Genomic DNA, 72,089 nt, shown 5'->3' with positions numbered 1-72,089 from the left:
AGAACAACTTTCTATGGTATTGCTTCCTATTCTAGGATGAATGGAACATGATTGTTCTTCCCCGCCTCAGTAAATTTCTGGTACCATTGAGAATATTGTGATATGTTAATCCAGAGAATTAAGGATAGGGAGTGGATCCTCCCTTAAAAGCTATTAGTACATATTCATTGTACAAAATATTGTTTTTATTGTGACAATTTCATACATGCATATAATGTACTTTGATCATATCCACCCTTCCTGCTACTTTCTGATTTTTTTCCTCCATTCCTCTTTTGTGTCAATATTGCAACTGAGGAAAGGCAAGAATTACTAGAGTAAACATAAATGAAAAAGAGAATTTTCAGATGCAAGGTGAATTTCAGAAAACTTTGACCATGAGCATAGGTCCAGTTAGTAGATTTCCTCCTAGTACTTCCAAGTCTGATCTTAAGGGTTAATGGAAAACCACAGCAAACAAGAAGAGACAGGACTATTAAGACTTAGACCCTGCAAGAATAAAGGTGTGTTCACTTTACCAGTTTTTTGACTGGGGGAGATAAAACACAGAATGGGAATTGGAAGAAAGAGAGTACATATAACACACAGTACCAATTAGTTTTCTATATTTTCTCTTTGATTGTGGTGTATATGTGTGTATTTGTATATATTGACCATTTTATTCCTCTCTCTTCTTATATTTATGATTTTCTATACAAATTATTACCTTTTAGGGACTAGAATAGTCAATGAGACTGACTGAATTTGAAGAGTAAATAATATACCAGTGTAGTGTACAGTGACTGGAGTGCTTCTTTCCTTATTTTGTGGAACAGATAAGAATCTCTTCATTTGTCAGGTGGCTGTATCATGATAGATTTGTTGTTTTATGGAAGTTCAAATGTTTGTAAAATGATGCAACATGTATGCATACATAAAGTACAGTCAAAGGTGTGGACAGAGTCCAGTATCATTTCATTGCATTTGTGTTTCAAATCCACACTGTTGGTCTTCTTTGTGTCAATGGAACTGGACCTTGTATACACTTCTTTGCCAACTGACACAATGTGAGATTGTTGGTACAATGCAGTAGAGGGGCCACTGCAAGGCAAGGTAGTTCTGTTTCTTTTTTTCTTTTTCTTTTTCTGATATCAGCAATTCAATCCAGGGGTGCTTAACCACTGAGTGACATCCCCAACCTTAAATATATATAGTTGTGGATGGACACAACAACTTTATTTATGGAGTTTTAAGATAAGAGAACAACTTTCTATGGTATCTGCTACCTATTCTTTAATGTGGTGCTGAGGATTGAAGGCAGTGCCTCATACATTCTTCACCACTGAGCTACAAAACTCCAGCACCACCAACCCTTTTTAAATTTTATCTTAAGACAGTGTTTTGCTGCATTGCTTAGAGCCTGGGTATGGTGCTGAGGCTGGCTTTGAACTTGTGATATTCCTGCTTCAGCCTCCTTAACTGCTGGGATTACAGATATGGGCCTCCATACTGGGCAGCTTTTCCTTTTTGATGCACCTTCCAGTGGTGTGCATAAGGCTCACCTTTCGGTGACATAGTAAGAACAGTCTATATTGATATCTTTATCCATATTTTTAGTCTCTGCCCTTGGTTCCTAAAAAGTGGTTTCTCTCCCTGATCCCTGAAAACAGATCCCAAAACCCTTGGAATTTCCTGATGGAGATGAAAGGAGAGTCATTTGTTATTAATAACCAGCCCCTTTCAACCATCTGAGTTTATGTTAATAAGATAACTTTTAGAAAACTTCTGGGTCACCTCAGGATGATGGCAAGTTGCCAAAGGAACAAATTTTATGAGTAGAAAGTTGAAAGAGGGGAGGAAATAGGGCTGAAGGTTGAGTTAATTAATTTCCAGCAGTCAATTATTTAATCTACGATAATTACACATTGAAACCTACATGAAAACATTGAGGAAGCGTCTGACTTGATGAACAACACTGCATCCATGTGTATGTTGGGGTGGTGCCTCTCAAATTCCACCATGGGACAGATACTCCTGTGATGGAGACTTTAGTGGGCCTCACCCTATGTACATGTTCATCTGGCTGTTCACTGTGTCCTTTACAAGATCTTTTATAATAAATTGGTTAGTAAACAAAGTTGTTTCTCTTGGTTTTGTGAGCCATTCTAGCAAATGACTGTAGAAAAATCATCCAATCTGAAGATAGATCTTGGGAATGGAGGATTGGCCTTGGGAATGAGATAGAAATTTAGGGATACTGAGAAAAAAACTCTCTAAAGGAGAAATGTGCCTTTTGGGATGTGGAACAAGAACTTGTGAACTGCTCCTGACCTGGACAAAGAAGCTTAAGGGACTGAAAGAGACCAAAATATAAAAACGCACCAAACAATCCCATAAGTTACTTTATAACTTTCAAGTTCCACATAAATTTTCTGGAATGAAGCAAGGCAGAACAAGATTTCAATAGAAAGACACTACTAGCCTCATGAAGCTAGGGGGCTAACATTTGATTGGATTAATAGCCTTTATCAGCTGAAAATTACATACCAGACCAGATTCCCTAATAGAAAACCATCTTGCTCTGTATTTCCCAATCTCTAGGGAAGTCCTGTCCCTTTGGATCATATATTCTACCTTTGTAACCTAATAAAAAAACTTGACCTTAATCCCTGGTGGTGTGTCTCTTCTTGCTTTAGAGATTGCCCACATTATTCTTTGAGGGTTACTACATTCACTTTTCACTTTCTAATGATGCTCTTCCTCTCTTTGCTAAAGCCCAACACATTCTTTCATCTTTTCTGTAGTCTGAAGGTCTGAGTAGAGGTTTCTTCTTCCAATGGAGAGACTTCATTTGACCTCCAGTGACAGCAACTTCAGAACTTGAGGAGTCATCTTGTGATTGTCATCTGAAATCATGGGGGGCATACTTGGAAGACTATGGGGTCCACTTAACCTGTGGGGACTCTGATAATTCCTTAATTGGATTATAGGACCCCCAGATATATGCAGAGAATTGGAGAATAACTTGGTGTGGAAAATTCCATACATCTGGTGTCAGAAATATTTGCACAGGGTGTGTATGTGTGTGTGTGTATTATGATAGAGTACACCTGGTTAGTCGAAGCATTACAGATCCCTTTCAACATTCCAGTGGGCTATGGTCCATCTTCCTCCATAAGCTCTGCTCCTCAGTCTCATTGGGTCCATCTCGTACATTTCTTCTTTCCTTGGCTACTTTGCCTCATCCCAAGAGGTAGTATCTGCTCGTTATATATGTCATTTCTGCATTCTTTGGAGCCTTCTTTTACTTCTTTTAGTAGATAACCACCTTTTACTTGTTAATTGTTTTTCTTTTTTCAGTGCTAGGGAATAAACCCAGGGCCTCAGGCATGAATAAGCCTATATTAATTTTTCCTTGTTCAAATGATTTATGTGTTTCTGGACTTTGATAGAAGCATCTAAAGCACAAAACTTAGTACCTTTTAAAGGAGGGTGCTGAGTTGCTCACAGCATGTGAGAAAGAGTAATTGAGGCATTTATAAATTTACTAAAATGGTTAACTTCAACAATAACATTATATAAATATCTTGATTTTTTTGTGTGGATTTTAAATATTTTCTATATGTAAACATATTACTTGTCAGTTTGATGAAAGGAGTGTCAGCAACAGAGGAGGAAGGAAAGGAGATGGAGGAAGATGGAGGCAGTAGTGTTCATCTCCTGACTCCACAGTTGTTGCGCCCTCATCTCCCTCTCAGTTTGCTTCAGAATTATATCATCTGATTTAGAATGTGATGACATTAATTAGGCTAGATCATGTTGCTCAAAATTAAATAAGTGGGTAATTCTAGAATTGCTTGGCCATACCAATGTCATTGTATTTTGCTTGTTTCACTGCACTGGTTTGGATTCTCTCTCAACTTACCTGTTGCTACTTAGAATACATATTGGTTCATTATGATGCCAAGTGGCAACACGGGGGTATTTGATTCAACAGAAATACAAAGTCAAGGGCAACTGAAGTGACCCATTAAAGAAGCCATGATCAAGCTTGGTTTGCACTTGCTCTGTTTTTTTCATGTATCTTTATAGTATGATTTTAGCTGTGATGAATAACTGAAGCCTGAGAAGCTGAAGTTGGAGTTAGGATACACTACTGTGAACAGTTAAGGAGTCAGCAATTACTTATATCATCCTGAGAACTGTGACCATAGCAGTTTATATTTTTGTATTTGAACAAGATAGTATTTTTTTGCTGTATTTTTAATGATATAATTTGTTTAAAAAACAACAGAAACAAATATTACTTGTCATATCCTCCATTCTCTTTAGCCTGTACCTTTATGAACTACATTATTTTTGAAAGAGCTACAGGCACACTTCCTTTGAATCAGAACGGATGATATGCAGATAATATGAGTTTACCCATACAAAACAGAAGTAATCTTTCTAACAAGTGGATATGTTATTAAATGATATTAGCCATATCAGATGCCTAATCCCCGAGAGAGTGCTTAACATACTCACTATTAGTAAAGCTTTGTTAACATTTCTCAGATTTATAAGTTACCTAGGTATACATATTGTAATGAGTTTAACTTGGAAAGTTATACTGATCAAAGTTGCAAAGTGCTTCTGAAATTTTAAATTTTGTTGTGAGGGAATTTTTTTTCTGGCTACATTTATTACATCCCAATCCATGGTGTAGGCCCTTGAAACCCTACTCTCTTTGTTTTACAGCAGAGCTCACTTCTCCAAAAGCTTCTTGGCAATTTTCTATAGGCCCAGGTTCTATAAAGCCCCCCAGATTTCATAAGAGCGTGTAAACACGGGGATACCAGGATACCAGCTGTGGCACTCTTCTCCCTCTTAGGAGAAGTCTATGTTTCCTCTTTTTACATAACCTTGCTTCATATGCTTGCCTTGGAGTGCTTCTTTAATGTTCAAAGTTCAGCATGTAAGGGAGCAGAACTCATCACTGCTAATCAGCGGTATCATATTTGGAGGCCCTGCTGGGATCTACCTCAAGGTATATAAGTCTTTAAGGAAGAAGGTTTATCAGAACATTATATCAAGCTGGTGTTCTCCAAACTAAAGATGTTGAAAGTACCCATCTTCTGATGACTTTACAACTTGTTCCTCCCCCACCAGACTTGAATCCAAACTGACTTCTAAAAGGGAACTAGAAAGCAACTTGCCCCACTTGACACTGCCCCCTCTCAGCTCAAAGATGCCACAGAGGTCTTTGCCTCTTTTCCTACAGCAGGAAGGAGTTCCTAAAATTAGAGGGAGAATGTAACCAGAATTAGATAGGCAGTCAATATAGACAGGTAAATCGAGTCAGGTCAGATCAAGGAGGCCAATTTTGAGTGAATCTGGGAAGTTGGAGACTGTCCCCTGAGGGAGTAAAATTTCTTTAGGGCCCTTCCTCCACCCTATCAAAGATTTGAAAGGGAAACAGAAGACAAGGGGGAAATGATAAACCTAGCCTAATTCCATCTTAAGATTGGGAGCCATATCCTCACATGGTCATGAAAAGTTAATTTCTGATTTACTGTAAAATACTAAGATTTCTATTTGGCCTGACCACCCTTTGACTTTTTAAACTTGCTTTGAACTCTTGCTTGTGCTTTGAACTTACCCAGGCCTGGCTCTCCCTGACCAGATAACAGCCCTCCCTGAAGTCTCAGCTGCTCTTCATTAACTTTGATTTTGGAAACTGTGTTTACTCCCTACCTTGTGATGTTAAGCTATATAGATCATTAACCTGCTATCTGCTCTTATATTAGGCTTGCCAGAACCCTGTCAGCTGTAAGCTCCCAAGACACCCACCTTTGTCACTTTTTGTAGTATAAAAACCTCCTTGCTCTTAGGCTAGATGCTGTCCTCTGTCCCTGCATTTGGGTGAGGCAGTCACTGATCAGCTCTCTTGTGTACACAATCTAAGTTTGCTTAATTAGTTAAAAAAACAAAAACAAAAACAAAAAAGAGAGTGTGAACTTAACCCCACAAGCCAGCTCGGGTTCTTTTTGTCATGGTTTATTCCCATCTTAGTACTACCTCAATATTATTCATGGCATCCATTCTTTATATTGGCAAGAAAATTATTTAAAACATAATAAGTTAATGAGTTGGATTTTATGTCCTTTCAGTATCATGCTGAAGCATTAATAGGCTAACACAAAGATTATGTATTACCTGTATGTATGTGTTTGTGTGTGTTTGTGTTTGTGTGTTTGTTCGTATATTTTCTTTATCTATCCATCCATCCATGGAAACCCAGGTTGATTTCATATCTTGCCAATTGTGAATAGTGCTGCAATGAACATGGGAATACAGACATCTCTTTGTCCCCTGATTTCTTTTTCATGGATATATTACTAGTCATGGGATTGCTGGATCATAGCATTTTAATTTAAATTGTATTTCTTGTTGCACAATAAGCATGCTGTTCCTTAAAATACTCTTGTGAATCAGCATACAGTAATACCAATTCTAATACTGATTAATTAATTAAGTTCTTTGATTTCTATATTTTTTCAAGTCTAATTTATTTACTATTTTAGTATAAGAAAAGATTTATAAAAAATTTCTTGCACATGATATAATATAACTTGGTCAGTATTGCTCCTCAGTATGAAAGATATTTATGACTATGAAACTGTACAGGATTTTCTTGTTTCAATAGATCGATTTAAAAAAAACTTTTATGTTAGTTGTGAGTAGAATATTTTTATATTAGATGATTTTTAAGATTATAAAATACTACAAAATACAAAATATTACAAAATACCTTTTTATTATTTGGAAATATGAAACAGAAATATAATTTCAACACATTCAAGTATTTTTCCCCTGCAGAATTGACAAGAAGAATAAAAAGAGCAAGAGACTTCTCTGGATTATCCCCATAGGAGTGGAACTCAGATCCTCTATTCTACCTTGAAAGCCTCTCATCTTATAACCGTGGACTCCCTTCTCATTCCCTTACCTTGGTCTTCCCCACAGCTGAGTACCTTCCAGTTTCCACTTCATCACAAACTCCTTGGCTAATGTTTTCTTTGCCTCATTCTCTATATGGACCTTTTTTGTTGTCCGTCTCCTTTTCCACTCACCTTTCTGACTCTCTCTGCCTCAGTGAGGAGGACATGTGATGGAAAGCAGAGTTCTTTAGCCAGAGGGAGGGGGAATCTCAGAAAGGCCAAGGGATGTTTGGGAGAGTTAGTTTCTCTTCTCAAGAGTCATCCTCCCCAAATGGCTTTTTGTTTTCCTTCTTTGGCACCTCCTATGTGTCCTCCCACCACACAAAGCTGCAGAGAAAAATCAGAGTCTCTTGGGTGAGGCCCAGACCAGACATATGATCATTAGTTCTGAGGGAATCTTTCACTTCCATTGGGTCCTTTATTCTTTCCGCTACTTTTCTATCTGTGACTAGCCACATGGCCTTTCCAGTGGGGTTGGAGGGAGGCTCTAATAGTCCCATTATGATGAAGACTATTTTCCATGTCCATCATCCTCCCCAGTACCAGAAGGATACTTTATATCAAAGCTTCTCTGAGCTGACACCATGGTGAAGGGCACACAGCCCACCTGTTCCTTTATTGACTTACCTCTGAAGGAGCAGGGGGAACAGAAATTTGGGTTCCTGCTCCACATTCTCTCATTCCCCTCTGGAGACTGCTCCTTTTATCTGGACTTTGGCCTTTTCCCCTTGTCCACACAGGAAGTGTTACCAAAGTTGATCTGACTGGACTCACTGTTGAGTGTATTGTGGGGATTTCGGTTGCTCTATTAAGTGTTGTGTCACTTTTCTGAGGGACCACAGGGGTGGGATTTCTCTGGTCTTAGTACCAGGAAACATGGAGTAGTACCATGCTTCTATAGTTTGAGTCTTAAATGTCCCCCACATTTAAAAGTTGGCTCTCTGTGGGGAGCCACTTTGAGCGACCATGACTTCCAGTCCTGATGCACCTCAGGGATCTGAATGATCACTCTAGTATGGCGCAGTAGTGCCATGTCTTGTGACTAGGCCCCCCTCCCTCTCCTCTCCCTCCCCCCCTCAGATAGCAAGGAGGTTCTCTTTGTGGGGCGTGCCCCTAGGGTTGAGTTACACTTACCTGTTTCCTTAGTAATCCTACCCCTTTGCCTTGTTTGGGATAGAATGTTCCATGGAAACTCCCTTCTCTTGCTCTGCCTTTGGGCATGGCCTTCCTAGATGTCAGTCAATCTGCTGACAGCAGACATCAGAAGCTAGACTCAGCCCCCTGAAACCTGACCCCTTGCATCATTTGAATGGCTTCTTCCAGTAAAAGGGTTCAGCATGTGATCCTCTTTCTCTCTTTCCATGAACCCCTAAGGTCAGAGGAGCCAAACACAGGACCCAAGGAAAAAGGTATTTCTCTGTCACTGTGTGGTTATTTCATGCAGTGCAGTTCACCTGGAGTGATCCTGAATGTTTAGTCTTGGAATATGACAGCTCCCAGCTTGGTGCTAATTGGAGGTGGTGGAACCTAGCAGGAGGTCTTTAGGTCATTGTGGGTGTCCCCTTGAAGGAGATTGTAGGAACCTTTTCTCTTTGTCTCTTTCATTTTGGCCATGAGATGAGAGGTTTTGCTACTGCATGTGCTCCCACCATGATGAGCTGAGTCACCCCAAAGCATCAGGGTAATCCATGTGATCAGTTATAATCATTGAACAAATATTTATTAAGTAGCCATGATATGAACAAATATTTGTTAAGTAGCTTTGGGATCACATGCACACCACCAGGAATTTTATATTCTAGAGGAAACTTGGACATCAATCAAATAATAAAGATAAGTATAAACTGAAATAACTTATGTATGCTTGATGTGTGCTATAAAGATTTTCCAGGGTTAATTTGGCTATAAATAAGTTTTACCTGCCTAAGAACTTTGTGTAAGGTGAATAGGTTTTTTTTTTTTCTCTTCCCCTCTCCCATAAACTCTTTACTTGTATTTTTTTTTTTTTTGTAGTAAGGATTGAACCCAGGGGTGCTTAATCACTGAGCCACATTCCCAGCTCACTCCCCAAAACCCCCTTTTTTAGAAGAGTCTTGTTCAGTTGCTTGGGTCCTTCATAATTGCTGTGTCTATACTCCAACTTGTGATCTTCCTGTCTCAGCCTCCCAAGCTGCTGGGATTCCAGGTGTGTGCCCCTTGCTTGGCTTTTTCTTTCTTTCTATTTTTAATGTTGAAGGTGCATGAATGCATTGATCTCTAGTTTCCAGTTACATAGTTTATATGTGTGTATACTTGAGAAAGCACTCCAGATTAAGATATGAAACCTTTCCTCACCCCAGGAGGCTCTTCCTGTCCTAACTACCTTCTCAGCCTGCCAGGGAGCTCCTCACTTGACTTCTGTCACCACAGCTTCCGACTATCTATTCCTTAACTTTATATATTTGGAATCCTACAGCATCTGTTACTTTATGTTTGGTTTCCTTTGATCCCTTCCACATTTTTAAGATTTCTTTTTTTAACTTAAATTTATTCATATTTCTTTAAATGTGGTGCTGAGGATCAAACCCAGTGCCTCACACATGCTAGGCAAACACTCTACCACTGAGCCACAACCATGGACCCCAAGATTTTTAAGATTTCTTGTCTGCACATCCATACCCTCTCTCTATCTGGGAACTGCCCTTTCTCAATGCCACATTTTAGCCACATGGAGGCAGGTCCAATCAAACCAGGCAAGACTGTCTGGGTGACCTTTCCATTGGCCCAGGAGTGCTCTGGCATCCATGGAGCACCCTCTTGCTGGATGCATGTTGTTCCTTCCTTTCTCAGAGGGAGTTTCCAAAGGGTTCCAGACATGCCCTAAATATATATATATCCTGTTGAGTGTATTGAGTGTGTGTATATATATATAATTTTAGGTGTCAATAAACTTTTATTTTATTTATTTATATGCAGTGCTGACAGTTGAACTAGGTGCCTCACACATGCCAGGCAAGCGCTCTACCACTGAGCCACAACCCCAGTCACACATTCCCTTCTTTTAAAGTTATGTATTTTGAACATGCAGCTAGCAAATATGTACACATGTTATTCAGCTTATAAAAACAAATAACACTTAGAAGATGTAAGAGTAAAGCTTTATAACAGAAATTCTGATGTACTCATTGCCTCCCCTTTTGTCCCTCAAATCCCGGAGCACCCCTAGTGTTGGTGCCCCCAACTCTTTTAGATATAGGCTGTGCCTTGGGACAGACCTGCCCCTGCCAGTGTTTGTCCTCATGACCCTGTGATCTTGGATAGCTTCCACATATTGGAGAGGCTCCCTCCCTCAGCTCTAGAATGAGGACAGTGAGAACCACCTCATGGTATTGTACTAAATCATCATGGGAATGAGGTATAAAATGTTCAAGGTAAAATGACTCTCAGTGAATGGTGTGCCTAAGTATTTCTTGGTGGTTATTAGAGAGCAGAGGCCCTGGCTGTGCCTGGTGGGAGGATTCTCTGTGACAGGAGAGGAACAGGGTGTGCAGCATCCTAGGGACTGTTAGAATGTGCCTCTTGGAGCTGGACAGAACAATTCCTGCCCCAGGCCCCTCTCTACTTCTCTGAGGGTCAGAGTTCAACCTCTGAGACCTCTAGGTTTTTTCCATGACCCAGTTCTGAAATCCCTTCCACTGGGACTCACCTGGTTCACCTTTGACCTTACATGGTCCTGACCTACCTGGGATTGGGAGGGTCAGTAAATTCTTCCCAGGTCACTGACAGGTCCCACATATGGTCAGTGCCTGTGCTGGCTCTCTGCAACTGATCTGACATTGCAGCAACTGGGGAACATGTTTCAGATACTCTGGGCCAATGTGTCCATTCTGGTGTCTCATCTCCTGATAGGTCAGACCAAATACCAGGTCCTTCCAACCTCCCGTTTTGCTCGTTCCTTTTTTAAAAAAATATTTTTAGTCATAGATGGACATAATACCTTTATTTTATTTATTTTTATGTGGTGCTGAGGGTTGAACCCAGTGCCTCCCATGTGCTGGGCAAGAGCTCTACCACTGAGCCACACCCCCAGCCCTGCTCCTTCCTTTTTTTATGGCAGCTTTCTCTCAGTCTGCTGTCTTTCCTTTTAAACTTTGTTTATTTTTGTTTTTTATTAGTCTAATAGAATTCACTAAATTTTCTATAGGAATGTACAGTTTTTGTCCCTCTGGCCTCACTTCCTTGCCTTTTTTAAAAATTGATTTTATTTTTTAAATACATGACAGTGGAATGTATTAGACTTCTTATTACACATACAGAGCACAATTTTTCATATCTCTGTTTGTATATAAAATACATTCATACCAATTGATGTCTTCATATGTGTACTTTGGATAGTGATGTCCATCAAATTCCACCATCATTGCTAACCCCCTGCCCCCTCCCTTCCCCTCCCACTCCTCTGCCCTTATCTGTTCCTCCTATGTTCCCTGTTGCCCTTTTCTATCTCAGGGCTTGAGAGCAAGGGATACTTTACCTCCCTTGGAATCTCAGGTGAAGGAGCGGGGTGGATTGCTTATTCAGAGGGTGGTGGGGCAGGTGCCCCAGTCAGGAGGGCTCAGCAGCTGAATTCAGTGGGCAGCTGGGCCAGGCCCTGGCTCCACTAGGAGAGTGAGAGGCATAAGGAGGTCTCTCAGCCACTTCTCATTGGATATTTCACTTTTGGAGGTGACAGCTTCATCTGGGAGGGGTCTCCCCACCAGAGAGGCAGATGGGCAGACTCAGAAGAAGGGGCTTGCACTGCCACACCACTGGAACTGTGCTCAATGGACTGCCAGGTCACAGGGCAGCCCATCAGCCAGGTTCATGCTGGATAAAGATTAGAGGGATAATTTAAGGTTGAAATAAATCTCTCCAACCTGTGTGTCTGTTTTTTCATTTTTTTCTAGAAATAAGTAGCCAGAAAACAGTTATTTAAACCTTTTTCTGCAGTAGAAGAGAACCCAGTGAACTCATCTTAGCAGTTTCAAGATAAAGAGATGGTCCACTGTCTTCAAAAAAGTGTTTAAAGGGGAGGGATGTGGTGCAATGGCAGATGGCTTCCATAGCATGTGTTCAATCCCAGTATGAGCACAATGGGGGGTTGTGGGGTGGGTTGATGGAGTTAGGTACTTCATGTCAACTGTCACATTCTTGGAATCCCAATGGATTTTATACATTGCACATTAACCTTTGTTTTATGGTTTAGGCATTTATGTGAATCTATTTAGAAAACACTTAATATAGGTAAAAGATAAGAGATATATATTACATGTTGGTCATAAAGACAATACATATTAATTTCATTAGTATTAGGATAATTTATGTTTATCCAAGAAAAATTATTTGTGTTTTAGTGTTTCTTGTCCAAGCAGCTGAATGAACGGTGATCCTGATGAGCTGGGAGAGGACAGTGCTGAGGTTCGGTGTCCCCTGCCAGTGCTGGTCAAGGATTCTGCCAGTGTTCTTTAAGGAGACCTGACCTGCACTTTGTCACTGCTTCCGCCCCCTCCTCCCCAAATGGAGGACAAAGGGCAACCTTGGGAGGGAGAATGCTCAGGTCAGGGTGAGATAAGCTTTCTGGCCATGTAATTGAGGCAACTGAGAGTCCAAGGTCCCTTTCAGGATCTTGCTCACTTGAATTACCTGGGGCAGGGGGCTGGGCTGGGCTGGAGATGTGGTGGTGGGAGGCAGTCTCCTGACATCTAGCCTTTCCCTCCTCTAGGAAGTTACTAGGTTGATGTTACCAGATGGCAGGGCTCATGGTTTTATCTCTGCAGTTGTGATAATGAGATGGCATAAGTAGAATTTATGTAGCACAGTTCTTGATATTTAGTAGGGGTTCAAATAATTTTGTTTTCTTCTTTTTGTAAGATTTCCCTGACATCTCTAGGCCTTGCGGGGGCAGGGATTGGTGGTGGCATTGTGGGGTGGTGGTGACATTTTATCTCTAAGTGGAGTTGTTTTGCAACGTTCCAGGAAAATTGTGAGTACCTCTTTTTGGCTGCTCTGCTCTCCTGCCTTCTTCCTGGTAAAGGGAGCGATGTCCAGAGGGCAGGGCACACTCTGCCCAGGCTCCTTTTGCAAGCTTTTGCTTTAGATGGTGGAAGGAGCCAGAGAGGGGTTGCTCCTCTGACTGGGACGGCTTTGTGGGGGCCCCAGTGTCAGAGACTCTGCAGAAATCCTTGCAATTTATGCCAGGCTCTGCCCCCCCCCCCCATTTCCTGGGGACCAACTGCCTCTTGGATATGAGGAATTTAAGCCCTTAGCATTGGACTCAGAAGCAGAGGACTGGATTCTGAGATCCAGTTGGATTCTGAGAATTTGCAGCTTGGGGAAGCTGCAAATTCTGAGGGCAGCTTTGGGGCCTGCTGGGCTCTTTGTGACTCTGACCTATCTCCAGCTGCTGTGTTTAGCGACGCTCCAGGAAGTCCTCAGCCTTTTATAGGTGGGAGAAAAGAGAAGCAGGTAAGTTGGCTTTGGAGACACCTGTAACCAGGGAGAAGCTGGTGGCAGGAAGAAGCTGAGGATGAGGTGGTGTCAGATTCAGTGGTGGTGGGCAGGTGGAACAGTCTTGTTCTAGGAAGACTCGAGAGAAGCTTAATGAGGGTTGTTCCATTATTCATTTGTTTTAGTGACATTTCTTTAATATTTTATTGGACCACGCCCTGTTCTATTTACATGTAGTGAGTATAAATTCACGTTATTTCCATTACAAACATGGGATGTAGATGCTGTGACTGTACTGATGATACAAATAAGCAAACTGAGGCCAAAAAGCTGATGTTGAGAGTGGCTGAACCTGGAGGGCAGCCTAGAAGTTGGGTCCCAGAATTTATCCTTCCCAATACCACAGATTGCCTTCTCTCTGCTCCTTCCAAATAGTAGGTGACTTGGGGATCTTTTCTCCGACAAGGCTTTATTATCTCTATGCTCTGACTCCAGGACCTCATCCCCATCTCTCTCCCCAGCTCGAAAGATATGGAAGGGCACTGCAGTCGCTCCTTGCTCTGCTGTCTCACTTCCCTGCTCCTCCTTGTCCAGCTGTCCACAGGTGAGTCTCCCCATCTGTCTTCCTTTGTGGTTTTAAAAAGCAAGATATAAAAACATTTGAAAATACATTTTCCCTCATTTTTTGTTTTCTTGCTTTATTTTTCGTGCTGCAAGCATTCATTCATTCATTTTATTCCTGAAATATTAATGAAATGTTGATTGTTAGGTGCTATTCTATGAAAGAATCAGACAGAAATTCTGACATAAAGTTTACCTTCTAGCGGGAGAGAGTAATAATTGCAACTAGGCAGAGAGGCCTAAGCGTGTTGGAGGAGATGATTGTGATGGGAAATGCAGCAGGGCAGGGTGTGGGCAGAAAGGGGCATGGGAGGCAGGTGTGGGCAGGCAGCAGTGTTCAGTGAGGTGGTGTGTAGATGGGAACATAACCCTGGAGAAGGAGGAGTGAGCTGTAGGACCATTTGGAAGGAGGGTTCCTGCAGGGGGAGGAGCCTGTGCAGAGGTGGCAGTGTGCTGAGGTGTGAGGAAGCACAGAGGCCAGGGTTGCTGGACTAGAGCCCATGGGGAGAGAAGCAGCAGGTGAGTTCAGAGGGGTCTTGGGAAGGAGGGTCCACCTTGTCAGGCCTGGAGAGAGGCAGGGAGCCATGTGGAAGCTTTGAGCAGAGCAGCAATATGGATTAGCTCACCTGTTAAAAGGATCACTGAGGTCAGGAATCCTAGTCATCCTCCAGTTGAGATTTAATGGTTTCTGAGACCAGAGTGGAGAGGCACAGGGTTTGAGAGTTGCTCTTTGGAGGTCCATTGCGTGTGTCCTGCAGAGGAGTCATGTGGTAGCCTCAGAAGCCCAAGAGCACCAAGGGTGGAGAGTGAGGTGAACTGCTTCTTGTACATGTTTTGAGATTTGTTCTGTTTTGAGATTTTGTTAGTTTTGAGATTTGTCCTGAGACAGGGCAAGTTAGACCTGGGGTTCCCAATGTGTGCTCCCCATACCACCCTGGGAACTCCTTGTACATGCACATTTGTTGGCCAACCCCTGATGTACTGAATGAGACACTCTGGGAGTGACGTCCAGTGATGTGTGCACTATAAGGTGTCCTAGTAATTCAGGTGCATGAAAGCTTGGGAACCACTGAATTTGATATTTCTTAAGTAAGGGCCAATGAGGGAGTGTCTTTGTCATAATTTCTGAGACACATCATAGTGGTCATAAGATTTCTTCCAAATCCATCAGTCCTCAGTGGTCATCTCATCTGGCCCCTGACCCCAGTGTTCCTGGCCTTCCTGCTTGATGGTGCGTGTTCTCTGTTTTTTGGTCTATGTCTCTCTAGCTTTCTCACTCCGCTATGTCTGTGTCTACAGAGCAGTTCCAGGTTATGGGACCTGAACACCCCATTGTGGCAGTGCTGGGTGAGGATGCTATACTGCCCTGCACCCTAGTCCCAGCCATGAATGCAGAGAACATGGAACTGGGATGGTTCCGCTCCACACTCTCACAGCCAGTGTTCATCTACTTGAACCAACGGGAACAGACTGAGGAGCAGATGGCTGAGTACACAGGGCGGACCTCACTGGTGAGGGACTTCCTTACTGAGGGGCATGCTGCCATGAACATCCACAATGTCCAGGTTTCTGACAATGGAATGTACACCTGCTTCTTCAGACATGGAGACTTCTATAAAGAGGCTGATTTGGAACTGAAGGTGGCAGGTTAGTTACATGACCTTTATTCTAGAGACCTTGGGAGTACTGGGTTTGGTAGGAATATCATGTGTCATCTGATTTAGCCTCACATTTTATAGGTGAAATAGAGGAAAAATTGGCTCATTCATTTATTCATTGATTCAATACAAACACTGTTTATTGAGCATTTAAAATATGTGGGGACTTGTTCTGTGCACCAGAGATATATTAGTGTAACAGAGATCCCAGCTCAGAGGAGGTCACCTTCTAGAGGCAAAGGAAAAAAAATCATAATGAATAATTCAGTACAAGATGTTATAAGGTGATAAGTACTTAAAAGGCTAGATAGAACTAGGAAAGGGGCTCAGGATGTGGGCTGGGAAGTTAGACAAGCTGCAGTGTTACATAGGGGCTCAGGCAGAGCCTTACTGACAGTCTGAGCAAGGCTCAAAGGAAGTAGGTATTTAGCCAGGTGGATATCTGGGGGGGGGGCAGAGTTTAATGCAGAGGAGCACCTGGTATGAAACCTTTGAAGTAGGAGTATGGTTGATTATTCTGGGTATAATGAGGCCATCATGTTTGGTAGGAATGAGAAGGAGGATGGTAAGAAGGGGTAATACTGGAATAAAGAGATGGTCCTGTATTAACACCACTCACAGGTGTCAGGATGAGGTCATTAGGAGTGGACACCTGGGCTATCACAAGAGCCCTGGATGTTGATGGGCTGGAAGGTGAAAAGGCAGAGGGCATACACCTGGTGATTGTGGCTACTTGCATTTGACCAGGTAGTTCTTGGGGTTGAGTATGAGGGCCCTGAGGGTCTTAGATGGTGGAGTTTGGGGAGAACTCTTGGAGAGGAAGGCAGTTACCAGATCAGTAAAGGCTTTGTGGGCTGTGTTATGGAGTTTGGATGCAGAGTAGGGGGAATCCTAAACAGAGCCATGCTGGGAATGCTCATGTTGGCAGCTGTGAATGGATGGATGGGAGGTGAGCAGGAAGGAGGCCTGGAATGCAGTTATGATGTGGAGAGAATGAGTGCTTGACCTGAGGCATGGCAGTGGGGTGGGATAGGAAGGGTCAGACAGGTTTAGAAACTAGATTTAACTGAATAGATTTGTGGGCACAAAGTTTGGAAGAGGAGGAGAAGAGTTCAGAGAAATCCAGGTTTTATTTGAACTATTTGTTGGTTCGTGGCAGGACACTTGATAACTATGTGTCAGTTCTATTGCTGTAATAATGCTGTGTAACAAACAGCCACAGCCTCAGTGCATCTGGCAATAAAAATATATTTAATTCATGCACTGAGGGAGTTCAACTAATTGAGCTGAACTTGGCTAATTCTCACCTGTGTTTACTCATACATCTTTGGTCATGTTTCAGAAATATAATTAAAAACAAAATCTCCCATGCTAGAAGAAAACACTTTATTACTGAATAAGCATAAAACTAGAATATGATACATATCATGGTGATCTGCTAAGGGATTATACAACTAGAAAGAAATTTCATTTTTCTTTTTAGATCCAAGCATATATAATCTCCTGTATACTTGTTTTCAAAATGAACAATAATTAATCCTCAACTAAGAGGGCTCCAAGCAGTGTTTGTTCCACATATCTCATTCTAAGTTTACCTGGTAATTTGGGAAACCATCTGTATCATCTAACAGGCTTTATCAGGAAGAAAAATAAACTCCTCCAGCTTTATGACTGGAGGTAGTTTTTCAACTTGGATCAAGATGCCCACATAAGTTTGGTTCCTACCTTTCCACAGAAAAGGGGGCAAAGGGTTTCTATGTTTACATTTCAAAGAAATAACTCCCAGGTCCTTGAGGAAGGCATTCCTGAGCCACAAAGCTGGCAAAAAATGTAACCAGTTTTCAAAATCATGTGTAAACATTTCAAAAGAGGAGAAAGTACCTTTTTGTAATTGCAAGTTTCCTATAGGAAATGTTTAAGAAAATATAAGAGAATCTTTTTCATTCAAAAGGGAGAATTAAGCTTTTTACTTGTAATTTTTATTTGTTCTTAAGTCAACTGAAAAGTTTAGCATGTGCACCAGGTGTGCTCACGTTTCAAGTGGTCTTGTGGCTATCTAGGGCAGCTGTAGCAGGTTGACCAGGCAATGTTACATTTTCATCCTCCCCTGGGTAGCCCAGGATTGTCTTCCTGTGGAAATGGTAGAGGGAATAAACCAAGTTGCAGTGGTTTTCAAACCTCTGCACTGGTCACACATTAGCTAATTTCTCATTGGGTTAATTAAATCCCGTGACTCAGCCCAGAGGCAGAAGATAAACACAGTAAAAAGTGTGTGGAAGTGGGAGAACTGGGTATAAAGAAAGGAAAAAAATTGGGATATTTTAATAATCATTTTATCACAATTGGTGCAAATTTATGAATTCAATTCTGAATTTGAGTTTGAAGTCCATGTGTGAAACCTGGAAAAATAACTCATAGGGACATAGGTGTAGGGGATAGAATTCAGGAGACAAGGTGGTCACTGAATACAATTTTGGACATGATACATACAGAAAGGCAGATGTCCCAGGAGAGTGTGTGAGGTGAGAAGACTGGAGATTCAAGGAGGGAGCCATGGGACCAGATTCTTCCTCTTGCCTGTGGTCTCACAGTGGGGAGAAGAGCCCACTGCCCTGTGTGGGTTCCTTTGCTACTCCCTTTGTTCCCTCTGGTAGGGGATCCTTCTATAGAACCCCCAAAATTGAACATTAAAGCTTTCCCCTTGATGTTGTATAATATCTAGGCAATTCTGGGGTCTCAGGGCCCAAGGAGGCCTCTGGAGCTCCACAGCTTCCTTCCCACAGGGATGGGCTCTGACCCCCAAGTGCACATAGAAGGGCCAGAAGAGGATGGAGTGCGTGTGATGTGCAAAGCTTCAGGATGGTTCCCAAAGCCCCAGGTGCAGTGGAGAGACCTTAGTGGAAAGAAGTTCCCAGCGCTTTCTGAGGCCCACACCCAAGACACTGAGGAGCTGTTTAGTGTGGAGGCCACTCTGGTGGTGAGAGACAGTTCTGTGGGGAATGTGACCTGCTCTGTCCTCAACCCTGTCCTGGACCAGGAGAAGGCCATGGTTATTTACATTCCAGGTCAGTGCTGCTTCCCACTCCCAGCAGAGCTGTGGGGAGGGGCTGGCCTCTCTGAGTGTGCTGGCTCTCCTGGGTGTGCCCCTGACCTGCTGTCTGCCTGGCCACAGAGCCCTTCTTCCCTCAGGCTTCTCCCTGGAAGCCAGCATTTGCTGTGGTCCTGACCATGCTGGGGCTCCTACTCTTGGGGGCTAGCTATTTAAGCACCAAAGAACATTCCAGAAGGATGCAGGTGAGGCAGGAAAAGGAGCATCTGTGGCGGCTTAAGGAGGAGGAGCAGCAGGCAAAGGAAGAGGCACTGAAGGCCATTGGTAAGACCCCACAGGGCAAGTGCAGACCTGGTGGTGAGTGGGGCAGCTGACAGGGGCCAGAGTCTGGGGTCCAGCTCTCTAGGGAGATCTAGGGTTCTTGGAACCGTGTAGGTGACTGAGGAGATCAGTGAGGACAGGTAGAGTCTGGTAGGGTTGGGTCGGTTTGTAGTTATAAAGTTTTTTTCAAAGTTTTTTTTTTTTTTCCTGGGGTTTTCTAGGCACACAGTCTTTCCTTTTCTTGGGGATGGGGCTTCACACTGTTTTTCATTTTCTTTCAGATGAACTCCAGGAAGATCTCAGTAAGTTCTGCTTTCCCTCCTGAATTTTTTCTTTTTCCTTGTTAGCACATGTTCTAGTTCTTAGCTCCTCTATTTCTTGTGTTGTTTTTCAGGTCAGAGGAAAGCTGCATATCTGTCTGGTAAGTGACTCTCCAGGGATTTCTTGTTTCCTCATCCTACCTGTGAACTGGGCTCTCCTTTCTTGTTTCTGTCTAGGCACAGACATGTGGGTCCCCCATCCCTGGAAAGCTGATTGGAAGGCAGTGGAAGCCAGAACCCTGCTCCCTGGCTTCCCTAGATCTGGGCTGCTGTTTCCTACCTAGAGCCTGGAAACTGTGGTGTGATGGTGACCCCTGGTCTGTCATGTGTTCTGCATCTTATTTCAACCCTGGCTTGCCCATTATATTGTTTTTTAGCCTTCAGTGCATCTAGCTGGTGTTCTGCACCTAGAACCTGAAAGGCAAATAGTAAGATTTCATTAAATGATCTATATAAGGAAATGGTGTCATTAAGTTTAGGAGTGTGACCTTCTGTTTTTTTACCAACAAATCACCATCCAGGGATTATGTTTTCTCCAGCTCTGGAAGATGCTAATGCAAGTGGGCTGCTCACCATAGGTGGGAATGTGATGGAGTGAACCAAGTACTTCCTGAAGTAGGGCTTCTTATTCTCTAGATACATTTCACATGTGAAAAGTTGGGCAGTTTTGCTCCAGAACTCACCTCATATTCCTGTCTTCAAATCATTCTTCATTTTTGGCAATTTCCCAAATGTTTTTTTCAATTTTAATTTTATTGTTTTATTTTTTGGTGCTGAGGACTGAACGTGGTGCCTCGTGCATGCTAGGCAATTTCTCTACCTCGGGCTACATTCCCACCCCTTTCCCAAATATATCTTTGCTAGAACAAGCCTGGATATAATAATGCCTTCTGACAATTGTGGAATGATGCATATTTTATTTTCTAAAATCTTTTTACACATAGCATAATTTTTATCCTTAGCAGCAAAACTGAATAAAGACAAATAGAATATGGATTTTTATGAGTTTTGAGGCAGACAGTTTTCTGACAGAGAGAAAGCAGAGGGACAGTGGTAGAAGTTGGCCTGTAAAGCAGCCGTATTGATCTGTGGTCCAGGGGATTTCCCACAACATCCTGCAGACCCTGCATACTGCAAGAGGCCATCTCCTTTCTGGGCTCTGTCCTCCTGTGGGTAGTCTCATCTTTAAACTTGAGGGGAGGCCAGGGCAGGTACATTCATGCTGAGCAGGCTTGTTTTAGCTGTGGTCTCACCACTGTGTGTTCCCTTTCAGCCTGGAGGAAGGCCCCCCTGTATGCAGGTAAGTGACTCTGATGTTTCCTTGGCCTTCCCTCTTCTAGGCCCCACCTCTGCCCTTCTGTATCAGTGGCCTCCTCCCAGGATGGGATGGGTTTTCCTGCTCTCTCTTCTCTAATTTTTTTTCACCTTTCCAAGTAAACACTTTTAATTTCTCTTGTTTTTTTTTTCATAGTCCTCACACATTAATCTGCCCCTGCCCAAACTAATCAAAGCCAAGCACAACAGGAAAGCAAAATTCTCCTAAAAAGAGAAAAAAATGATTGTAACTTGCATTGGAAGACCACAGATTCTTCTCCTTAGGATTGTACCATAGAACTCACCTTGCTTAAATTATTCTTCATTTTTTAAACATTTTTTTTGTAGTTATAGATGGGCAACATGCCTTTATTTTATTTGTTTATTTGTATGTGGTGCTGAGGATCGAACCCAGTGCCTCACATATGCTAGGTGAGTGCTCAACTTCTGAGCCACAGCCCCAGTCCTAAATCATTCTTCATTTTTGGTAATTTCCCAAATGTTTTTAAATTTTTTTCATGTTGAGGTGCTGAGGAGTGAACCCATTCTAGGCTCATCCTCCCCTGCATGTTAGGGTCAGCTGTACCCCCTGAAAACATCGTGTTTGACTGGTATCTATTGTTGGTGCAGTGACACTGGAGAGTTCATTTGTGAGCAGAGCCTGGATGGAGCAGGGTTGGAACTGGGGATAGGAATTGCTGGTCTTCATAAAATTTCAGAAACCATATTTGAAGCTTAGGATCTACTGCTTCCTAATGTGGGGCCTTGTTCTGTATTCCCTTTACCCCAGATTCTACCCTTTGGGTCCAGGTTTGGTTTTCTTGGTTTTTCCTGGACCTCTGGATATTGGTCTTCTCTCAGCCACCTCCTACTCTGACTCTCTGTCTGAGCTGTGTTTCTTCTAAGCACCGTGGTCGCTGAGAAGTGAGTTTTTGGTGTTCTGAATTTGGGGTCCAGGATGCTTAGGGAGTGTGAACTATTTAAAATGATATGCAACATTCTGTGTTTGTTTTTGTGTCACAGGAACAAAATGCAAGTTATAATGTTCAGAACAATTTCTCTGGTTTTAAGAGAATTTTGCTTTGCCTCTTGGGCTTGGTCTTTGATTTTTTTTTGTTTTAAATATGTGAAGTTCATAAAAGGAGAAACCTGGAGAGTTTAAAATTTTTTACCTGAAAAAAGGGTGTGGAACAAATCAGAGAAGAAAGGATGAGGTGGGAGGAGAGAGGAGATGAGAAGAAGGTAGAGTGCCCAAGATTCACATAGACATCTTGGTTGTGCTGAAGCAGTGAGAGCTGGAAAATCACATCCAAGGTGGTTTGAGTTGAATGTGAAAAGGATTTGCAGGTTCTTTATGGGCATGAAATGTAACCAACTTTTTGATATATCTTTGACAGTGTTCAGTGAATACAGTGTGTGTGTGTGTGTGTGTGTGTGTGTGTGTGTGTACGCGTGCGCATGTGTGTGAATTTCATTAAGCCATTTCTAAGTAATCATCTCATTGAGTTTGCCTGTGATAATGAGACCACCTCAATCTTCTAGGTGCAGTTAGGTCAACCATATGATAAGGCAGTTTCCAATGCAATGAAATATTATCCAGAGGACTCTTTAACTCTTTAAGGGGGTGAGTTTTGGATCTTTGCCATCTGAATTTGTGTAATATGCCCTTTTCCTGCTCTGAATGTTTCTTTTTCACATAAGGGATACAGATTGTGAGAGACAAGGAAAGGTGAGCCATGGCATCAAGGAGGCTTTGGGATCAGATGTCTGAGGAACACTCTTTGAGAATCTTAATGATTTTCTTGCAGACATGTTTATTAAAAAAGAAGGATCAAGTAGTCTTTTTTTTTTACCATCTCCCCATTCTCTGCTGAATTAATGTCTGTATGTTTTCATGTATAATTTACATACTCTTTTGTAATGATAAACACGTGGACAAATCTCTGATCTCATCTTGTTCATGAAATCGTAACAATAAGTTTTAAATTAAAATTTTCTGTGGGAATTATGTGAAGAGTACATTAAGGTGCATAGCATGATACTTGATACACTGGAAAGTCTCTAAAGTTTTTTTCTTTCACTCCTTCTCTTTTCTCCCCTGTCTGCTTCCTTCTCCTCTCTTATATTCTTCTTTGATAATATCAGTCAGTTATTATATAGAAAATTATAATTGGATTCCAACTAAAGTCTGGGTGAAAAATGAACAAAGTTCACTTTTCTCCATGGGTCATCTGAGTCTGCTCAGCCATTTTATATGATCTAGTTTCTATGAAGCAACTCAACAAAGATGGAAATACCAATGTAGGTGATTGAACCTGTATTAGTGGAAATGGGGAACACAAATTTTTAACAAAGAAAAAATGTTTTTTAGATATTATTTTAATTATTCTAATCTTGTTCCTGAGGCTCTGCCATGTATTAGTGGAAATGGGGAACACAAATTTTTAACAAAGAAAAAATGTTTTTTAGATATTATTTTAATTATTCTAATCTTGTTCCTGAGGCTCTGCCATGTTAGACTTTGTTTTGGTCAATGACCTTCCTATCTAATTCCCAAAAGAGAGTATGGAAGTTGGATGAGACTTATGTGGCCTTGGACAGTGCGGGGAAGAGGGACCATGTGTTTTCTCTTAGTTATTTCAGGTCCTCACCATCAGGAGGCTAGTCTTAACTGGTTCATAAGACGCTTGGGTTGGTGTCTCCTGAGAAAAGGCAGATCTCATCTCATTGCTTGTTCCCCCTTCCCCTGACCCTGAGGTAAAGTCCAGTTTCTGGGTCACTTATTCCTGGTTGCCATTGGGCTTTTTCCTCTGAACTTCAGACCTCCTCTGGCTCACTGGCCACTAGGCACCCATGTCTTCATCTAGCAGAGCATGTGAGAATTTCTGGGTCCTCAGCTTCCTGTGTGCAGGAGACAGGGAGGTTCATGCTTTATGCAAGCACATTTCTCTGCCAGTGCTTTGTTACACTTTAGGTATGGCAAGTAGTAAGTAGTTTTGTATTTTCTGCCAAATTACTACAAATTTAGTGGCTTAAGCCAACACAACATATTATCTTACATGTTTGTAGGCCAGAAGTCCAAGAAGGTGTGGACAAGGCTGTGTTCCTTTCTGGAGGCTGTTGTCTTGTGCAGTTTCTAGAGGCCATCTGTATTCCTTTGTTTGAGGGCCTTTTCTTCCATCTTTAAAGCCAGCAGCACAGCATGTTTTGACCTTGTTTCTGTGCTTCTCTGACCACAGACAAGAAAGGTTTCTGTTTTCAAGGGTTCATGTGATTAGTTTGGACTGACAGAGAATCCAGAATAATCTCCCCTGCTCAAGAACCTGAATATTAATCACATTGTAAAGTTGCCTAGTCATGTATTTAGCATATTCACAAAATTTAGGACTATGGGTTCTATCATAGCTGAAAGTTTTCCATCTCTTAAGGCAATTCTTGTGGGAGGCAAAGGACTATGTACAATATTTTTGGGTTCTCACATATTTGTAAGGATCTTTTTGCTCTGATTGCTCTGTGAAAATTTGAAGAAAAGTCATTAGTGTTGACCTCTCACTGGATATGTTTGTTTCCTGCTTTGAACTTCTTTCTCTCCCTTGTTAAAACCCTCTCCATTGCCACCTAACTGGGTAAGATTTCTCTGAGTTCCTTGCACTCATGATTTCTAGTCATCCTCCAAGTTCAGCTAAGCTAGATGTAATTCTCAACTCTTGGCTTAGAATTAACCTTACAAGTTCAGCACAGTCAGTCCTTTATAAGTAAAAGGAGGTCTTGGAAATTTTGATAATCTCAATTGTATCTCAAGATAACCTAGTTGTCAGGATGGTTGTGTGTCTGTGTCTTGAGAAAGCATTATTTGGTAGTTAAATCTGAACAGTGACCTTTTAGATTGATATCCAGCATTTTGATCCTGGGGTGTTAAGCTTTTTGGCTTAGTCTTCATGGGAAGACTGCAGAAGGGTGTGTGAATGGTGTGTGTGTGTGTGTGTGTGTGTGTGTGTGTGTAAGAAATAAATACAACAGTTGAATGTTTTCACACAGATTTTCCCTTCTTCCTCCCACATTGCTGTGTTTCAGAAGACTGGGTGCTGACCCTTATGTGTAGAGACACTGCAAATCCCTGATATGAGATGTTTATTCTCTTGTAGATTGGCGGAGGAAACAGTTTCAAGCCTGTGAGTGACTGTTGCTTCTAGATGTTCCTCTTGTTGCCCTCGTGGCTTCTGGCTTCTCCTTAAGTTCTCTGTGGTGATTCAGATGCCAGCATCACCAGTGGAGTTGCTGTAGCAGAAGTGATGGTCACAACACTGGTACTGGTTCTCAAGGGACCTGTCACAAGTCTACCCCGCAAATCAGTGTCTGCCTCCTTTTCCTGGTTGAGGATGTGGGCTTGAGTCATATCTCAGGAGGCTCATCCTCTCCTCAGCTCAGGCAGCTCTATGGCTCTGAGGTGGTGGGTGGCTTGTGCTTTGTTTTGGGGCAGGGAGGACCTTGCATGATTGACCATTTTCTCTACAGGGTCTGTCACTCTGGATCCAGACTCTGCTCACCACTGTCTTTCTGTCTCTCATGAAAAGACACGTCTAACTTGGAAGAACCCATGTTTGTACCGTGATAAGAAATGCAGTGTGTTGGGTCTTGAGGGCATCACATCAGGAAGATGTTACTGGGAAGTGGAGATAGAGAATGAATCCATCAGCATGTGGACTCTGGGAGTCTGTAGGAAAGATGAGAACATTACCCTTATACAGTATTACAATATATTTAAAGATTTCATACATGGAAATATGGGAAAAGACTCGTACATGGAATCACCAGATAGGGGGTTTTGGGTCATGGGGAAGTCTAACAGTAGATATTTTGCCTGGACTGATCCTGTGACTTGGTTATCTCCTAGGAATAATCCTTGCAGGGTGGGGGTTTTCCTGGACTACAGTGAAGGGGAGGTCTCCTTCTATAACATGATTGATGGCTCCCGCATTTTCTCTTTCCCTCCAGCCTCCTTCTCTGGAGCTCTCTTCCCATACTTCATGTTTATGTATGGAGATGTGTCCATGACCATCTGCTCCAGGGCAAGTGGATCTGGGGGGCTTTCTATACCCCTTAACAATTCTCCTCCTTTGGAGGAGATCCTAAGCACCCCAAGGGAGGGTTTCAGCTCAGGCTGTGGTGTTGATGGTGCTCCCCCAGATGCTGAATCTCCATTACTTCCCTGACATTCCAAGGTTTTGTCTTCATTTGTCCCTTGCTGTGTGTGATCCCTCACTGTGGCTTTTCCTGGGGCTACAGACTTCCTTTGGCAAAGTCCCTTGAGATGAGATTGGAAGGCTCAGTGGGCTTGTCCTCCGGCTCTTGTTCAGACTTCAGATGTGTGGTTATGAGAGTTCATGTCTTATATTCAGATACAGAAGATAAAAGTTGACTGTTTTGGAACTGGTTTAAGGAATGTGGAATTTAACTGAGGAGCCATGATTTTTTGGTATTAAAATGTATTTCAGACAGGTGTGGCAGCACATACCTGTAGTCCCAGCTATGGGGGAGGCTAAGGCAGGAGGATCACTTTAGCTCATGATTTTGAGACCATGCTGGGCAACATAGTGGTACCCTGTCTCAAAAAAAAAAAAAAAAAAAAAAATCAAAGTGGAGATCACATTACTGTACTTGACTATTTGTAGGGGACCCTTGAGGTTGAGAATGGTCCCCAGTTCTATTTTTGCAGATTTGGACTGTCAGATGACAGAAAGTTTATCATGTAAAAATTTCCAAGAAAATGGATTGGTGTGTTAGTCACTTTTTTGTCTTTGTTACAAAATACTGAGAAAATCACCCTAAAGGAGGAGAGATTTATTTTCCTCACAGTTTTAGAGGTTTCAATCCATAGTCACCTGGATCCATTGTTTCTGAGGCAAAATGTCATGTGATGACAGGGAGCAGGTGGTGGAGTGAGTGGCTCACCTCATGCAGCGGGAAGGCAAAAGAGAGAGAGGGGGAAAGAAGGGGGGGTGTAAGGGGGGGAAGTGGGGAGGGAGGGAGGGAGAGGAGAGAAAGTGAGAAAGTGGAGAGAGAGACGAATAGATATATAGAGGTCCAGGGACAAGACATAATCTTCAAGGACACAGCCACAGTTACTTCCTTCCTTCCTGTTTCCTAGTCCCCTCCTCCTAAAGTTTCTACCACCTACTAAAAGGGCCACCAGCTGGGGACTAAGCTTTTTACACATGAGCCTTTGGAGGATATTTCAGTTCCAAACTATATTGAATTATGGAGTTTTAAGAGAAGAGTCCAACATTCTATGTTATCTAGTTCCTATTCTGGGATAAATAAAACATTCCTATTTTTCCATACCTCAGTAAATTTCTGGTACCACTGAGAATGTTTAATATGTTAATCCAGGGAATTAAGGATAAGGGAAATTATCCTCTCCTTAAAAAGCTATCAGTACATATTCATTGTACAAAATACTGGTTTTTATTTTGACAATTTTATACATGTATATAATGTATTTTGATCATACCCACCCATCCTGCTACCCTCTTTGATTTTGCCCTCCATTTCCCTTTTGTGTCCATACTGCAACTGAGGAAAGAGAAGTATTACTAGAATGAATGTAAATGAAGAAGAATTTTCAGATGCAAGATGAGTTGCAGAAAGCTTTGACCATAAGCATAAGTCCAGTTAATATATTTTCTCTTAGTACTTCCAAATCTGATGTTAAGGGTATATGGAAAACTACAGAAAGAAGAAGAGACAGGACTATTGAAGACTTAGACCTGCAAGAATAAAGGTGTGTTCATTCTTCCAGCTGAAGAACTGTGACCAGTTGTTCTGATTGGGGGAAAGATGACACAGAATGGGAATTGGAAGATAGAAAGTACATATAACTACACAGTCCTTCTAGAAACAAGTACTGTAATAGCTTTGAATATTTTCTCTTTGCTTGTGGTGTATATGTGTGTATTTGTATATATTGACCATTTGCTTCCTCTTTCTTCTTATATGATTTTATACACAAATTGTTATCTTTTAGGTAACAGTATAGTCAATGCGACTTACTGAATCTGAAGAGTAGATAATATAGCAGTGTAGTGTACAGTGACTGGGGGTGCTTCTTTCCTTATGTGGGGGAACAGATGAGAACCTCTTCATTTGTCAGGTGGCTTTTTCATGATAGATTTGTTGCTTTATGGAAGTTCAAATGTTTGTAAAATGGTGTAACATGTATGCATACATAAAGTACAAAGTCAAAGGTGTGGACAGAGTCAGTATCATTTTATTGCTTTTCTGTTCCAAACCCACTCTATATTCATCTTCTTTACGTTAATGGAACTGGACCTTGTAAACACTTCTTTGCCATCTGACACAATGTGAGATTGTTGGTACAATGCACTGGAGGTGCCACTGCAAGGCAAGATAGTTCCATTTCTTTCTTTCTTTCTTTTTTTCTTTTCTTTTGTACTAGGGATTGATCTCAGGGGTGCTTAACCACTAAGCCACATCTCCAACCATTTTTTTAAAAATATTTTTCTTTAGTTGTGGATTGATACGATATCTTTTTTTTTTTTTTTTAGTTTTTTAAAAAAATCTTATAGTTTACAGTTTCAGATGTAGTTTTCAGGGTAAAAACTACAATTACCATAATAAGAACATCAGGCATTTCACTTCAGTTTTGCATATTGACTTGAGTTAGAAGATTTGAAATTCACTGTGATCACCATGAGCAAAATGGAACTTACTCTAGTATTTCCAAAATTACGTTCTGGTTGAGCACAACTGTTCTGAGGAGTGTTAACAGAGATTCCATTATTTTTGATACTCAGGATGGAACCACCTGGTTAGTACTTGGATGAGGACACAGTATCTTTATTCAGTTCATTTTTTAATGTCGTGCTAAAGATCGAAGGCAGGGCCTCACACATGCTCTCCCACTTAAGTTACAACCCCAGCATCCCCAAACCTCCCACCTTTTAAAAATTTTATTTTAAGACATTTTTTTCCCTACATTTCTTAGGGCCTGGCTATGTTGCTGAGGCTGGCTTTGAACTTGTGATACTTCTGCCTCAGCCTCCAAAACTGCTGGGATTACAGACATGAGCCACTATTCTGGGCTGTTTTTCCTTTTTGTTGCACCTTCCAGTAGCGTGCAGAGGGCTCACCTTTTGGAGACATAGTAAGAAATGTGTATATTGATATCTTTATCTTTATTTTTAGTCTCTGTCCTAGGTTCCTGAAAAGTGCTTTCTTTCCCTGATCCCTGAAAACAGTTCCTAAAACCCTTGGAATTTCCTGATAGAGATGAAAGGAGAGTCTATTGTTATTAATAACCAGCCCCTTTCAGCCATCTGAGTTTATGTTAATAAGATAACTTTTAGAAAGAACCTGGGTCACCTCAGGATGAGGGCAGGTTGCCAAAAGTACAACTTTTATAAATAGAAAGTTGAAAGAGGGGAAAAAAATAGGGCTGAAGGTTGAGTTAATTAATTGCCAGCAGTCACTGATTTAATCAATCATAATTACACAGTGAAATATTTATAAAAATTTTGAGGGAGCTTCTGAATTGATGAACAACACTGCATCCATGAGTTGGCTTTTTGCCTCTCAAATTCCATCATGGGGACAGATATTCCTGAGCCGAGACTTTTCTGGGCCTCACCCTACGTACATGTTCATCTGGCTAGTCACTGTGTCCTTTACAAGATCTTTTATAATAAATTGGTTAGTAAACAGAGTTGTTTTTCTGAGTTTTGTGAGCCCTTCTAGAAAATGGTTCTAGAAAATCATCCAGTCTGAGGATGGATCTTGGGAATGGAGGATGTGCCTTGAGAATGAGATAGAAATTTAGGGATACTAAGGAAATTAAGTCTCTAAAGGAGAAATGTATCTGTTGGCATGTGGAACAATAACTTGTGAACTACTTCTGATCTGGAAAAAGAAGCTTAAGGGACAGAAAGAGACCAAAATGTAAAAATGCACCAAACAATTTCAAAAATTACTTTATAACTTTCTAGTTCCATATAAATTTTCTGGAATGCAGCAAAGCAGGAACAAGATTTCAATAGAAAGACACTACTAACATACTTAAGCTAGGGGCTAACATTTGATTGGATCAACTGCTTGATTTAGAAGCTGAAAACAACATGACAGACCACATTCCCTTATGGGAAACCATTTGCTCAATATTTCTCAATCTTCAGGAAAGTCCTGTCCCTTTGATTCAAATATTCTACCTTTGTACCCTAATAAAATAACCTGACCCTAAATCCTGATGGTATGTCTCTTCTTGCTCTTGAGATTGCCCACATTATTCTCTGAGAGTTCCTATATTCACTTTTCACTTTCTAATGATGCTCTTTCCTATCTTTGCTAAAGCCCAATCCATCCTTAATTTCTTTTCTGTGGTATGGGCAAGGGTCTGAAAGGTGTGAGCAGAGGTTTCCTTTGCCACTGGAGAGACTTCACTGGATCTCCTTATAGTGACAGAATTTCAAAAACAGGCGGGTCACTTGAGAAGCCAACTTGTGATTGTCATTTGAAGTCATGAGGGGCATACTTGTAAGACTGTGGGGTCCACTTAACCTGTGGGGTCATTGGTAATTCCCTAATTGAATTATAGGACACCTAGCTATGTGCAGAGAGTTGGAGAATAACTTGGTATGGAACCCCCCCATATATTTGGTGTCAGAAGTGTTCTGGTGAGTATTGTGAAAGAGGACAGCTGGTTAGTTGGAGCATTACAGATCCCTTTCAACCTTCCAGTGGGCTACATCCCATATTCCGCAATGAGCTCTGCACCTCAGTCCCATTGGGGACCCTCTACTATCACAAGAGATAGTATCTGCTCACTATGTGTGCCATTTCTCATTCTTTGGAACTTTCTTTTACTTCATTTAGTAGTTAACCACATTTTACTAGTTAATTCTCCTCCTCCTCTTCCTCTTCCTTCTTCTTCTTCTTTTCAGTGCTGGGTATTAAACCTGGAGCCTCAGGCATGAATATATGTACATCAAATTTTCCTTGTTAAAATGATTTATGTGGTTTCTGAACTTTAACAGAGGCATCTAAACCCAATAAATTAGTACTTTTTAAAGGATGGTGGTGAATTTCTCACATCATGTCAGAAAGTGTAATTGAGGCATTTATCAATTTAGTAAAATGCTTAACTCCAACAATAAAGTTATATAAATATCCTGAGGTTTTTGTGGATTTTAAGTATTTTCTATATGTAAATATATTACTTGTCAGTGTGATGCAAGGAGTGTCAGCAACAGAGGATGAAGGAAAGGAGAAGGAGGAGGATGGAGGCAGTAGTGTTCATCTCCTCACTCCACAATTGTTGTGCCTTCATCTTCCTCTTAGTCTACTTCAGAATTATACTGTCTGATTTAGAATGTGATGACGTAAATGCTAGATCATGTTGCCCAGAATTGCTTGGCCATACCAATGTCACTATATTTTGCTTGTTTCATTGCCCTGCTTCAAATTCCCTCTTAATTTACCTGTTGCTAGTTCATTATGATTTTGAGTGGAAACATGGGGGTGTTTGGTTCAACAGAAATACAAAATTGAGGGCAACTGAAGTCACATATGAAAGAAGTCATGATCAAGCTTGGTTTATACTTGCTTTGTTTCTTCATGTGTCTTTATAGTATGATTTTAGCTTTGATAATGACTGAAGCAAGAGCAGTTGTGGTTGGAGTTAAGATACACTACAGTGGCATATGAGCAGCACAAACTGAGTCAAGAGGACCTACATCATTTAAACAGATTAATTTCAAGCAAGGAAATAGAAGACACTGTCAAAACCTACCAACCTAGAAAATCTGGGTACCAGACAGATTCACAGCTGAGTTCTACAAGATCCCTGAGGAAGAATTAATACCAATATTCCTCAAATTATTTCATGAAATAGAATAGAAAGGAAGCTTTCCAAACTCGTTCTATGAAGACAGTATCATCCTGATACCAAAACCAGGAAGAGAAACAGCAAGGAAAGAAAATTTGAGACCAGTATTCCTGATGAACATTGATGCAAAAATTCTCAGTAAAACTCTGGCAATTTGCATACAAAAACATATTAAAAAATAGTACACCATGATCAAGTAGGGTTAATTCCAGGGATGCAAATTTGGTTCAACATGCAGAAATCATCAAATATAATTCATCACATCAATAGACTTAAAGATAAGGATCATGATTATATCATTTGATGCTGAGAAAGCATTTGACAAAATACAGCAAGCTTTTATGTTCAAAATACTAGAAAAACTAGGGATAGTAGGAACACATCTCAACATTGTAAAAGCTATCTCTGCTAAACCCAAGGCCAACTTCATTCTAAATGGTGAAAAATTGGAACCATTCCCTCTAAAAACTGGAACAAGACAGGGATGCCCTCTTTCACCATTTCTATTCAATATAGTCCTTGAAATTCTAGTCAGAGCATTTAGACAGGCAAAAGAAATTAAAGAAATACAAATAGGAAAAGAAGAACTCAAACTATCATTATTTGCTGATGACATGATTCTATATTTAGAGGATCCAAAAAAGGAGCAGAAAACTTCTAGAATTAATAAATTCAGCAAAGTAGCAGGATATAAAATCAATATCCATAAACCAAATGCATTTCTATACATCAGTGATAAATCCTCTGACAAAGAAATTAGGAAAAATACCCCATTCACAATAGCCTCAACAAACAAACAAACAATCAACCAACCAAAACAAAACAACAACAACACTTTGGAATCAACTTATCAAAAAAGGTGAAAGACCTCTACAGTGAAAACTATAGAACACTAAAGAAGGAAATTGAAGAAGACCTTAGAAGATGGACCTTAGAAGATGGAAATATCTCCCATACTCTTAGATAGGCAAAATTAATTTCATCAAAATGGCCATACTACCCATCCAAAATGCTATACAGATTCAATGTGATTCCAAGTAAAATACCAACATCATACCATATCAAAGTAGAAAAAGAAATCATGAAATTCCTTTGGAAAAACAAGAAACTCAGAATTGCCAAAGCATTCCTTAGCAAAAAGAGAGAAGCAGGTGTCATCACTATACCAGACCTTAAACTACATTACAGAGCAATAATAACAAGACAGCATGGTATTGGCACCAAAACAGAATGGTAGACCAATGGTACAGAATAGAGGACACAAAATTACAATTATCTTATATTAGACAAAGATGCCAACAATCTGCACTGGAGAAAAGATAACCTCTTCAACAACAAATGATGCTGGGAAAACTGGAAATCCATACACAACAAAATGAAGTTAAACTGCTATCTCTCACCATGCACAAAACTCAACTCAAAGTGCATCAAGAACCTAGGAATTAAACCAGAGACTCTGCATCTAATAAAAGGAAAAGTAGGCCCTAATCTGCATCATGTTGGATTAGGCCCCAACTTCCTTAATAAGACTCCTATAGCATAAGAATTAAAACCAAGAATCAATAAATGAGATGGAATGAAACTAAAAAGTTTCTTTTTAGCAAAAGAAATAATCTGTGAGATGAACAGAGAGCATACATCCTGGGAGCAAACTTTACTCCTCACACATCAGATAAAGCTCTAATCTCTAGGGTATATAAAGAACTCAAAAAGCTAAACACCAAAAAACAAAACAAAACAAAACAAAACAAACCAACAAATAACCGAATCAACAAATGCCAAGGACCTGAACAGACACTTCTCAGAAGAGGATAATCAATCAATCAACAAATATATGAAAAAATGCTCATCATCTCTAGCAAATAGAGAAATGCAAATGAAAACTACTCTAAGATATCACCTCACTCCAGTCAGAATGACTGCTATTATGAAGACAAACAACAATAAGTGCTGGCAAAGATGTGGGGAAAAAAGGTACATTCATACATTGCTGGTGGGACTGCAAACTGGTGCAGTGCCGCAGTCTGGCTGGGCACAAAATCATGAGCCACTCACAGCTTTGTAGATTCAAACAGCAATTCTTTATTCCCGAACTCACACCGGCCCTCTACAAACACGTTCTGAGGCAAACACGTTCTCTGCCCAAATACTCTCTGAATTCCGTGAGAACTCAATGGAAACTACTGGAGCGGGCACACCTGAGGCAGCAGGATACGCCCTATTCCCAGCAGGGTACACCTTAAACCTGGAACCGCCCTAAACCTAAGGAGAGCCCTAAACCCTGATCCGCCCTAAACCCGGATCCGCCCTGGTCCTTGAGCAAGGTCACCTCACATGCAATGTCACTGCAAAATGTCTAAGGCAAGTCCATTTTACCACGAGTCCTTCCTGTAAGCAACATGGGGTACTCTGGCAAGGAAATTGTCATACCTACTTGGCTAATGGCTCTCAACAGTGCAGCCAATATGAAAAGCAGTATGGAGATTCCTTGGGAATCTGGGAATGGAATCACCATTTGACCCAGCTATCCCTTTCCTCGGTTTATATCCAAAAGACTTAAAAACAGCATAGTACAGGGATACAATCACATCAATGTTTACAGCAGCACAATTCACAATAGCTAAACTGTGGAGCCAACCTAGATGCCCTTCAGTGAGTGAATAGATAAAAAAAAAATGTGGCATATATACACAATGGAATTTTACTCAGCAATAAAAGAGAATAAAATCATGGCATTTGTAGGTAAATGGATGGCATTGGAGAAGATAATGCTAAGTGAAGTTAGCCAATCCCCAAAAAACAAATGCCAAATGTTTTCTCTGAAATAAGGAGGCTGATTCTTAGTGAGGTAGGGATGGGGAACATGGGAGGAATAGATGAATTCTAGATAGGGTAGAGGGGTGGGAGGAAAAGGGAGGGGACAGGGGATTAGCAAGGGTGGTGGAATGTGATGGACATCATCATCCAAAGTACATGTAGGAAGACACGAATTGGTGTCAACATATTTTATATACAACCAGAGATATGAAAAATTGTTCTGTATACATGTAATAAGAATTGCAATGCATTCTGCTGTCATTTTTTAAAATTTTTTATTTGTTTAATTAGTTATACATGACAGTACAATGACTCTGATATATCATATATTTGAATCAGATGGGATATAATTTCTCATTTTTCTGAGTGTACAGGTCATGTAGTCACATATATACACACAGTAATAATAATGTCTGTTTCATTCTACTATCTTTCCTATCCCCCCTCCACTCCCATCATTTCTCTATACCTAAATTAAGGTAATGCTATTCTTTTTTTCCTCACATCTTCATACATGTATTTTGTATAACAATGAGGGTCTCCTTCCACCTCCACGCAATTCCCCTCCTCTCTCCCTTTTCCTCCCACCTCTCTTCCCTATCTAGAGGTAATCTTCTTATCATGCTCTTCCTCCCTACCTCATTTTGAGTCACCCTCCTTATATCAGAGAAGACAATTGGCATTTGTTCTTTTGGGATGGGCTAATTTCACTTAGCATAATCTGCTCTAATGCTATCCATTTCCCTGAAAATGCCATGATCTTGTTTTTTTTTAGTGCTGAGTAATATTCCATTGTGTATAAATGCCACATTTTTTTATCCATTCATCCATTGAAGGGCATCTAGGTTGGCTCCACAGTCTAGCTATTGTGAGTTGTGCTGCTATAAATCTTGATATGACTGTGTCCCTGAAGTATACTGTTTTTTAGGTCCTTTGGGTATAGCCTGAGAAGAGGAATGGTGGTTCCATTCCCAGCTTTCCAAGGAATCTCCATACTGCTTTCCAAATTGGCTGCATTAATTTTCAGTCCCACCAGCAGTGTATGAGTGTAACTTTCCCCCCTCATCCTCGCCAGCACTTGTTGTTGTTTGTCTTCATAATGACTGCCATTCTTACTGGAGTGAGATGGTATCTTAGAGTAGTTTTAATTTGCATTTCTCTGATTGCTAGAGATGATGATCATTTTTTTCATATATTTGTTGATTGATTGTATATTCTCTTCTGAGAAGTCTCTGTTCAGGTCCTTGGCCCATTTGTTGATTGGGTTATTTGTTTTTTTGGTGTTTAGCTTTTTGAGTTCTTTGTATACCCTAGAGATTAGAGCTTAGAGCTCTAGGTGATATGTGAGGGGCAAAAATTTGTTCCCAGGATTTAGGCTCTCTATTCACCTCACATATTATTTCTCTTGCTAAGAAGAAACTTTTTAGTTTGAATTCATCCCGTTTGTTGATTCTTCATTTTAATTCCTGTGCTATAGGTGTCTTATTAAGGAAATTGGGTCTAGCCCCACATGATGGAGATGAGGGCCTACTTTTTCTTCTATTAGACACAGAGTCTCTGGTTTAATTCCTAAATCCTTGATCTATTTTGAGTTAACTTTTGTGCATGGTGAGAGATAGGGATTCAATTTTATTTTGTTGCATATGGATTTTCAGTTTTCCCTGCACCACTTATTGAAGATGCTATCCTTTCTCCAATGCATGCTTTTAGCACCTTTGTCTAATATAAGTAGTTGTAATTTTGTGGGTTAGTCTTTGTGTCCTCTATTCTGTACCATTGGTCTATCAGCCTGTTTTGGTGCCAGTACCATGCTGTTTTTGTTACTATTGCTCTGTAGTATAGTTTAAGATCTGGTATAGCAATACCACCTGTTTCACTCTTCCTGCTTAGAATTGCTTTAGCTATTCTGGGTCTCTTATTTTTCCAGGTGAATTTCATAATTGCTTTTTCTATTTCTGTGAGGAATGCCATTAGGATTTTGATTGGCATTGTATTGAATCTGTATAGTGCTTTTGGTAGTATGGTCATTTTAATAACATTAATTCTGCCTATTGAAGAGCAAGGTAGATCCTTCCATCTTCTAAGGTCTTCTTCTATTTCTCTCTTTAGGGTTCTATAGTTTTAATTGTATAGATCTTTCACCTCTTTTGTTGATTCCCAACTGTTTTATTTTTTTGAGGATATTGTGAATGGGGTAGTTTACCTCATTTCCTTTTCACAGGATTTGTCACTGATATACAGGAATGTCTTTGATTTATGGATGTTGATTTTATATCCTGCCACTTTGCAGAATTCATTTACTAGTTCTATAAGTTTCTTGGTAGTGTTTTTTGGGTCTTCTAGGTATAGAATCATATCATCAGCAAATAGTGCTAGTTTAAGTTCTTCTTTTCCTATAGTTATTCCTTTAATTTCTTTCATCTGTCTAATTGCTCTGGCCAGTGCTTCAAGAACTATGTTGAATAGAAGTGGTGAGAGAGGGCATCCCTGTCTTGTTCCAGATTTTAGAGGGAATGCCTTCATTTTTTTCTCCATTTAGAATGATGCTGGCCAGAGGCTTAGCATAGATAGCTTTTACAATGTTGAGGTAAGTTCCTGTTATCCCTAGTTTTTCTAGTGTTTTGAACATAAAGGGTGCTTTATTTTGTCAAATGCTTTTTCTGCATCTATCGAGGTGATCATATGGTTCTTATCTTTAAATCTATTGATGTGATGAATTACATTTATTGATTTCCCTTGAACCAACCTTGCATCCCTGGGATGAATTCCACTTGATCATGGTGCACGATCATTTTTATATGTTTTTGTATCCAATTTTCAAGAATTTTATTGAGGATTTTTGCATCTATATTCATTAGAGATATTGGTCTGAAGTTTTCTTTCTTTGAAATGTCTTTGTCTGGTTTTGGAATCAAGTTGATAATGGCCTCGTAGAATGAATTTGAAATTACTCCCTCTTTTTCTATTTCCTGAAATAGATTGAAGAGTATTGGTATTATCATATTATCATATCATCATTAAAGGTTCTGTAAAACTGTGCTGTATATCCGTACAGTCCTGGGCTTTTCTTGGTTGGTAATCTTTTGATGGCTTTTTCTATTTCTTTATTTGATATTGATCTGTTTAAGTTGTGTATATCTTCCTGACTCAATCTGGGCATATCATATGACTTAAGGAATTTATCGATGCCTTCACTATCTTTTATTTTATTAGAGTATAATTTTTAAAAATAAATTCTAATTATCTTCTGTATTTCTGTACTGTAGTGTTTGTTGTGATATTGCCTTTTTCATCCCTTATGATAGTAATTTGGGTTCTCTCTCTTTTTCTCTTCATTGGCATGTCTAAGGATCTGTCAATCTTATTTATTTTTTCAAAGAACCAACTTTTAGTATTGTCAATTTTTTTTCAATTGTTTCTTTTGTTTCAATTTCATTGATTTCAGCTCTGATTTTAATTATTTATTGTCTTCTCCTGCATATGCTGCTGATTTGGTTTTCTTTTTCTAGGGCTTTGAGGTGTAGTGTGAGGTTATTTATTTATTGGCTTTTTATTCTTTTAAGGAATGAACTCCATGCAATGAATTTTCCTCTTAGTAGTTCTTCATAGTGTCTCAGAGATTTTAATATGTTGTGTGTGTGTTTTCATTTACCTCTAAATTTTTAAATTTTCTCCTTGATGTCTTTTGTAACCCATTGTTCATTCAGTAGCATATTGTTCATTCTCCATTTGACGTAGGAATTTTTTTCCTTATTTTATCTTTGATTTCCAATTTCATTCCATTATGATCAGATAAAATGCATGGTAATATCTCTACTCCTTTGTATTTGCTAAGAGTTGCCCTGTGTCATAATATATGGTCTATTTTTGAGAAGGATCCATGTGCTGCTGAGTAAAAAGTATATCTGCTTGATGTTGGTTGATATATTCTATATATGTCAATTAAGTCTAAGTTATTAATTGTATTATTGAGTTCTATAGTTTCTTTATCCAACTTTTGTTTGGAAGATCTGTCCAGTGATGAGAGATGTGTTAAAATCACCCATTATTATTGTATTGTGGTCTATTTGTCTCTTGAACTTGAGAAGAGTTTGTTTGATGAACATAGCCACACCATTGTTTGGGGCATATATATTAATGATTGTTATGTCTTGTTGGTGAATGGTTCCCTTTAGCAGTATGTAGTCTCCTTCTTTATCTCTTTTGATTAACTTTGCCTTGAAGTCTATTTTATTTGGTATGAATATGGACACCCCTGCTTGCTTCTGAGGTCCATATGAGTGGTATGATTTTTCCCAACCTTTCACTTTCAGTCTGTGTATGTCTTTTCCTATCAGATGAGTCTCCTGTAGGCAGCATTTTGTTGGATCTTTTTAAAAATCCAGTTTACTAGCCTATGTTGCTTGATTGGTGAGTTTAAGCCATTAAAATTTAGGGTTACTTTTGAGATATGGTTTGTATTTCCAGCCATATATGTTTATTTTTGTTATTTAAGTTGATTTGTTTTTCCTCTTTGATTAGTTTTTCCTTTACTGTACTACCTCCCCCTGTTGATTTTCATTGTTACTTTTCATTTCCTCTTCATGTAATGTTTTGCCAAGGATGTTCTGAAGTTCTGGTTTTCTAGCTGCAAATTCTTTTAAATTTTGTTTATTGTGGAAGGTTTTATTTCATCTACAAACCTGAAGTTTAATTTTGCTGGATACAAGATTCTTGGTTGGAACTCATTATCTTTTAGCATTTGAAATATGTTGTTCCAGCATCTTCTAGCTTTAAAGGTCTGTGTTGAAAAATTAGCCATTAACCTAATTGGTTTACCCTTAAACATAATCTGCTTCCTTTCTCTTGTGGCTTTTAAAATTCTCTCCTTGTTCTGTATGTTGGGCATTTTCATTATAATGTGTCTTGGTGTAGATCTCTTGTGGTTTTGTACATTTGGCGTCCTGTAGGCTTCTAAGATTTGGATTTCTGTTTCATTCTTCATGTCTGGAAAGTTTTCTAAAATTATTTCATTGAACATATTTCTCATTCTTTTGGTTTGGACCTCTATACCTTTCTCTGTCCCAATAACTCTTAAATTTGGTCTCTTTATGTTATCCTAAATTTCTTGGATGTTTTGCTCATGGTTTCTTATCAGCCTTTCTGAGTGTTACACTCTTTTCAAGATGATATATTTTGTCTTTGTCATCTGCTGTTCTGACTTCTAAGTGTTCTACTCTGCTGGTGATACTTTCATTTGAATTTTAATTTAGTTTATTATTTCCTTCATTTCCAGGATTTCTGTTTTTTTTTTTTGTATAACTTCTATCTCCCTGAAGAGTTGATCTTTTGCTTCTTGGATTTGTTTAAGTAATTCATTGTCAAAGTGGTCTTTCATTGTCTGCATTTTCTGTCCAAAGTCTTCCTTGAGACTCCAGATGATCTGAATCATGTATATCTTGACATCTTTATCTGTCATTCTTTCTGCTGTAGCTATTATCTCCTCTATTGTTGAATTGTCCTTCATTGTTTGTGGTCATTTCTTTCCTTGTTTTTTCATGTTGCTCTCATTTCTTTTCAGCTCTGTGTGAGTGTCCTGTTATTATTTTTCACCTATAGATTTGTATTGTTATTGTATAGTTCCGAGATCTTTCCTTTGTGATGGGAGACAATGTCTAGAGATGTGGATTCAATTATAATTGAAAATATATTCTTTAGCTTCATAAAAGGCAAACAGATTCTGGTGGCATATAGAGAACTGAGGGTCAGGCATAGGACTTTATGTTAGAGTGAAAGATGTGAGGGTATGGGGTTAATATATCTTAACTACTTTGGAGGAGTCTAATGAAGGGGGTTATTATCAGGAGAATAGACAGGTGGTATTTTAGGGTAGCTAAGTATGTGGGAGGACATTAAGAGGCATAGAAACAATCACCTATTTGCATTTAGTAAATTACACATAGTAGAAATAGTAACACTTGGAAGGTTGGGAGAGGAAGAGAGGAGAAAGAAAAGTAAAAAGAAAAGAGAAAAACTGGGGGGGTGGAGAAATAGAGAAAAAGGAGTGAAAAAAGAGAGAGGAAAAGAGAGAAGAAAAAGATAAAAAGGAAAAAGGAAAGAAGGAAAAAGAAAAAAATGCATTCTTGGAATTCTGCTTTCTTCTCTTCCAGTAAGTGGTGTTGTGCATTCCAGGTTGAGTCTCTGCCCTCAGGGTGGAGGAAGCATTCCATGTGAGGTCCCTCTCCCTCCCCTGCTGAGTGCCTCTCCAATCCTGATCTCTTTGGGTTGCTCCGAAGTGAGGGGGATAGAGACCCAATTACTGGGACTCTTATCTGAAGCTCTGAGTTCATGCTGGGCGGGCGATGCCCTGGCCACCCAGAGCTCCTGATCAACTGAGGGCTAGCTCTGTGTTGGGTAGTCACCAAATTATCACAGCTGGGGAGAGGTGGAGTTGGAAACCGCCAACCTGTTCTGTCTTATTCCCTCTGATAGTTATACCCACCAAGAGCTGTCCTGAAAGGTTTTGGGTTATCACAGTGGGGAATGGGAAGTTGGAGATCAGGCATCTTTTCAGTTTCATTTGGCTTCTTGATAGCCATGACCACTGAGAGCTGGTGAGAAGTTTTTGAGTTATCAAAGCTGGGTAGAGGGGGAGCCGGGACTCACACACCTGTTTAAATATCAATCATGCTGTTACATCTGCCAAAAGCTGATGAAGTAGATTTTCCAAGATGGTGATCGCCCATTTCCACAGTGGGTGTCCGGTGAGATGGAGGGGGCTGGGCTGTTCCTCTGCTGTGTCCAGAATTTGGTCCTTGGTCAGGTGCCCTGTGGTGACACAGGTCACAGTCTGGCACACCCCAGTCCTAAAGGATCTGTAATCCTGCGTCTCCACGCTGCCAGAACTCTTTGGTGCTCAACTCTGCCCATCTGTGGCGGGTTCCCGGGCTGTGCTGCTGGCCAGACTCCGTGGCAAAGAGTGACTAGGGTTTTCCCATGTTCTGGGCTGTGCTTGCAACAAACTGCTGTTTAAAATCCTGTCACAGGCTCTATGAAGCTTAAATTCGTGAATGGGAGCCCCTATGAGGGAAGGCATCCAACCACTCACTTGGAGTCACGCCAGTAATGAGTTCTCCTCTACTCTGTCATCAAGGAAGCTTTGTCATTTATTTTTTTTAAAAAATCAATAAAAAAAGAGTGAAGTAGGAGGCATTACAATACCAGAAATTAAACTATACTACAAAGCTATAGTAACAATAACAGCATTGTATCGACACCAAAATAGACATGTAGACTAATGGTACAGAATTGAAGACACAGAGACAAACTGTCATAAATACAGTTATCTCATAGTAGACAAAGGTGCCAAAAAAGATATCCTCTTCAACAATTGGTGCTGGGAGAACTGCAAATCCATATGAAGCAAAATTAAAATAAACCTCCCTCTCTCACCATGCACAAAATTTAACTCAAAGTGGATCAAGGACCTAGGAATTAATCCAGAGATCCTGTGCTTAATAGAGGAAAAAGTAGGCCAAAATGTTCATCATGTTGGATTAGGCCCTGATTTCCTTAATAAGATTCTTAAAGTGCAAGAAATAAAATCAAGAATTAACAAATGGGATCAACTCAAACTAAAAAGCTTCTTCTCAGCAAAAGAAACAATCAATGAAGTGAAGAAAGAGCCTACATTTTGGGAGCAAATTTTTGGCACACATATGTCAGATAGAGCACTAATCTCCAGGATATATAAAAAAGTCAAAAAACGTAACACCAAAATCAAACAAACAAAAACCAAAATGAAACAAATGAACAAACAAACAAAAAACCAAAAAACAAGAACAACAACAACAAACAAACAAACAAACAAACAACCCAATCAACAAATGGGCTAAGGAACTGAACAGACACTTCTCAAAAGAAGATATACATTCAGTGAACAGATATATGGAAAAATGTTCAACATGTCTAGTAATTAGAGAAACGTAAATCAAAACTTCTCTAAGATTTCATCTCACACTAGTCAGAATGGCAGTTACCAAGAATACATACAATAATAAGTATTGGCAAGGATGTAGGGGAAATGGAACACTCATATATTGCTGGTGGGACTGCAAATTGGTGCAACCACTCTGGAAAACAGTATGAAAATTCTTTATAAAGCTTGTAATGGAAACACCATTTGGCCCAGCTATCCCACTTCTCAGTCTATATCCAAAGGACTTAAAATTAGCATATTTTATTAACACAGCCACATCAATTTTGGTAGCAGCTCAATTCCCAATAGCTAAACTGTGGAAGCAACCTAGATACCCTTGAATAGATGAATGGATGAAGAAACTTTTGTATATGTATACAATGGATATATTAAAAGAGAATAAAACCATGGCATTTGCAGGTAAATGCCAATACTTATTGTTGTATGTATTTACCTGCAAATTGGGATGGAACTCAAAACTACTCTAAGATATCATCTCACTCAATATTATGCTAAGTGAAGGAAGCCAATTATAAAAAACCAAACCAAAGGCTGAATGTTTTCTCTGATAAAGTGATGCTGATCCAAAGTGGGGAGAGGGAAAGACATGGGCAAAATGAAGGAAATTTGATTGGGCAAAGGGGAGGGAGGGTGGGTAAGGGGTATGGTTTCAGAAAAGATGCTTCAATGAGATGGACATCATTACCCTAAGTACATATAAGACTGCACCTAGGATGTGAGGCTACATTGTGTACAACCAGAGAAATGAAAATTTGTGTTGCAATGTGTACAATGAATCAATGCATTTTGCTGTCATATATACCTAATGAAAAAAAAAGATACACTACAGTGAACAGTTGAGGAACCAGTGACTATTACATCATCCAGAGAACCATGATCATAGCAGTATATATTTTTGTATTTGAACAAGATAGTATTTTTACCATATAAAGTATTTTAAAAACAACAGAAAAATATTACTTGTCATATCCTTCCTGTCAGCGTTTTTAGCCCCTCGTTCCCTCCTGACCTGCAGGAGAGATTGGGGGAGCACGTCCCAAACAGGATGAACCAAGAAAGGTAAAGGAGGTAAAGGTCGACTGGCCACCCGCACCCAGCCCTCCCTCACCGGAGGACAATCAGACGCACCAGGGAGAACAGTCAAAGCAGGATCTCATTTATTGAGAAAACACACACAGCTAATATAATGTACAGGAATCAATCAGGGTAAAGGTCAGCAGGGTGGGGAGAATTTACATCTACACCCATCCTACAGGCAGTAATGGGAGACACGAGCTGTCTGTGAGGGCAGAAGGGTTCTGAGCCTATCCTAGAGGTGGTCTGATTTTTCATCACAACCCACAGCAATGCCTTCTGGCTAATCACTAGGTGCTCTCTTGGCCACATGTGGCCCCAGGACTGGAAGCGGGTAGCAGCCAGCAAGTTAGGTTTCCTCTTTTTCTGATGCAACATGTCCCACGTTACATCATGCCCTACACTTCCTTCCATTTAGCCTGTTCTTTTATTAACTACATTTGTTTTTGAATGAGCTGCAGGCACACTTCCTTTGAAACTGAAAGGATGGTATGCAGATAACATGATTTTATCTACAGAAAATAGAAGTAATCTTTCTAACAAGTGGACCAGCTGCCTTACTCTAGAGAGAGTGTATAATATTCTCACTATTGTTAAAGCTTTATTAGCATTGCTCTGATTTATAAATTATCTAGGTTTAAATATCACAATGAGTTTTATACTAATCAAGGTTGTAAAATGCTTTTCTGAGATTTTAATTTTTGTTGTAAGAGAAATGTTTTATTATAGAGAAGAAAGACTTTTTTTCCTGGCTAAATTTATTACATCCAAATCCATGGTGTAGATCCTTGAAACCCTACCGTCTTTGTTTTACAACAGAGCTCACTTCTCCAAAACCTTCTTGGTACTTCTCTACAGGCCTAGGTCCTGAAAATCCCCACAACTTTCATAAGAGAGCATGAACTTAACCCCACAGGCCAGCTCCACCTCACTGTCCACATAGAATGGCTGCTATAGGGCCTTGTTTGAGCAGTTCTATTCAGTCTCTGGTTGTTTTTGTCATGGGTTATTCTTACCTTAATACTACCTCAATATTGTTCAAGGTGTCCATTCTTTATATTGTCAAGAAAAAATATTTAAAACATAAAAAGTTTAAAGAGTTGAGTTTTATGCCCTTTCAGTGTCATACTGGAGCATTAAATAGGCTAACACAAAGATTATGTGTTACCTGTATGTATGTGTATGTGTGTGTTTGTGTTTATGTTTGTGTGTCTGTTCATATATTTTCTTTATCTATCCATCCATCCATGGACACCTAGGTTGATTCCATATCTTGGCAATTGTGAATAGTGCCGCAATAAACATGAGAGTGTAGATATGTCTTTGCCAGACTGATTTCCTTTCCTTTGGATATATTACTATTCATGGGAATGCTGGATCATAGCATCTTTAATTTAAATTGCATTTCTTGTTGCACACTAAGCATCCTGTCCCTTAAAATACTCTGTGAATCAGCCTAGAGTGATACCAATTCTAATACTGATTAATTAATTAAATAAGTTCTTTGATTTGTATACTCATCCTAGAGTCTTATTTATTTACTATTTAAGTATCAGAAAAGGTGTGTAAAAAATTTCTTGCCCCTAACTTGTGTAGAATGTGATACAGAACTATCATTCAAGTATTTTGAAACCTTATATTCTAATAAAATAGAAGACAGTGAAGACATCGATAAATTTCTTAAGTCATATGAGCTGCCCAGATTGAGTCAGGAAGACACACACAATCTAAACAGACCAATAACAAAGGAAGAAATAGAAGAAGTCATCAAAAGATTACCAACCAAGAAAAGCCCTGGACCGGATGGCTATACAGCGGAGTTTTACAAAACCTTCAAAGAAGAATTAATACCAATACTTTTCAAGCTATTTCAAGAAATAGAAAAAGAAGGAGCTCTTCCAAATTCATTCTATGAGGCCAACATCACCCTGATCCCAAAACCAGACAAAGACACTTCAAAGAAAGAAAACTACAGACCAATATCTCTAATGAACATAGATGCAAAAATCCTCAATAAAATCCTGGCAAATCGAATACAAAAGCATATCAAAAAAAATTGTACACCATGATCAAGTAGGATTCATCCCTGGGATGCAAGGTTGGTTCAATATACGGAAATCAATAAATATTATTCACCACATCAATAGACTTAAAGATAAGAACCATATGATCGTCTCGATAGATGCAGAAAAAGCATTCGACAAAGTACAGCATCCTTTTATGTTCAAAACACTAGAAAAACTGGGGATAACAGGAACTTACCTCAACATTGTAAAAGCTATATATGCTAAGCCTCAGGCTAGCATCATTCTAAATGGAGAAAAACTGAAGGCATTCCCTCTAAAATCTGGAACTAGACAGGGATGCCCTCTCTCACCACTTCTATTTAATTTAGTCCTTGAAATACTAGCCAGAGCAATTAGACAGACAAAAGAAATTAAAGACATAAAAATAGGAAAAGAAGAACTTAAAATATCACTATTTGCGGACGATATGATCCTATACCTAGAAGACCCAAAAGGGTCTACAAAGAAACTACTAGAACTAATAAATGAATTCAGCAAAGTGGCAGGATATAAAATCAACACGCATAAATCAAAGGCATTCCTGTACATCAACAACAAAACTTCTGAAATGGAAATGAGGAAAACTACCCCATTCACAATATCCTCAAAAAAAAAATAAAATACTTGGGGATCAACCTAACAAAAGAGGTGAAAGATTTATACAAAGAAAACTACAGAACCCTAAAGAGAGAGATAGAAGAAGATCTTAGAAGATGGAAAAATGTACCCTGTTCATGGATAGGCAGAACTAACATCATTAAAATGGCAATATTACCCAAAGTTCTCTACAGGTTCAACGCAATGCCAATCAAAATCCCAAGGGCATTTCTTGTAGAAATAGATAAAGCTATCATGAAATTCATATGGAAAAACAAAAGACCCAGAATAGCAAAAGCTATTCTAAGCAGGAAGTGTGAATCAGGCGGTATAGCGATACCAGATTTCAAACTATATTACAGAGCAATAGTAACAAAAACAGCATGGTACTGGTACCAAAACAGGCAGGTGGACCAATGGTACAGAATAGAGGACACAGAGACCAATCCTCAAAATTACAACTTTCTTATATTTGATAAAGGCGCTAAAAGCATGCAATGGAGAAAGGATAGCATCTTCAACAAATGGTGCTGGGAAAACTGGAAATCCATATGCAACAAAATGAAGCTGAATCCCTTTCTCTCGCCATGCACAAAAGTTAATTCAAAATGGATCAAGGAGCTAGATATCAAACCGGAGACTCTGCACCTGATAGAAGAAAAAGTTGGCTCCGATCTACATATTGTGGGGTCGGGCTCCAAATTCCTTAATAGGACGCCCATAGCCCAAGAATTAAATACAAGAATAAACAAATGGGACTTACTGAAACTAAAAAGTTTTTTCTCAGCAAGAGAAACAATAAGAGAGGTAAACAGGGAACCTACATCCTGGGAACAAATTTTTACTGCTCACACTTCAGATAGAGCCCTAATATCCAGAATATACAAAGAACTTAAAAAATTAAACAATAAGATAACAAAACAACCCTATCAACAAATGGGCCAAGGACCTGAACAGACACTTCTCAGAGGAAGACATACAGTCAATCAATAAGTATATGAAAAAATGCTCACCATCTCTAGCAGTCAGAGAAATGCAAATCAAAACCACCCTAAGATACCATCTCACTCCAGTAAGATTGGCAGCCATTAGGAAGTCAAGTAACAATAAGTGCTGGCGAGGATGTGGGGAAAAGGGTACACTTGTACATTGCTGGTGGGACTGCAAAATGGTGCGGCCAATATGGAAAGCAGTATGGAGATACCTAGGAAAGCTGGGAATGGAACCACCATTTGATCCAGCTATTGCCCTTCTCGGTCTATTCCCTGAGGACCTCAAAAGAGCATACTATAGGGATACTGCCACTTCAATGATCATAGCAGCACAATTCACAATAGCTAGACTTTGGAATCAACCTAGATGCCCTTCAATAGATGAATGGATTAAAAAACTGTGGCATCTATACACAATGGAGTATTACGCAGCACTAAAAAATGACAAGATCATGGATTTTGCAGGGAAATGGATGGCATTAGAGCAGATAATGCTAAGTGAAGCTAGCCAATCCTTAAAAAACAAATGCCAAATGTCTCCTTTGATATAAAGAGAGCAACCAAGATCAGAACAGGGAAGAAGAGCATGAGGAAAAGATTAACATTTAACAGAGACGAGTGGGGTGGGAGAGAGGGAGAGAGAAGGGAAACTGTATGGAAATGGAAGGAGACCCTCATTGTTACATAAAACTACATATAAGAGTTTGTGAGGGGAAAGGGAAAAAAAAAGGGAGAGAATTAAACCACAGCAGATGGGGTAGAGAGGGAAGAGGAGAGGGAAGGGGAGGGGGGATAGTAGGGGATAGGAAAGGTAGCAGAATACAACAGTCATTAATATGGTATTATGTAAAAATGTGGATGTGTAACCGATGTGATTCTGCAACTTGTAATTGGGGTAAAAATGGGAGCTGATAACCCATTTGAATCAAATGTATGGAAGATGATATGCCATGAGCTTTGTAATGTTTTGAACAACCAATAAAAAAAATATTAAAAAAAAAGAACTATCATTCATTAAAACTGGAGAGAAAAAGAAAGAAAAATATCTGCATGAGTGAATGTGGTTTGTTTGAGGAATAAAATACATACATACATACATACATACATACATTTATATGTATTTTATTATTTAATCTTATTTTTTCTCATTTTTTATTGGTGGACTATAATTATACATAATAATGAGATTCATTGTTCCATATTCAGAAATGCATGTGATACAATATAATTTGGTCATTATTGCTCTGCAGTAAGAAAGATATTTATGACTATAAAAACTATACAGTATTTTCTTGCTTTCAATAGATCAATCATAAAAATTTTTATATTTTAAGTAGAACATTTTTACTTTAGGTGATTTTTAGATAAATATATTACCAAATATCATTTTTGTAAATTTTTTTTTTTTTAGTTATTGGTGGACACAATTCTTTTATTTAAACAGCATAAACATCATACTACAGTGACATAGTTACATAAATGTTTATAGCAGCACAATTCACAATAACTAAACTGTGGAACCAATCTAGATGCCCCTCAGTAGATTAATGGATTAAAAAATGTGGCATATATACACAATGGACTATTACTCAACAATAAAAGAATAAAATCATGGCATTTGCAGGTAAATGGATGGTATTGGAGAAGATAATTCTAAGTGAAATTAGCTAATCCCCTCAAAACAAATGCTGAATGTTTTCTCTGATGTAAGGTGACTGATCCATAATGGGGTAGGGAGGGGAACATGGGAGGAATAGATGAACTATAGATAGGGCAGAGAGGTGGGTGGGCAAGGGAGAGGGCAGGGGCTTAGTAATGATGTGGAATGTGATAGACATTATTATCCAAAGTACATGTATGAAGACATGAGTCGGTTTGAACATACTTTATATACAAACATAGATATAAAAATTGTGCTTTAGATGTGTAATAAGAATTGTAATACATTCCACTGTCATGTTTTTAAAATATAAAATCAATTAAATATTAACATTTTTTTAAAAAAATTGTTTTAATTATTTATACATGACAGTAGAATACATTTATGCACTTTGATATATCATACATAGATGGGATAAAATTTCTCATTTTTCTGAGTGTACATGTTGCAGAGTCATATTGGTCATGTAGTCACAGATATACATAAATTAATAATGTCTGTTTCATTCTACTATCTTTCCTATCCTCACATTCCTTCCCCTTCAATCACTTCTATCTACCTAATCTAAGGTAACAATATTTTTTTCTAATGCCCCCCCCCGCCGTTTATTGTGAATTAGCATCTGCATATTACAGAAAACACATGGCTTTTGGGTTTGTGGGATTGGCTTATTTTGCTCAGCATGATATTCTCCAACTCCAACCATTTACTGGCAAATGCCATAATTTCACTTTTCTTTAAAGCTGAGTAATATGCCATTGAGTATATATGCCACATTTTTTTATCCTTTCATCTATTGAGGGACACCTAGATTGGTTCCATAGTTTAGCTATTGTGAATTGGGCTGCTATAAACATTGACATGACTATATTACTGTAATATGCTGATTATTGCATCCTTAGAGTATAAACCAAGGAGTCGGATAGCTGGGTCAAATGGTGGTTCCATTACCAGTTTTCTGCGGAGTCTCCATACTGCTTTCCATAGTGGTTGCACAAATCTGCAGTCCCACTAGCAATGAATGAGTGTACCTTTTCCCTCCACATCCTCACCAACATTTATTATTGCCTGGATTCTTGATGATTGCCATTCTGTAGGAGTGAGATAAAATCTTAAAGTAGTTTTGATTTGAATTTCTCTAATTGCTAGAGATGTCGAACACTTTTTCATATATTTGTTGTTCAATTGTATTTCTTCTTCTGTGAAGTGCCTGTTCAGTTCCTTAGCCCATTTATTGATTGGGTTATTATTTTTTTGGTGTTAGTTTTTTTGCATTCTTTATACATCCTAGAGATTAATGCTTTATCAAAGGTGCATGTGGTAAAGATTTTTTTCCCAATCTGTAGGCTCTCTCCTCATGTTATTGATTGTTTCCTTTGCTGAGAAGAAGCTTTTCAATTTGAATCCATCCCATTTATTGATTCCTGATTTTACTTCTTGCACTTTAAGAGTCTTTTTTAAGGAAGTCAGATCCTAGGCCAATGTGTGGTGGATATTTGGGCCTATTTTTTCTTCTATTAGGCACAGGGTCTCCGTTCTAGTGCCTAAGCCTTTGCTTCACTTTGAGTTGATTTTTGTGCAAGCTGAGAGATAGAGGTTTAATTTAATTTTGCTGTATATGGATTTTTGCAGTTTTGACAGCACCATTTGTTGAATAGGCTATCTTTTCTCCAATGAATGTTTTTGGCACCCCTTGTCTAGTATAAGATAACTGTACTTATGTGGGGTTTTCCCTGTGTTATTTAATTTGTACCATTGGTCTATAAGTCTATTTTGGTGCCAATACCCTGCCATTTTTGTTACTATAGCTCTGTACTATAGTTTAAGGTTTGGTCTTGTAATGCCTCCTGCTTCACTTTTCTTGCTAAGGATTGTTTAAGCTATTCTAGGTCTCTTATTTTCCAAATAAATTTAACAATTGCTTTTTCTATTTCTATGAAGAATGTTATTGGGATTTTAATAGGAATTGCATTGAATCTGTATGACACTATTGGTAGTATGGCCATTTTGACAATTTTAATTCTGCCTATCCAGGAGCATGGGAGATATTTCCATCTTCTGAGGTTTTCTTCAATTTCTTTCTTTAGTGTTCTGTAGTGTTCATTGTAGAGATCTTTTGTGGGGGAGCCATCCCGGATGAACACTCCTTAAAGTCCTGATGCCCTGGGGTCCTGAACAATTATTGCCTTCCACAGTAACTTGGGCATTACCCCAGCTCAGATAACAAGGTGTGGCTCCAGGTGTAGGCATCACCCACTGGGGTTGAGTTATACTCATCTGTTCCTTTGTAATCCTACTCCTTCAGCCTTTTTCAGATAGAATGTTCTAAGAAACAGAGTCTCCTCAAATAAAAGCCCACATCTGAATGTGCTTGATCTCTCTCATCAGCCTCTCATGCTCTCTCTCTCTAGCCTTCTCTTGCCTCACTTCTTGGGGAATCTGAGGATAGGAGATGGGGAAGCTGTCCTGAAGTATATAAATGGTATTTCATGTCTGAGTGGTATTTGCATCACCCCAAATTCATGTGAGTGACTTTAGTTCAGCTGCCTGCACTAAATGGCGGGGGCAGTCTTTCACCTCTTTTGTTTGATTAATTCCCAGGTATTTTATTTTTTTTTTTGAGGCTATTGTGAATGGAGTAGTTTTCCTAATATCTCTTTCAGTGGATTCATTGCCGATGTATAGGAATGCATTTGATTTATGTGTGTTGATTTTTTTTATCCTACTACTTTGCTGAATTGATTTATTAGTTCTAGAAGTTTTCTGGTGGAATTTTTTGGATCTTCTAGACAAAAAATCATGTCATCAGCAAATAGCAATAGTTTGAGTTCTTCTTTATCTATTTGTATTCCTTTAATTTCTTTCTTTTGCCTAATTCTCTGGCTAGAGTTTTAAGGGTGATGTTGAATAGAAGTGGTGAAATAGAACATCCTTGTCTTGTTCCAGTTTTTAGTGAGAATATTTTCATTTTTTTTCCATTTAGAATGATGTTGGCCTTGGTTTTGGCATGTATAGCTTTTACAATGTTGAGGTAGGTTCCTACTATCCTTAATTTTTCTAGTATTTTAAACATGAAAGTGTGCTGTATGTTTTTCAAATGCTTTTTCTACATCTATTGAGGTGATCATGTGATTCTTGTTTTTAAGTCTATTAATATGATGAATTACATTTATTGATTTCTGTATGTTGAACCAACTTTGCATCTCTTGGAGGAAGTCCACTTCATCTTGGTGCACTATCTTTTTAAAATATTTTTGCCACAGTCTGGCTGGGCACAATTCAGGAGCCACTTATCAAGCATAAATGAACTTTATTTTTAGAACATACATGCTGCACCACATGAGCTTTTCAGGAATTCCCTCAGAGCCCAACTGCCACCACCAGCTTCCAGGAGCCTCTCAACCCCCCACTCCTCCTGCTCTTGAGGCTGATTGGCTGGGTCATGTGGGTGGAGCCAAAAGAGCCCCCCAATGAACAGCTCTGTGGTCTGAAAGGGTGGGGAAGCAGCCCAATGAGCATCACCACAGAGGAGCCAATCAGCTGGCAGCTAGAAGTTCGCTGGGGCCACGGTGAGCCAATCAGCTGGAAGTTTGCTGGGGCTGCTGTGAGTCAATCAGTTGGAAGTTTGCTGGGGCCCCTTCGGCTGTGGCTCTCAACATCTCCCCTCTGTTTAAACAACAAGCATGTGGCTTAGGGACCATGCCTGCCTTAGGTTGTCCAATACTACACATGGTTCTTACCCATCATCGGATGAACTGACCTCAAGGCGTCAGCCTCCTGTCTTAGGTTGGTACCATTGCAAGTGGATCTTACCCGTCATTGACTACCGGTCCAGCATACAGCCACACCTGTGGATAGGCCTTTGTACCAGTGTGTGGGGGGGTGAGGTTCTTTGCCTCACCTCTTTTGGCCCCCAAATTTTAGCTGAACGACCATCACAAGCAGAAGGGAGGAGGATACACCAAGCCAATTGACGGCTCCTTTTGGAAAAATTGTACCACCGAGGACACAATCAGCAAAAATACCCCCGCACTACCACAAGTCGCTGCACCAACAGATAGTTCACAATGCATACAAGTGATACATAGTCCAGGCAAGTTCTGCAAGCATTTCAGTGATAGCTATCATCTTTGTCTTCACTGACACTGGGATGAAGATAGGAATTCTGGCAATAATGTCTAAAGAAAAAATTATGTAACATCCCAGCAGGCACTAAAAGAAAACAATTTTCTAACAATTTACATTATCCTGAACAGAATTATTAAATATAATGAAAAGGAAAGGTGAAAGTAAACAAACAGATCTGTTAACCTCCTTTTTTGTTCACATATTAAAACAATCCTCAACAGCTGTTTACCCAATTTATATTAAACCATTTAAATCACGTGAATAAGAAAAAAAATATTTGGATCCATTTTTTCATGAGTGCTCATCATATATGATATATGGACATATGCATATACAAACATACAACACAAAACACAAGTGTGCACACATAATATACTACATACAACACATAACATAATAGTAAAGGCCTTATAACTTTTTCAGGTGAAATCTTCATTGCAATGTTTAAAAACTCCATAGTCAAAAAATAGAACTGATCAGCAAAACATTAACCTAGGTCTGTATGAGCTCAAAAAACAAAATAGAACTTCATGATGTGGGAAAGGGCAATAATAAAATAGATATTGAAAAAAGCATCCTGGTTTCATTAGCCTCTAGTTGTGGGAGAACCACTGTCGCAGATGTAAGGATAGCCAAACTGGAGTTCTGGATATCAGCTGTTATGGCTTTGAGCCAAATCATCTTTTCTTTGGTCTGTAGAATCACTTTAGTTAATCTCTCTGGAATCCAAATCGGCTGCTGTTCTCCCTGTGGAAACACAAAAACAGACCCCCGACTCCAGACAATTACTGGGTCAGGACCTTTATCCTGTTAGAATATCCTTCCAAAGTACCTTAGGCTTATGTACATTTTTTGGACACATATGTCTTTCCACAGCATTAAGCCCTGATGAATCCAAATTTTAAAAGTTTAGAGTAAAAAGGGTTATTTTAAATTTATCTTTGTGGAATATATACCCCTACCCATTCCCTCTTTTTGCTTTAATAAGTACATTTTAATAGTTTGATGAGCTCTTTCAACTATGCTTTGTCCCTGTGGATTGTATGGGATTCCTGTTATATGAGTAATGCCAAATGATGAGCAAAATTGTTTAAAAGAGGTAGAAGTATAACCAGGACCATTATCTGTTTTTAACTGTTTTGGAACGCCCACAGTGGCAAATTTTGTAAACAATGAGCTATAATATCTTTAGTTTTTTCTCCAGCATGAAGGAAGCCCATCAAAAATCTGGAAGAAGTATCAACTGTGACATGCAAATATTATAATTTTCCAAATTCTGGCAAGTGTGTGACGTCCATCTGCCAAATATGGTTAGGTATCAGTCCTCTAGGATTGACTCCAAGATTAACTTGTGGTAAAAAAAAACACATAATTTTGACATTGTTTTATTATTTGTCTAGCTTGTTCCTTAGTTATTTTAAAATGCTTTTGTAAAGTATTAGCATTGACATGGAACTTTTTATGAAAATTTGTAGCTTCTTCTAGTGTAGAGAAAATATGTATATCATGTGTAGTTTTATCTGCTAAATCATTGCCCAAACTAAGGGCTCCAGGCAATCCTGTATGTGCCCTGATATGTCCTATAAAGAATGGATCTTTTCTGTCCCAGATTAGACTTTGTATAGTGGAAAACAAAGAGAAAACAGTAGAGGAAGGAGAAATCCTACCAGCATCTTCAAGGGTTACTATAGCATTAACTATAAACTGACTATTGGAAAATAAATTAAATACAGAATCTTTAAACATCACAAAAGTTTGTAATACTGCATTAAGCTCTACCTTTTGAGCTGATTGTTTAGGTACTAAAAATGTAAAAGTTTGATCAGGTATAACTACTGCTGCTGTACCATTATTTGACTCATCAGTGAATATATTTGGAGCATTCATGATAAGTGTTTTTCTTGTCATTTTTGGAAAAATTACAGGATGCGATGACCAAAAAGACAATAAAGGATTAAATGCAAAGTGGTTATCAAATGAAACATTAGATTTGCACATTATTATTGCCCAAGTATTTATCTCACTAGCTAACTCATCAATTTGATCCATAGTATATGGAGTAATAATTTTATTGGGAGAAATTCCAAACACTCCCTTCGCTGCTTTTATTCCTTTGAGTATTAATTGTCCTACAGCCTCAGGATACCTAGTAAGAATAGTGTTAGGAGAATAAGATAAATGTATCCATAATAATGGACCTTCTTGCCAAAATACTCCTGTAGGAATATTTTTTGTTGGTATTACAATAAATAATAAAGGCAAACTTATATCAATTCTATCCTAATGCATATTTTCCATATATGTTTCAATGATTTTTAATGTCTTTCTTGCTTCAGGTGTTAACATTCGAGGTGAATTTGGATCTGATGGACCTTTTAGGATAACAAATAAAGGTCCCAACTCTCCTGTTGGTATGCCTAGATAAGGCCTTATCCAATTTATGTCTCCTAATAACTTTTGAAAGTCGTTAAATGATTTGGGTTGATCTACTCGTATTTTAATTTTTGGCTGATAACGCCAAGGTCGCAGGTTCATCCCCGTATGGGCCACCAAATGCTGCAGTCTGGCTGGGCACAATTCAGGAGCCACTTATCAAGCAGAAATGAACTTTATTTTTAGAAGACACACGCAGCACCACACGAGCTTTTCAGGAATTCCCTCAGAGCCCAACTGCCACCACCAGCTTCCAGGAGCCTCTCAACCCCCCACTCCTCCTGCTCTTGAGGCTGATTGGCTGGGTCACGTGGGTGGAGCCAAAAGAGTCCCCCAATGAGCAGCTCTGTGGTCTGAAAGGGTGGGGAAGCAGCCCAATGAGCATCACCACAGAGGAGCCAGTCAGCTGGCAGCTGGAAGTTTGCTGGGGCCACAGTGAGCCAATCAGCTGGAAGTTTGCTGGGGCCCCTTTGGCTGTGGCTCTCAACATGTTTTTGTATGCGATTTGCCAGATTTTTAAAAAATTTACTTTTTAGTTTTTATAGGTGGACACAATATCTTTATTTTATTTTTATGAGGTGCTAAGAATCAAATCCAGTGCTTCATGCAAGCCAGAAACCCAGCCTGATTGCCAGAATTTTATTGAGAATTTTTGCATCTGTGTTCATCTGGGATATTGGTCTGAAGTTTTTATTCCTTGATGTATCTTTGTCTGGTTTTGGTACTACAGTGATATTAGCCTCATAAAATGAGTTTGAAAGGGTTCCTTTTTTATATTTCATCAAATATTTTGAGAAATATTGGTGTTAATTCTTTGAAAGTCTTGTAGAACTCAGCTGAGAATGCATCTGGTCCTTGGCTTATCTTGGTTGGTAAGCTTTTGATGGCATTTTCTATTTCACTAGTTGAAATTGATATGTTTAAATCATGTATGACCTCACTCAGTTTGCGTAGGTCATATGTCTCTAGAAATTTGTTGATGTCTTTGATATTTTCTATTTTACTAGAGTATAAAATTTCAAAATAGTTTCTAATTATCTTCTGTATTTCAGACATGTCCATTGTGATATTTTCTTCTTGATCTTGTATTTTAGTAATTTGAGTTTTTTCTCTCTTTTCCTCTTCATTAGCATGGTCAGGGGGTTATCTATTTTATTTATTTTTTCAAAGAATGAACTTTTTGTTTTATCAATATTTTCAATTGTTTCTTTTGTTTCAATTTCATTGATTTCAGCTGTGATTTTAATTATTTCCTGTCTTCTGCTGCCTTTGGTGTTGATTTGTTCTTCTTTTTCTAGGGCTTTGAGATGTAGTATTAGGTCATTTGTTTGTTGACTCTTTATTCTTTTAATGAATGCACTCAATGCAATAAACTTTCCTCTTAGTTCTATCTTCTCAGGATCACCAAACTCAGATCAGCCCTCAAAAACCCTGTTCTATCCCACCAATCTGGGCTTCAGCTATTTGAGGCTCAGCCACGCTGCAGTCCCAAGTTCTCAATGCTGTTCCAACTTGCAGAGAGACCACCAGAGACACACTCATGCAAAGGAGCAACCCCAAGATGCAGCAATAAGACAAGGACAACCAGCACTCTCAGCAGGAAGATGCCAGACTCCTCCTAACCCACAGGCATCCCCACACTGAACCTGCAGGTCCTGGCTGGAGTCCCCAGACAGAGGCACTTGTAGTGGTAACCTTGCTGTCACCCAGGGCCCCAGGCCCTGGCTGGAGTCCCAAAATGAGTGCAGCTATGTGTAACCAAACCTGGAGTGTCCCCTGAAGCCGTCTTCTAGGCTGTGGTGGCAGTGGCAATGGTAGTGGTGGTGGTTGTTGGCATCAGGCAAAGGGTTTGCAGTTGCAACTGCAGCTATGGTGGCAGCAGCAGTGTCAGCTTCAGTTGCATCCAGGGAAGCAGCACCCAGAAAGATGACCTCCAGGCGACCATGTTTTAGTGACAAATGAGGCAAGGCACTGAAAATCGCAGGAAACAGTTTTGTTTGGCTGCAGCCAGGTTCAGAGGGCACAGCTTTTGCTGTAGTTAATTAATCTCCTGAACCCCAAGTTCAGGGAGTTTCAGAGTTTTATACCCAGAATGTAAGGGGAGGGGATCAGAAGTTCCCAGTCTGCAGAAGTTCACATAAAAGCAGCTTTTTCTTTCACTGTTCTGGGCAAGTTAACCCTTCAAGGACAACACCTGAGAAGGGGAGAGCTTCTTCTCCCCTTTCTTTCCTCCCCCTGCCAGCAGTTACCATGGAGCCCATTTGTAACTTATCTTAAAAATGTAACATCTCTGTGAAGCCCAGCTCAAGACCAGAGGCCTTGTTTGTTTATTTCTACAAACTACTATACTGAATACATATTTGTGAGAAAGTTGGGGTGTCCAGCACCTGGAGTGCTGGTATCTTCCCATCCAGTGGCCAAGTAAAACAGGGTGACACAAAAATAGGAAGTTTATTTACACTAAAATCTTTTGCAGAGATTGTTTTTCTGATAGTCCTAAAATCAACCATGGTGAAGATTTTTGAAGTCCAGTTAAGACTTTTCTGTGGACAGAGGGGGTGCCACTTTAACCTTAGGCTGGCAGCAGTGGAATCAGAGACAGCAGCCATGGCAGTAGCAGTGCAGGTGGCAGTTGATTGAGAGGAGACTTCCAGTTCAGCAGCAGTGACCCCAGAGGTAGCATGGAAAGTTGCCAGAGGTAACCAAGGCAGTGCCTAGAAAGAGACCCAGGCTGGCAGCGGTGTCTGCGGCAGTGACTCTGCCAATGCCTTTATTTTTATTTCTTTATTTTTATGTGGTACTGAGGATTTAACCCAGTGCCTCACCCATGCTAGGTAAACAGTCTACCTCTGAGCCACAACCCTAGCCTGACAAAATACATTTTTATTTATTTGGAAATATGAAACATTGAAGTATAAGTTGCATAAGTTCTCATTGTTATACAGAATACATGTATGATGTTGTGAGGAGAAAAAAAAGTGTGTCACATTAGATTGGGTAGAGAGATATGATGGGAGGGGAGGAGAGGGGAGGGTAAGGGGGGATAGGAAGGGCAGCAGTATAAAATAGACATTATTATGGCTGTATGTATATAGATGACTGTAAGACCAATGTGATTCTGTAACCTGTACAATCAGAAAAATGAGAAATTATACCCCATTTGATTCAAATGTATGAAATGTCAAGATCATTGTACTGTCATGTGTAACTAAAAAAAATAAAAAAATAAATATCCCCCTAGAAAGGAAAAAAAGAAATATAATATAAGTTGCAACATACCCAAATAGTTTTCCCCAGCTGAATTGACAAGAAGAATAAAAAAAGCAAGAGACTTTTCTGGTTCATACCCACAGAACTGGAATTCAGATCCTCTATTCTAACTTGAAAGCTTCTTGTCTTATAACTTCTCATTCCCTTACCTTGTTCTTCCCCACAGCTGAGTACCTTCCAGTTTCCACTTCATCACAAAGTCTTTGGCTAACGTTTCCTTGCTTTTTTCTCTGTATGAACCTTTGCTTGTTGTCCATCACCTTTTCACTCACCTTTCTGACTCTCTCTGCCTCAGTGAGGAGGACATCTGATGGGAAGCAGAGGTCTTTACCAGAGGGAGAGGGACTCTCAGAAAGGCCAAGGGATGTTTGGGAGAGTTAGTTTCTGTTCTCAAGAGTCATCCTCCCCAAATGGCTTTTGTTTTCCTTCTTTGGCACCTCCTGTGTGTCCTCCCAGCACACAAAGCTCTGGAGAACAATCAGTCTCTTGGGTGAGGCCCAGAGCAGACATATCCTCATTGGTTCTGAGGGGGTTCATTAATCTTTCACTTCCACTGGGTCCTTTATTCTTTACTTCTTTCTTTCCTTTACTGTTCTACATTTGACTAGTCACATGGCCTTTCCAGTGGGGTTGGAGGGATGCTGTAATAATCCTATTATGATGAAGACTATTATCCATGTCCATCATCCTCCCCAGTACCAGCAGGATACTTAATCAAAGCTTCTCTGAGCTGACACCATGATGGAAGGCAGCCAGCCCACCTGTTCCTTTACCAACTTACCTCTGAAGGAGCAAGGGCAGCAGAAAGTTTGGTCCCTGCTCAACTTCTTCTCATTCCCATTGGAGATTGCTCCTTAGACCTGGACTTTTTCATTATGCCCTGGTCCACACCAGGAAGTGTAAAAAGGATGATCTGACTGGACTCACTGTTGAGTGTATTGTGGAATTTTGGTTGCTCTATTAAGGGTGTGTCAGTTTTCTGAGGGTTGACAGGGATGGGATCTCTCTGGTCTTAGTACAATGGAATAGTACCATGCTACCATAGTTTGAGTCTTAAATGTCCCCACATTTAAAGGTTTAGCTCCCAGTTTGGTGCCAATGGTAGAGGTAGAGCCTTTAGGTGAGGCCTAGCGGGAGGTCTCTATGTCATTGTAGGTGTACCCTTGAAGAAGAATTAAGGACCCTTTCCTCTTTATCTCTTTCATTTTTTCCATGAGATGAGAAGTTTTTCTTCTGCATGTGCTCTCCACCATGATGAGCTGAAAAAAAAAAAAACATGGGGGCAATCCATGTGATCAGTTATAGTTGCTGAACAAATATTTATTAACTAGCCTTTATATGACAGGCACAGTAATCCCAGGCTTTGGGATCACATGTGCACTAGCATAAAATTTATATTCTAGAGGAAACTTGGACATGAATCAAACAATGAAGATTAACTGTAAACTGAAATAACTTATGCATGGTTGATGTGTGCTATAAAGATTTTACAGGGTTATTTTGACCATGCATAACTTTTACCACCTAGGAACTTTGCTTAGGTGAGTATGTTTTTTTTTTCTTCCCCTGTCCCATAAACTCTATCCTTGTTTTTTTTTTTTTTTTTTTTTTTGTATTAGGGATTGAACCCAGGGTGCTTAATCACTGAGGCACATTCCAAACCCTTTTTATTTTGAGAAAGACTCTTGCTTCTTAGCCTCCCAAACTGGTGGGATTACAGGTGTGTCCTGCTGTGCTCAGCTTTTTCTTCTTTTTAATATTGAAGGTGAATGAATACACGGATCTCCAGTTTCCAGTTACATAGTTTACATATGTGTATACCTGAGGAAGCACCCCAGATTAAGATATGAAGCCTTCCCTCACCCCAGGAGACTCCCTGCTGTCTCTTCCTGTCCTAACTACCTCCTCAGCCTGCCAGGGAGCTTCTCATTTGACTTCTGTCACCACAACTTTCATCTGTCTATTCTTTAACTTCATATATTTGGAATCCTCCAGCACCTGGTATTTTATGTCTGGTTTCTTTTAATTCCTTTCACATTTTTAAAGATTTCTTTTAACTTAAATTTATTCATTTTTTTAAATTTTTATTGTTGGTTGTTCAAAACATTACATAGTTCTTGCTATATCATATTTCACACTTTGATTCAAGTGGGATATAAACTCCCATTTTTACCCCGTATACAGATTGCAGAATCATATCAGTTGCACATCTATTGATTTACATATTGCCATACTAGTGTCTGTTGTATTCTGCTGCCTTTCCTATCCTCTACTATCCCCCTCCCCCTCCCCTCCCCTCTTCTCTCTCTACCCCCTCTACTGTAATTCATTTCTCCCCCTTATATTTTTCCCCCTTTCCCCTCACTTCCTCTTGTATGTAATTTTGTATACCCCTGAGGGTCTCCTTCCATTTACATGCAATTTCCCTTCTCTCTCCCTTTCCCTCCCACCTCTCATCCCTGTGTAATGTTAATCTTCTTCTCATGCTCTTTGTCCCTACTCTGTTCTTAGTTACTCTCCTTATATCAAAGAAGACATTTGGCATTTGTTTTTAAGGGATTGGCTAGCTTCACTTAGCATAATCTGCTCTAATGCCATCCATTTCCCTCCAAATTCTGCCACAGTCTGGCTGGGCACAATTCAGGAGCCACTTGTCAAAAGAAACTAACTTTATTTTTAGAACCACACAAGATAAACAAAACAGCTCCTCAGGAAAAAACCCTCAGAGCCCAACTGTCACCACCAGCTTCCCACAAGCCACACACCCCAACCTCCTCTTCCTCCCACAATCCTCCTGCTCTTAGGCCGATTGGCTGGGTCGCATGGGCGGAGCCAAAAAAGTCCCCCAATGAGCAGCTCCGTGGTCTGAAAGGGCAGGGAAACAGCCCAATGAGCATCACCGCAGAGGAGCCAATCAGCTAGATGTTGCTGGGGCCGCTGTGAGCCAATCATCAGCTGACAGTCTGAAAGTTTGCTGGGGCCCCTTCAGCTCATCAGCTGGCAGTCTGAAAGTTTGCTGGGGCCCCTTCGGCTGTGGCTCTCAACATCTCCCCCTCTCTGTTTAAATAAGAAGCATGTGGCTTAGGGACCGTGTCTGCCTTAGGTTGTCCAATAGTACATATGGTCCTTACCCGTTATTGGATGAGCTGACCTCAAGGCGTCAGCCTCCTGTCTTAGGTTGGTACCATAGTAATTGGATCTTACCCGTCATTGACTACCAGTCCAGTATACAGCCACACCTGTGTAGAGGTCTTCGTACCAGCGGGGGGGGGGGGTGAGGTTCTTTGCCTCACCTCTGTTGGCCCCCAAATTTTAGCTGAACGATCATGACAAACAGAAGGGAGGAAGATACACCAAGCCAGCTGACGGCTCCTTTTGGAAAAATTGTACCACCGATGACACCATCAGCATGTATACCCCAACACTACCAGAAGTTGCTGCACCAACAGATAGTTCACAATGCATACAAGTGAGTTCACAATGCATATAAGTGATACATAGTCCAGGAAAGTTCTGCAAGCAGTTCAGTGATGGCTATTGCAGAAGCTGTAGATTGGTTTTATCTTTGTCTTCATGCACTGGGATGAAGATAGGAATTCTGACAATAATGGCTAAAGAAAAATTATATAACATTATATAACATTCCAGAAGGCACTAAAAGAAAACAATTTTCTTAACAATTTACATTGTCTTCACTGAAGATAGGAATTCTGGCAATAATGGCTAAAGAAAAAATTATGTAACATTCCAGAAGGCACTAAAAGAAAACAATTTTCTTAACAATTTACATTGTCTTCACCGGCACTGGGATGAAGATAGGAATTCTGGCAATAATGGCTAAAGAAAAAATTATGTAACGTCCCAGAAGGCATTAAAAGAAAACAATTTTCTTAACAATTTACATTATCTTTAAGAGAATTATTAAATATAATGAAAAGGAAAGGTGAAAGTAAACAAACAGATCTGTTAACCTCCTATTTTGTTCACATTTTAAAACAATCTTCAACAGCTGTTTACCCAATTTAAATTAAACCATTTAAATCACGTGAATAAAAAAAAAAATATTTGGATCCATTTTTTCATGAGCGCTCATCATATATGACATATGGACATACGTACATTCAAACACAAAACACAAGTGTGCACACATAATACATATGACACATAACATAATAGTAAAGGCCTTATAACATTTTACAGGTGAAATCTCCATTGCAATGTTTAAAAACTATAGTCAAAAAATAGAACTGATCAGCAAAACATTAACCTAGGTCTGTATGAACTCAAAAAAAATATATATATGGGAAAGGGCAATAATAAAATAGATATTGAAAAAAGCATTCTGGTTCTGTCGCAGATGTAAGAATAACCAAACTGGAGTTCTGGATATCACATCTTCTTTTTGGTCTGTAGAAATCGCTTTAGTTAATCTGTCTGGAATCCAAATCAGCTGCTGTTCTCCCTGTGGAAACACATAAACAGACCCCCGACTCCAGGCAATCACTGGGTCAGGACCTTAGTTAATCTCTCTGGAATCCAAATCGGCTGCTGTTCTCCCTGTGGAAACACACAAACAGACCCCCGACTCCAGACAATTACTGGGTCAGGACCTTTCCATTGTCCTGTTAGAATATCCTTCCAAAGTACCTTGGGCTTATATACATTTTTTGGACACATATGCCTTTCCGCAGCACTAAGCCCTGATGAATCCAAATTTAAAAAGTTTAGAGTAAAAAGGGTTATTTTAAGTTTATCTTTGGGGAATATATACCCCTTCCCAATTCCTTCTTTTTGCTTTAATAAGTACATTTTAATAGTTTGATGAGCTCTTTCAACTATGCCTTGTCCCTGTGGATTGTATGGGATTCCTGTTATATGAGTAATGCCAAATGATGAGCAAAATTGTTTAAAAGAGGTAGAAGTATAACCAGGGGCATTATCTGTTTTTAACTGTTTTGGAACGCCCACAGTGGCAAAATTTTGTAAGCAATGAGCTATAACATCTTTAGTTTTTTCTCCGGCATGAAGGGAGCCCATCAAAAATTCAGAAGAAGTATCAACTGTAACATGCAAATATTTTAATTTTCCAAATTCTGGCAAATGTGTGACGTCCATCTGCCAAATATGGTTAGGTATCAATCCTTTAGGATTGACTCCAAGATTAACTCGTGGTAAAAAGGTCACACAATTTTGACATTGTTTTATTATTTGTCTAGCTTGTTCCTTAGTTATTTTAAAACGCTTTTGTAAAGTATTAGCATTGACATGGAACTTTTTATGAAAATTTATAGCTTCTTCTAGTGTAGAGAAAATATGTATGTCATGTGTAGTTTTATCTGCTAAATCGTTGCCCAAACTAAGGGCTCCAGGCAATCCTGTATGTGCCCTGATATGTCCTATAAAGAATGGATCTTTTCTGTCCCAGATTAGACTTTGTATAGTGGAAAGCAAAAAGAAAATAGTAGAGGAAGGGGAAATCCTACCAGCATCTTCAAGGGATACTATAGCATTAACTATATACTGACTATCAGAAAATAAATTAAATACAGAATTTTTAAACATCACAAAAGCCTGTAATACTGCCTTAAGCTCTACCTTTTGAGCTGATTGTTTGGGTACTAAAAATGTAAAAGTTTGATCTGGTGTAACTATTGCTGCTGTACCATTATTTGATCCATCAGTGAATATATTTGGAGCATTCCCGATAGGTGTTTTTCTTGTCATTTTTGGAAAAATTACAGGATGCGATGACCAAAAAGACAATAAAGGATTAGATGGTAAGTGGTTATCAAATGAAACATTAGATTTGCACATGATTATTGCCCAAGTATTTAAGTCATTCGCTAACTCATCAATTTGATTCATAGTATATGGAGTAATAATTTTATTGGGAGAAATTCCAAACACTCCCTTTGCTGCTTTTATTCCTTTGAGTATTAATTGTCCTACAGCCTCAGGATACCTAGTAAGAATAGTGTTAGGAGAATAAGATAAATGTATCCATAATAATGGGCCTTCTTGCCAAAATACTCCTGTAGGAATATTTTTTTGTTGGTAGTACAATAAATAATAAAGGCAAACTTATATCAATTCTATCCAAATGCATATTTTCCATATATGTTTCAATGATTTTTAATGCCTTTCTTGCTTCAGGCGTTAACATTCGGGGTGAATTTGGATCTGATGGACCTTTTAGGATATCAAATAAAGGTCCCAACTCTCCTGTTGGTATACCTAGATAAGGCCTTATCCAATTTATGTCTCCTAATAACTTTTGAAAGTCATTAAGTGATTTGAGTTGATCTACTCGTATTTGAATTTTTGGTGGACGGACCATGGTTGAGGATAATAGAACTCCTAAATAATTAATTGGAAAATTTAATTGTACTTTATCTATTGCTATCTCTAGATTATAATTTTTTAATAAGTTTGTAAGTGTGGCATAACAGTCTAGCAATGTGTTTTTAGCTTTGTGTGCTAATAATACATCATCCATATAGTGAAATATTTGTAGTTCAGGATTTTGATTTCTAAGTGGCTGGATTGCTTTGTTAACATAAATTTGACACATAGTTGGGCTGTTAGCCATCCCTTGAGGGAGTACTTTCCATTCATATCTCTGATCAGGACCTTCATGATTCAGTGCAGGGATAGTAAATGCAAAACGTGGACTATCCTCAGGATGAATTGGAATTGAAAAAAAAACAATCTTTAATATCTATAACTAAAACATACCAAGTTTTTGGCAAAGCAGACAATTGAGGAATCCCCAATTGAGCAGGTCCCATAATAACCATCTCATTATTAATGGCTCTTAAATCTTGCAATAATCTCCATTTACCAGATTTCTTTTTGATGACAAAAATGGGAGTATTGTGGGGAGATACAGAAGGTTGTATATGTCCTTCTGCTAATTGTTGTTTGACCAGATCATGGGCTGCTAGTATCTTTTCTTTAGTCAGGGGCCACTGAGGAACCCATACTGGTCTTTCTGATTTCCAAGTAATTTTTATTGTCTCAGTGGCCCTTTCTGAAAATCCAACCCATGTCTGTCTGTTCCTTGATCTATTTGTATTGGTGCTGCTATACCTTGTTCTTGTTTTCCTAATCTTTTTCCTTTCCTAAAACCTTGTCTAGTCATAATAGTGGGTGCATTTTGGTTGATGTTATTTGTTAATGTCAAACCTAATTGATCTAGGACATCTCGTCCCCATAAATTTATAGGAAGATGATCCAATACATATGGCTTTATAGTTCCTTCACATCCTTCAGGATCCTTCCAATCTAATACCATTGCACTTCTATGGGGATTAGTCGCCACTCCTAGGCCTCGAAGCGTTTGAGTGGCTTGTTGTAATGGCCAATGTTTTGGCCATTCTTGACGAGAGATGATGCTAAGGTCTGCACCTGTATCCAGTAGCCCATTAAATTCATGTCCTTGAATATTTAGTTTTAGCATGGGGCGAGAATCTAAATTTAAAGACAGCATAGCCCAATCTACACCTGTGGAGCCTAATCCCTTGGAACCTCTTTCTATAGCATGACTGGAAAATTTATCATGTAGGCTTGGTATTATTAGTAACTGTGCTATTCTATCTCCTGGTGAAATTACTGATATACCATTTGGAGAACTGGCTATAATTTTTATTTCACCTTCATAATCGGGATCAATTACCCCAGGACTTATCATAAGTCCTTTTAGAGTAGAAGAGCTGCGTCCCAATAATAAGCCTACTGTTCCTTTGGGAAGAGGTCCTTTCACCCCTGTGGGAATGATTTGAACTCCCATCTCTGGAGTTAGTACTGATCTGGCGGAGGCGCAGATGTCCAACCCTGCGCTCCCTCTGGTTTGTCTGATGAGGGATCTGATGGACAATGTGTCCTGGGCACTACCCTGATGGGGTTGCTGGGTTCCTCCAGTGCTCCGTATATTTGTGGTTTTGGGCCCCAGAGCATTGGGCCCCCCTGTCCATTTTTTGGCAATGGAGCCCAATGCCTTTCTCCACGATATCGTGGATAAACACTTGGTCCTTGTTCGTTTTTTGATAATGGAGTACCCTCTATGGTGGGTTTTTTTTTTTTTTTAATTAATTTTTATTGTAGGTTGTTCAAAACATTACATAGTTTTTGATATATCATAATTCACACTTTGATTCAAGTGGGATATGAACTCCCATTTTTACCCCATATACAGATTGCAGAATCACATCAGTTGCACATTGATTTACATATTGCCATTCTGGAGTCTGTTGTATTATGCTGCCTTTCCCATCCTCCGCTATCCCCCCTCCCCCCTCCCCTCCCCTCTTCTCTCTCTACCCCCTCTACTGTACTTCATTTCTCCCCCTTATATTTTCCCTCCTTTCCCTTCACTTCCTCTTGTATGTAATTTTGTATACCCCTGAGGGTCTCCTTCCATTTACATGCAATTTCCCTTCTCTCTCCCTTTCCCTCCCACCTCTCATCCCTGTTTAATGTTAATCTTCTTCTCATGCTCTTCTTCCCTACTCTGTTCTTAGTAACTCTCCTTATATCAAAGAAGACATTTGGCATTTGTTTTTAAGGGATTGGCTAGCTTCACTTAGCATAATCTGCTCTAATGCCATCCATTTCCCTCCAAATTCTATGATTTTGTCATTTCTTAATGCAGAGTAATACTCCATTGTGTATAAATGCCACATTTTTTTTATCCATTCGTCTATTGAAGGGCATCTAGGTTGGTTCCACAGTCTTGCTATTGTGAATTGTGCTGCTATGAACATGGATGTAGCAGTGTCCCTATAGTGTGCTCTTTTTAGGTCTTTAGGGAATAGACCGAGTAGTGGAATAGCTGGATCAAATGGTGGTTCCATTCCGAGCTTTCCAAGAAATCTCCATACTGCTTTCCAAATTGGCCGCACCAATTTGCAGTCCCACCAGCAATGTACAAGAGTACCCTTTTCTCCACATCCTCGCCAGCACTTGTTGCTGTTTGACTTCCTAATGGCTGCCAATCTTACTGGAGTGAGATGGTATCTTAGGGTGGTTTTGATTTGCATTTCTCTGACTGCTAGAGATGGTGAGCATTTTTTCATATACTTGTTGATTGATTGTATGTCCTCCTCTGAGAAATTTCTGTTCAGGTCCTTGGCCCATTTGTTGATTGGGTTATTCGTTATCTCATTGTCTAATTTTTTTAGTTCTTTGTATATTCTGGATATTAGGGCTCTGTCTGAAGTGTGAGGAGTAAAGATTTGTTCCCAGGACGTAGGCTCCCTATTCACCTCTCTTATTGTTTCTTTTGCTGAGAAAAAACTTTTTAGTTTTAGTAAGTCCCATTTGTTGATTCTAGTTATTAACTGTTGTGCTATGGGTGTCCTATTGAGGAATTTGGAGCCCGACCCCACAGTATGTAGATCATAGCCAACTTTTTCTTCTATCAGACGCCATGTCTCTGATTTGATATCAAGTTCCTTGATCCACTTTGAGTTAACTTTTGTGCATGGCGAGAGAAAGGGATTCAGTTTCATTTTGTTGCATATGGATTTCCAGTTTTCCCAACACCATTTGTTGAAGATGCTATCCTTCTTCCATTTCATGCTTTTAGCCCCTTTATCAAATATAAGATAGTTGTAGTTTTGTGGATTGGTTTCTGTGTCCTCTATTCTGTACCATTGGTCCACCTGCCTGTTTTGGTACCAGTACCATGCTGTTTTTGTTACTATTGCTCTGTAGTATAGTTTGAAGTCTGGTATAGCTATGCCGCCTGATTCACATTTCCTGCTTAGAATTGTTTTTGCTATTCTGGGTCTTTTATTTTTCCATATGAATTTCATGATTGCTTTCTCTATTTCTACAAGAAATGCCGTTGGGATTTTGATTGGCATTGCATTAAACCTATAGAGAACTTTTGGTAATATCGCCATTTTGATGATGTTACTTCTACCTATCCATGAACAGGGTATATTTTTCCATCTTCTAAGATCTTCTTCTATTTCTCTCTTTAGGGTTCTGTAGTTTTCATTGTATAAGTCTTTCACCTCTTTTGTTAGGTTGATTCCCAAGTATTTTATTTTCTTTGAGGATATTGTGAATGGGGTGGTTGTCCTCATTTCCATTTCAGAGGATTTGTTGCTGATATACAGGAATGCCTTTGATTTATGCGTGTTGATCTTATAGCCTGCCACTTTGCTGAATTCATTTATTAGCTCTAATAGTTTCTTTGTAGACCCTTTTGGGTCTGCTAGGTATAGAATCATGTCATCTGCAAATAGTGATAATTTGAGTTCTTCTTTTCCTATTTTTATGCCTTTAATTTCTTTCGTCTGTCTAATTGCTCTGGCCAGTGATTCGAGAACTATGTTGAACAGAAGTGGTGAGAGAGGGCATCCCTGTCTTGTTCCAGATTTTAGAGGGAACGCCTTCAGTTTTTCTCCATTCAGAATGATGCTAGCCTGAGGCTTAGCATAGATTGCTTTTACAATGTTGAGGTATGTTCCTGTTGTCCCTAGTTTTTCTAGAGTTTTGAACATAAAGGGATGCTGTACTTTGTCGAATGCTTTTTCCGCATCTATCGAGATGACCATATGGTTCTTATTTTTAAGCCTATTGATGTGGTGAATAACATTTATTGATTTCCGTATATTGAACCAACCTTGCATCCCAGGGATAAATCCTACCTGATCATGGTGCACAATTTTTTTGATATGTTTTTGTATCCGGTTCGCAAGAAGTTTATTGAGGATTTTTGCATCTAGGTTCATTAGAGATATTGGTCTGTAGTTTTCTTTCTTTGAAGTGTCTTTGTCTGGTTTAGGAATCAGGGTGATGTTGGCCTCATAGAATGAATTTGGAAGTTCTCCCTCTTTTTCTATTTCCTTAAATAGCTTGAAAAGTATTGGTGTTAATTCCTCTTTAAAGGTTTTGAAAAACTCTGCTGTATACCCATCCGGTCCTGGGCTTTTCTTAGTTGGTAGTCTTTTGATGGTATCTTCTATTTCCTCAATTGATATTGGTCTGTTTAGGTTGTCAATATCCTCTTGGCTCAATCTGGGCAAATCATATGACTTAAGAAATTTATCGATGCCTTCACTATCTTCTATTTTATTGGAGTATAAGGATTCAAAATAATTTCTGATAATCTTCTGTATTTCTGAAGTGTCTGTTGTGATATTGCCTTTTTCATCCCGTATGCTGGTAATTTGAGTTCTCTCTCTTCTTCTCTTTGTTAGCGTGGCTAAGGGTCTGTCGATTTTATTTATTTTTTCAAAGAACCAACTTTTAGTTTTGTCAATTTTTCCAATTGTTTCTTTCGTTTCGATTTCATTAATTTCAGCTCTGATTTTAATTATTTCTTGTCTTCTACTTCTTTTGCTGTTTTTTTGCTCTTCTTTTTCTAGGATTTTGAGTTGAAGTATTAGATCATTTATTTGTTGGTTTTTCCTTTTTTTAAGGAATGAACTCCAAGCAATAAATTTTCCTCTTAGAACTGCTTTCAATGTGTCCCATAGATTCCGATATGTTGTGTCTGTGTTTTCATTTATCTCTAAGAATTTTTTAATTTCCTCCTTGATGTCTTCTATAACCCATTGATCATTCAGTAACCTATTGTTCATTCTCCAAGTGATGCATGATTTTTCCTTACTTCTTTTATTGTTGATTTTCAATTTCATTCCATTATGATCAGATAATATGCATGGTATTATCTCTACTCCTTTATATTGTCTAATAGTTGCCCTGTGACATAATATATGATCTATTTTTGAGAAGGATCCATGTGCTGCTGAGAAAAAAGTGTAACTGCTTGATGTTGGGTGGTATATTCTATATATGTCAATTAAGTCTAGGTTATTAATTGTGTTATTGAGCTCTATAGTTTCCTTATTCAACTTTTGTTTGGAAGATCTGTCCAGTGGTGAGAGAGGTGTGTTGAAGTCTCCCATGATTATTGTATGGTGGTCTATTAGACTCTTGAACTTGAGAAGAGTTTGTTTGATGAACATAGCTGCACCATTGTTTGGGGCATATATATTTATAATTGTTATGTCTTGTTGGTGTATGGTTCCCTTGAGAAGTATGTAGTGTCCCTCTTCATCCCTTTTGATTAACTTTGGCTTGAAATCTATTTTATTTGAAATGAGTATGGACACTCCTGCTTGTTTGCGAAGTCCATATGAGTGATATGATTTTTCCCAACCTTTCACCTTCAGTCTATGTATGTCTTTTCCTATCAGATGTGTCTCCTGAAGGCAGCATATTGTTGGGTCTTGTTTAGTGATCCATTCTGCTAGCCTGTGTCTCTTAATTGGTGAGTTTAAGCCATTAACATTTAGAGTTATTATTGAGATATGGTTTGTTCTTCCAGCCATATTTGTTTATTTATGTTACTAAACATGGTTTGTTTTCCTCTTTGATTATTCCCCCCCACCTTTACTGTACTACCTCCCGCTGTTGGTTTTCATTGATATTTTCCATTTCCTCTTCCTGTAATATTTTGCCGAGGATGTTTTGAAGAGCTGGTTTTCTAGCTGCAAATTCTTTTAACTTTTGTTTATCATGGAAGGTTTTAATTTCATCTTCCATCCTGAAGCTTAATTTCGCGGGATACACAATTCTTGGTTGGAACCCCTTTTCTTTCAACGTTTGAAATATGTTATTCCAGGATCTTCTAGCTTTCAGAGTCTGTGTTGAAAGATCAGCTGTTATCCTGATTGGTTTACCCCTAAATGTAATCTGCTTCCTTTCTCTTGTAGCTTTTAAAATTCTCTCCTTATTCTGTATGTTGGGCATCTTCATTATAATGTGTCTAGGTGTGGCTCTCTTATGATTTTGCACATTCGGCGTCCTGTAGGCTTCTAGGATTTGGGATTCTGTCTCATTCTTCAAGTCTGGGAAGTTTTCTCGTATTATTTCGTTGAATAGATTGGTCATTCCTTTGGTTTGGACCTCAATACCTTCCTGTATCCCCATGACCCTTAAGTTGGGTCTCTTTATGTTATCCCATATTTCTTGAATGTTCTGCTCATGGTTTCTTAACAGCTTTGCTGAGCTGTCTATGTTCTTCTCCAGTTGAAATACTTTGTCTTCATTGTCTGATGTTCTATCTTCTAAGTGTTCTACTCTGCTGGTAGTATTCTCAATTGAGTTTTTAAGTTGGTTTATTGTTTCCTGCATTTCCAGGATTTCTGTTTGTTTGTTTTTTATAACCTCTATCTCCCTGTATAATTGATCTTTTGCTTCTTGGATTTGTTTGTGTAATTTATTGTCGAAGTGGTCGAAGTGGTCTTTCATTGTCTGATTTTGCTGTCTAATGTCTTCCTTGAGACTCCAGATCATCTGAAGCATGTATATCCTGAATTCTTTATCTGACATTCCATCTGCTGCAGATATTACCTCTTCTAAAGTTGAGTTGACCTGCATTGCTTGTGGTCCTTTCTTTCCTTGTCTTTTCATACTGATCGCGTTTCGTTCTTCTGGTAGCCACGCCCC

At 39.3% G+C, this 72,089-nt stretch overlaps 1 protein-coding gene and 2 pseudogenes across 1 annotated transcript; all 3 read left to right on the top strand.

Annotated features, from left to right (window-relative positions):
• Positions 1–3,676: 3,676 nt before the first annotated feature.
• Positions 3,677–4,099, top strand: LOC143400750 (protein cornichon homolog 4-like; annotated as a pseudogene).
• Positions 4,100–15,331: 11,232 nt separating this feature from the next.
• On the top strand, positions 15,332–25,923 carry LOC143402016 (butyrophilin subfamily 1 member A1-like). The gene is made up of 5 exons (XM_076859536.1): positions 15,332–15,695; positions 18,490–18,771; positions 20,670–20,696; positions 24,856–24,882; positions 25,226–25,923. The coding sequence occupies exons 1-5, from the start codon at positions 15,332–15,334 to the stop codon at positions 25,921–25,923; spliced, it is 1,398 nt and encodes a 465-aa protein (XP_076715651.1).
• A 5,076-nt stretch (positions 25,924–30,999) lies between these two features.
• LOC143400749 (protein cornichon homolog 4-like) lies at positions 31,000–31,350 on the top strand (annotated as a pseudogene).
• The last annotated feature ends 40,739 nt before the right edge of the window (positions 31,351–72,089 follow it).

Source organism: Callospermophilus lateralis, chromosome 6, assembly GCF_048772815.1.
Source record: "Callospermophilus lateralis isolate mCalLat2 chromosome 6, mCalLat2.hap1, whole genome shotgun sequence".
Taxonomy (NCBI): domain Eukaryota; kingdom Metazoa; phylum Chordata; class Mammalia; order Rodentia; family Sciuridae; genus Callospermophilus; species Callospermophilus lateralis.
The sequence above is the reverse complement of the archived record's forward strand: the minus strand, read 5'-3'. Positions and strand labels throughout refer to the sequence as shown.

Excerpts from the sequence above, each read along its gene's own strand:
- LOC143402016 (XM_076859536.1), top strand. The coding sequence starts at position 15,332 with ATGTCTGTGTCTACAGAGCAGTTCCAGGTTATGGGACCTGAACACCCC. Across the intron at positions 18,772-20,669 it reads CATGGTTATTTACATTCCAG|CCTGGAGGAAGGCCCCCCTG; the intron begins GTCAGTGCTGCT and ends GTTCCCTTTCAG. Across the intron at positions 20,697-24,855 it reads GAAGGCCCCCCTGTATGCAG|ATTGGCGGAGGAAACAGTTT; the intron begins GTAAGTGACTCT and ends ATTCTCTTGTAG.